Source organism: Nicotiana tomentosiformis, chromosome 12 (genome assembly GCF_000390325.3).
Source record: "Nicotiana tomentosiformis chromosome 12, ASM39032v3, whole genome shotgun sequence".
NCBI lineage: Eukaryota > Viridiplantae > Streptophyta > Magnoliopsida > Solanales > Solanaceae > Nicotiana > Nicotiana tomentosiformis.
Genome location: NC_090823.1, coordinates 8817213 through 8889301, shown reverse-complemented (window position 1 = coordinate 8889301; position 72089 = coordinate 8817213). Strand labels below are relative to the sequence as shown.

The 72089-nt window shown below is 38.7% G+C and overlaps 5 protein-coding genes across 9 annotated transcripts in view; 3 read left to right on the top strand and 2 right to left on the bottom strand.

Annotated features, from left to right (window-relative positions):
* Window positions 1-10048: 10048 nt before the first annotated feature.
* On the bottom strand, window positions 10049-13160 carry LOC104118645 (expansin-like B1). Its single transcript, XM_009629938.4, has 5 exons — window positions 12963-13160; window positions 12424-12530; window positions 11742-11923; window positions 10944-11076; window positions 10049-10414 (listed from the first exon to the last, which is right to left on the bottom strand). The coding sequence occupies exons 1-5, from the start codon at window positions 13153-13155 to the stop codon at window positions 10214-10216; spliced, it is 816 nt and encodes a 271-aa protein (XP_009628233.1). The 5' UTR covers window positions 13156-13160; the 3' UTR covers window positions 10049-10213.
* A 20927-nt stretch (window positions 13161-34087) lies between these two features.
* Window positions 34088-34594, bottom strand: LOC138902213 (uncharacterized). Its single transcript, XM_070190057.1, has one exon. It carries the CDS (start codon window positions 34592-34594, stop codon window positions 34088-34090), a length of 507 nt encoding a protein of 168 aa, XP_070046158.1.
* A 19912-nt stretch (window positions 34595-54506) lies between these two features.
* Window positions 54507-56569, top strand: LOC104099841 (uncharacterized). 3 transcript variants are annotated; one of them, XM_033657026.2, is made up of 2 exons: window positions 54507-54989; window positions 56449-56569. In XM_033657026.2, the coding sequence occupies exon 1, from the start codon at window positions 54604-54606 to the stop codon at window positions 54976-54978; it is 375 nt and encodes a 124-aa protein (XP_033512917.1). In that variant the 5' UTR covers window positions 54507-54603; the 3' UTR covers window positions 54979-54989; window positions 56449-56569. The 3 variants fall into 3 exon arrangements, with proteins under 3 accessions (XP_033512917.1, XP_070047834.1, XP_009605260.1); XM_070191733.1 differs by having other exon boundaries at window positions 54507-54999; XM_009606965.3 differs by having other exon boundaries at window positions 54509-54989; window positions 56452-56566.
* On the top strand, window positions 55593-58747 carry LOC104099842 (haloacid dehalogenase-like hydrolase domain-containing protein Sgpp). Of its 2 annotated transcripts, none has more exons than XM_018772005.3 (5): window positions 55593-55760; window positions 56449-56566; window positions 56710-56861; window positions 57413-57674; window positions 58294-58747. In XM_018772005.3, the coding sequence occupies exons 1-5, from the start codon at window positions 55726-55728 to the stop codon at window positions 58486-58488; spliced, it is 762 nt and encodes a 253-aa protein (XP_018627521.1). In that variant the 5' UTR covers window positions 55593-55725; the 3' UTR covers window positions 58489-58747. The 2 variants fall into 2 exon arrangements, with proteins under 2 accessions (XP_018627521.1, XP_009605262.1); XM_009606967.4 differs by having other exon boundaries at window positions 55594-55760; window positions 56452-56566.
* Window positions 58748-67629: 8882 nt separating this feature from the next.
* LOC104116858 (regulator of nonsense transcripts 1 homolog) overlaps window positions 67630-72089 on the top strand; it is a 22932-nt gene continuing 18472 nt past the window's right edge. For both annotated transcript variants that reach the window (XM_009627815.4, XM_009627808.4), the window contains exon 1: window positions 67630-68345. In XM_009627815.4, the coding sequence (XP_009626110.1) occupies window positions 67803-68345 (543 nt within the window). In that variant the 5' untranslated portion in view covers window positions 67630-67802. The remainder of the gene's footprint in view (window positions 68346-72089) is intronic.

Here is a 72089-nt window from a genome sequence, read left to right as displayed (position 1 = left end):
CTGAATTGTGCGATCGGCTTGTCCATCAGTCTTTGGATGAAAAGTTGTGCTGATATTCACCTGACTGCCTAGACCTTTCTGAAATGACCTCCAAAAATGTACTGTAAACTGAACCCCACGGTCAGATATAATAGATACGGGTACCCCGTGTAACTGCACTATCTTCTTAATATATAACTTTGCATAGTCTTTTGTTGTATATGTAGATCTGACCGGTAGGAAATGAGCTGATTTCGTGAACTTATCGACTATCACCCATATGGAATCGAACTTATGATAAGAACGAGGTAAACCCGTGATAAAGTCCATGTTTATCGCCTCCCATTTCCACGTCAAGATCTCTATAGTCTGCATTAGCCCTCCGGGCTTCTGGTGTTCTACCATAACCTACTAGCAACTAGGACACTGAGCAACAAACTCAGCAATGTTCTTCTTCATATCGTTCCACCAGTACACATCCTTAATGTCATGATACATCTTTCTGGACCCAGGATGAATAGAGTACCACGAATAATGTACCTCTGACATAATCATGTCACGTAGCCCCGCTACATCTAGAACACACAAACAACCCGTGTATCTGAGAACCCCATCTCCCTTGAGCTCTAACAACGGCTTCTTCTGCTGCGGAACTTGCTCTCTCAACTCGACCAACTCTGGGTCCTCGTACTGCCTCTCCTTTACTTCAGCTATGAGAGATGATTTTGTAGTATTTTGGAGTACAACTCCACCATCGCCAGAGTCTACTAACCGAACCCCCAAACAAGCCAATTGATGAATCTCTCTAGTTAATTGTCTTTTTTCGGCCTCTACATGTGCTAAGCTACTCATAGATCGGCGACTTAAGGCATCTGCTACCACATTAGCTTTTCCTGGGTGGTAGAGAATGTTTACATAGTAATCTTTCAATAACTCAAGCCATCGCCTCTGTCGCAATTTCAATTCTTTCTGCTTGAAGATATATCGCATGCCTTTATGATCTGTAAATACATCAACATGAACGCCATATAAATAATGTCGCCATATCTTAAGTGCATGGACAACTGCAGCTAATTCGAGGTCGTGGGTAGGATAGTTCCGCTTGTGCTTCCTTAACTGCCTTGAAGCATAAACAATTACTTTCCCATGTTACATCAGGACATATCCTAACCCGACACCTGAGGCATCACAATACATGGCATAACCATCTGGACCCTCTGGAAGTGCTAGAACTGGCGCTGAGGTCAACCTGTTCTTAAGCTCCTAGAAACTCTGCTCGCAAGCCTCCGTCTACTGAAACTTAGTTTCTTTCTACGTCAACTTCGTTAATGGTGCCAAAAGGGAAGAAAAACCCTCTACGAATCTCCGGTAGTATCCTGCTAAGCCTAGAAAGCTACGAACCTCTGTCGGAGTGGTAGGTCTAGGCCAAGATTTCATAGCCTCAATCTTCTGAGTGTCTACGTTTATACCTCCACCGGATACAATGTGCCCCAAGAAGGCTACAGACTTCAACCAGAACTCACATTTAGAACACTTACCATACAATTTACTATCACTGAGGGTTTGGAGTACCGCTCATAGGTGGTTCGCATGCTCATCCTCTGAACGTGAATAAGCCAAAATATCATCAATAAATACTACTCCCTCCGTTCCAGTTTATGTGAACATATTTCCTTTTTGGTCTGTTCCAAAAGGAATGACCCATTTCTATATTTGGAAATAGTTTTGCTTAAACTTATAATTCTACCCTTAATGAGAAGCTTTTATAACCACACAAATACTCTGGGCCTCTTTTTGAATTGTTTAGGACCACAAATTCCAAAAGTCTTCATTTTTTCTTAAATTTTGTGCCCAGTCAAACAGATTCACATAAATTGGAACGGAGGGAGTATCACGAACAGATCTAAAAATGGCTGGAATAGGCAATTCATCAAGTCCATAAATATGGCAAGTGCATTCGTCAACCGGAAGGACATGACAAGGAACTCGAAGTGGCCATATCGGGTCCTGAAAGTTGTCTTGGGAATATCTTTCTCCCGAAATCTGACCTGGTGGTACCCCGACCTCAAATCTATCTTTGAAGAGCATTTAGCTCCCTGAAACTGATCAAATAAGTCATCTATCCTTGGAAGTGGATACTTATTCTTAATAGTTACCTTGTTTAGTTGCCTATAATCGATACACATCCTCAGCGAGCCGTCTTTCTTCCGTACAAACAGTACCGGTGCACCCCAAGGTGAGGTACTGGGCCTGATGGAACCTTTCTCCAACAAATCTTTCAACTACTCCTTCAACTCCTTCAATTTGGCAGGTGCCATTCTATATGGAGGGATGGATATTGGTTGAGTTCCCGAAAGCAAATCGATGCCAAAATCAATCTCTCGCTCTGGAGGAATACCTGGAAGTTCATATGGGAATACATTTGCGTACTCTTTGGCTACTGGAATAGACTAAAGTGTAGGTATCTTAGCATCTGTATCTCTAACTCGCACATTATGATAAATGCACCCTATTGTGATCATTTTCCTCACCTTCAGATAGGAAATAAACCTACCTCTTGGTGTCGCTGTATTACCTACCCATTCAAGGACTGGCTCACCCAGAAAATGAAATCGGGTTGTCTTTGCTCGATAATCAACTGTGGCATAGCAAGCTGCCAACCAGTCCATGCCCATGATAGCATCAAAATCCAACATCTCTAGCTCAACTAGGTCGGCTGAGGTCTGACGACCACAAACTGTCATCGTACAACCTCGGTAAACCCGTCTAGAAATAATCGATTCTCTGACCGGTGTAGATACCGCAAAAGGATCACTTAGTATTTTAGGCACTATACCAAACCTCCCCGCGACAAATGGGGTAATACACGATAAAAGTAGATCCTGGTTCTATCAAGGCATAAGCATCGAGAGAGAAAATGGTCAACATACCTGTCACAACGTCTGGTGAAGACTCCTGGTCCTGTCGACTCGCTAAAGCATAGCTACGATTCTATTTACCACCTGAACTGAAACCTCTACCTCTGCCTCGACCTCTACCAACCGAAGACTGAGACTCGTGCCCTGAAGGATGCACAGGCATAGATGATCTTGTTGCTAAATTTGTTGGTTGTGCCATACCCCCAGAATCTCTAATTGGGAAATCTTGCATCATATGCCTCGGACGTCCACATGTATAATAAGCATCGGAACCGGCTCGGAATTGGCCCAAGTGTCCTCTACCACAGATGTCACACTGCGGCGAAAATGACCATGTCTGCCCTGAACCTCGCTATCGCTGCAAACCCGACACCCATGAGCTCTCACCTAGTCTTGACTGAGTATAACAATCATACCTGTAACCCTTTAACTGAGGTAGTGGAGGCTTAGGTGGCCGTTCGAACTACTGGGGCCTATAACTACCTTGAGACTGCTCTTGAAACCTGGCAAATCTCATCCTCTTACGTTGTCCTGAATCAGTCCTCTATGTACCATTTGAATCCGGGAGATATCCATACTATCCTGCAATGCAGCGGTGGCACATGCCTCAGTTAACTCTAGGGCCAACCCTGCTATAAGCAATTATGGATGGTGCATATCTGGCCAATGAGTCAAAATAGAGACTATACTCTCGAACACTCATATTGCCCTGCTTGAGGGCTAGAAACTGATCGACTCAAGCATGTTGGATCTACCGCGGTAAGTACTGGTCAAGGAAGTAATCCGAAAAATTCTCCCAAATAGCTGGAGGTGCATCACATCCGTTGGACCTCTCCTATCCCTCGTACCAAAGGATAGCTATATCTCGGAGTCCAAAAACTGCTAGCTCAACTGCCTCTTTCTCCGTGGCATGCATAACACGAAAGATCCTGTGTTATCCTCCTCTGGCTAGCCGTAGTCTTCCTAGTCATCGTCATATGTGCATGCAAACGCCAGCACGTAAGTTTTAACTCAAATTTCCTATAACTTAGTTCTACAGCACGATTTAGATTTGAAATAAGGGTAACCAACTCCTAAATGCCCTGTAGTCCCCTACTTATATAATGTGGTGCACCACACATCTATAAACAAGACCCTACTAGACATGGCTTGTAGACTCCCTAGGACAGAACTGCTCTGATACCACTTTTGTCACGCCTCGAACCTAGGGAGCGAGACCGGCACCTGGTGCCTCACCTATCCTTACGTACCAACTTGCGACTAAGGGAATCTGAACATATAATGTCATACTTTGGCCATGGGCGACATTGCAAGACAATTTGCGAAGAAAAATATAAAACTGAATGGATGCCAAAGATGACTAAACATCAATATAAAGCTGGGCCGGCAAGGCCGTCATGACTACTACAGCTGACAAACCAACAAAATATGCATACAAGGCCTACAAGCCCAACATACTGCACAAACTAACAGGTTATGTCTACAAGCCTCTACTGATGGATGTACCCTAATCGGAATAAGGCCCCGATCTACTCATATATATATATATATATATATATACACACACAAGATGTACACAAAACTCCTAGACTCGGCAACTCCGAAGGACGTGAAACTTACCGATAAAGCTAAACTCGGGCAACACCTACTGAGGAGGTCTACCCGTCTGTCTGTCTGAACCTGCACGCATAAAATGCAGCGTCCTCAGAGAAAGGGACGTCAGTACAAAATAATGTACCGAGTATGTAAGGCAACAGAATAACTGAAAGCTGAAACTGAACTGATAATATAATAACTGAAAGTAACTCGGAGTCAAAGATAATCTGAAGATATGCTTACCTGTTGATACTGACTCAACTCTCTCAATATAGTATGTAAAATAGTTGTCCGGCCCTATAGGGCTCGGTATATATATATATATACAACTGCTATGTCGTAGTAGGCTCGCTCATAGGCGCTCGTCCATACTAGGCTCTGTATCTCGGCCAACCGGGCTCGCTCATAGGCGCTCGGCCATATTAGGCTCAGTATATAACTTACCATCTGATCAGAGGTTGCCCAATAGGGGCCTGCCCATCGATTATAGCTCAATTGTAATGAAAATACTGTAATACTGTATATATAGGCTCTCTGCTCTCTTGACTGGAAGAAGATAATACTCAATTAAATATGAAGTCCCGATAAGGAGAATACTATAATTTATGAGACTAGGATAATGTATATAAATTCAGGAGTATGAACATCTCTTTATGCCTCGTTATCAAACACATGTAATTACGAGATCATTCCAAAATGAAGGAAGGGCTTAGCCTTAACATACCTGGAGTAGGGAAAATCCATATGGTATTCTTGAGAAAGATTGCACCGTACTCCCTTAGAATTCCAAAAATTCCGTTGTTATTACGCAGTGCAATTTCGTATGAATTCCTTAACTAATCTAAGAAATGTCGTTGCTATTTTAATATGAAGTCTCATATGAACTTCCAAATCTCCTCCAAAATGAATTTTGATATGCATTCAAGACAAAGTGTAGGGATGAATAGGATGACTAATACAAACCCCATTTCTACGTGTTGACAAGGATGGCTAAGAGTAGTATCCATGTGTCCACTTAATTTGATTACTTAATGTCAAAAGTCATTTATTAAATATTTCTCTACTTGCTGCCACGTGGGGGGCTTTGTCCCCACTTACAATTATCTACAAATCCTTAATTACATGGTTAATCTCTCATTAAACCAATAATTAACCAATTACCCACATATGTAATAATTATCTCAAATTACTTAAAATACTGCTCATTTTTAATACAATTTATACGTCATACTATCATGGTCATATGGTACCTTATATGGCACTAGTCCATAAATACCGGGTATTATAGCTAGGACCGTATTTTATCCCAAATCAACAACCTTCAACGAAACCCATTTCTTTGATTCGTTCACCCTTTTTCTTTCACGACACTTACTTATCGCTTGTTATAAATAACATAAACGCTTATAATCTCAAGATAACCTCATCTCCAAGCTTACGTCGATTAACTTACGACGAAACTTCAACGTATGAAAACGCGAGATGTAACACAACTGCAATCTACAATATCAACATCCAATGGGACCAACATTAGTATCCAATTCCATAGTTTAGGCCATTTAAATAATTTATCAAACACCTAGTGGGCATACATTTATATATTTCTTAACCATAGAATTAGTTCTTCCAACTACCTTCATTTACCAACAATTCATCCCACCATCTTTCTTTAACAACTTATAATCCTAACATCACATGTGTGACCAACCATTCTCACCCAACCAATAAAATTCTATCAAATAATCACCTTTCAATCTCTACAATGGTTATGTATGTTAATTGAGAATTTATGGATTCCAATCACTATACCATAAGTTCCAATACTTGATTCATACTCATATTTCCATAATAAAGTCATACATGTACACATAATACTCTCACACCCAAGAATCATACTTCTTATGGCCAACTTTTAATCCAAATCCTGAAATTAAAACAAGGGTATGGAACCTTACCTCTTTGATGAAGATCCTGTGATTAGCTTCCTTGATTCTTGAATATTGGTGCAAGATTGGATGATTAGAATGGTAGGTTTACTCCTTCTCTCTCTAAAATGCTCTTACATCTCTCTAAAATATCAGTTTTTTACCTCAAAAATAACTTAACCCATCTCTCTACCCGGCCTTGAGGTTATTTAATGGGTTCCTACGTGCGCGGCCGCGCACCTGGGCAAGTGGCCGCGCATCTGTCCGTGCACCTGAGGCAGAAACTCTCAAATATGCGCGCATATGATACAGGTCCAGTAAAATGGCTATAACGTTTTGTATACATATCCAAATGATGAACGGTTGAATGCGTTGGTAACTAGACTCAAAGGGATTTGATTGGATAGGTTATACAGCATATAAAGCTTCATATTGTGAGAGTTATGCTCGTTTGAAGTTAGGTCTTGTGCGAACTCACTTGAAACTTTATCTATCATATAATTTTTTCAACTTGACTTAGCCTTAGGGCTCTTCTTAGACCATAAACCACTCTTAATGCACCTCATACATATATTATCATGATAAATTGATATCATTCAAATTATCAGTCTTGTTCATACCCGAATTAATATAATTAGTACCCGCCAATCTTCTTAATGGTCTTAAAATACTTCGAAATATTTTGGGGTGTTACATTATGATTTCCCCATTGTCGGAATCCTTCCCGCTATGTCTTCTTTAATTTCGCCTAAGTATTTTCTACCAATCGTGAGTACTTTGATTGGCGTAGCGCTCTCTCGAGCAACTACCACAATTTACTAGATGTATTCTCTCGAACTACGCCAGTTGGCACTAGTTTACTGCTCACTACGATCGCAACCAAGGCTTTGTTATCTCTAATCCCGCCTTTAAACTCTCTGTATCGATATCTCAACTACGTTAGGAGTGGTGTTGTTCAACAACTACCTAAATATTTACTCTCTCTCTCTCGAGCAATATACACACTAAATAGGCCCAGTTAATTAAGAGCTCTTCAATTAACAATAATGAAAATATAGTTGAACAAGTAGAGAAATATCAATGGCTCAATTATATAAAAACATAACAAGAACTTATCCTACAAAAGGTTCTATCAAAACTCTAGATAACAAATTAGTTATTCATAATAGTATGCAAAACTACAATACTAGAATTTATAACCAATAATGAAAGTAGCAAGAAGGAAGTGAAAAACTCATAGAAGAATTCACCGCCTTGCTCCTAGCGTGTTCTTTCCTCCTTAGGCTGAACCTCCTCTCAAAAATGTCCTCCTTGGTGGAGTTTGCCCCTTAAAATGGCTCTAGCACTTCAGACATGTTTAGGGAGTATTTATAGTCTAGGATTCAAGTCTTAGAGTCCAAATTCGGGTCTGGGTCTTTTAACCAGCGACTTTTAATTACCGTGATATAGACCTCGCGAAGCCTGGTCTGTAACGCGGTCGACCTGGTTATAGACCTCGCGAAACCTGGTCTATAGCGCGGTCAACCTGGCTATAGACCTCGTGAAGCCTGGTCTATAGCATAGTCGACCTGGCTATAGACCTCGCGAAGCCTGTTCTATACCACGGTCAACCTGGCTATAGACCTCGCGAAGCCTGGTCTATAGCGCGGTCGACCTGGCTATAGACATCGCGAAGCCTGGTTTATAGCACGGTCAACCTGGTTATAGACATCGCGAAGCCGAGTCTGTAGCACAGTTTAGGTACTTGATGCTTTTGGCTCTTTTCTTGCGTTTTTGTCCTCTTTTGTGCAACTTTCACTCGTCTTTATCTTTCGATGCTCCTGCACATAAAATAACATAATTTAGCTCAAACGTCGCACAATTAACCACTAAACTAACAATATGTAAGGCGAGTAATGTACTAAAAGTATAACATTTTTGGCCTAATAATCGAAGAGGAAAGAATTCTCTTTATTATATACTCAGTTATAATTGTTTTTCCTGTATGACTTCTTGTGCAGCATTTTTGAAGGAGAATTACTGGCAATGAAAAGCTTGACTCATGGAGAGGTAGTTTCAAAAGGCTTTGTTGCAAGATTTAGTTTAGAAGATAAGGGAATTCATTCGAAAGTGATAATTCTGTAGTTACATGTAGAAATTATTGTCTTTTATGATTTAGTTGGATTTGAGTTTTACTTGAGAACAAATCATTTGATTTGGCATCATCTATTTGTACAGAGTGCTTTTTAGATTGCTACTTTGTTTTTTAGTTATAGTATTATAAGGCATTTGTCTTACATATATTTCATGTTAGTTGAAGGTTGGCATTTGTGGATGTACAAATTGAATGTAAAGTGTTATGCTAAAACTAAATAGTGGATTATTATTAATACTAAAAAATTTGTTACCGACTTTAATCTAAATGTTGGAATTTTTAATATGACATTTTGAAAAGTTTTCAAAAAAGTCACTAATTGTTTTTGATAGTCATGTAAATGTAAATACGACATTTTCATAAATGTTGTAAATTTTCTTACTGATATTTTTTAAAGGTTAAAAGTAAATGTCGTAAATTTCTTACTGATATTTACCTAAATATCGTAAATTTCTTATCAACATTTACTTAAATGTCGTATACTACATGTCGTAAAAATTTTACCGACATTTACCTAAATGTCGAAAAATAAATGACGTTAAATTTACGACATTTGATGCAAGTGTAAAATAAATGTTGATAAACAAATTTGCGACATTTAAGAAACTTAATATGACATTTAATAAATGCCGTCGTATCTTCATTTTCTTGTATACCTACCAGAAACAATATTTTCCCATGCAAACAAATTACTCCCTTGGTCCCAATTTTAGATAGCGAAGTTCGCATTTCGAGAGTCAAATAAGTATTTTCTTTTACGGTAATTTTTTTATATGTTCTTTAGATATTTTGAATTGTTAATTATAGTGACTTATAATACTTTTTACATAATTTTTAAATATATAAATTTTGTTAAAACAATTTAAGAATTTTATGTCTAAATTCACGGTCAAAATTTTAAAAATAGGGAAAGTAATTAATGTTCGAGCTCTGCCACATAAATTGAACAGGGAAAGTAATAAAATTAAAGAGGGCCATAATTAATGCAATACCCTAACTCCTAATCTAAACTAGGTGATTGGGGGAAGTATGCAAGTCGTAACACTATCATATGCTATCAAAGGCAGACCAAGAACAAATTTAGGGAGCTAAATTGAATTCATTACTTTTGACTCGAATCACTCGTGTCCCTTTGTAGGTGAGCATACCATTACACTATAATTTGTAAGTACAAGTTACAAATTTAAGGACGATATTCCGAGTTGATAAAAACATATGTGCACCCATCGAAAAATACAATTTTGCCTTGCAGGTGAAAATTAAGGGCGTTTGTTTATTACATACAATATGGTGACAAAGTGAGAAAGGAATTTGATTAGAAAAAAGGGCAGTCCGATACACTAAATTCTCATTATGCACGGGTTCCGGGGAAGGACTGGACTACAAGAGTCTATTGTACGCAGCGTTACCTTACATTTCTGCAAGAGGCTGTTTTCACGGCTCGAACCCGTGACCTCCTCATCACATGGTACGACAGCAACTTGATCAGAAACTAGTATTAAAATATGAACTTTTATTAGTTGTCAATACAATAATTCATGAATTTGGGACGTATTACGGTATTAAAAATTAAAAGAGCCACTACATTTAGACTTTCTATATGACAAATATAATCAACAAAAACAATAAATTTAAATTCTTTTGTATTTTCTTTTGATAAATTAATCCACTTGAATTCCTGAGTCATATGTTTCACCAGCTTTCCAATTCTCAGGTATATTATTGACAGGAACAATCCATGTCTCATCTCCATCATCAGTACTGAGTAGCATTCTTATTTGCAATGGTCCTCTTGGAGGTGAAGAACTAGTCCATACTGCTCCACGTGTCCTATCCAATAGCTTGCACACAAAATTTTGTGTCTGCACATTGGTAAAGGATTTTAAGTTATATATACCCCGAAAATAGAAAGATTAATTTTAATCAGCAATAGCAGGTTTATTAATACCATTTGTAATAAGTCACCAATTAATAATACAAATTATAGAGATTTATCTATAATTTCCTTATAATTGATCTATATATTTAATTATTTATTATATTATCAGTACACAGAACTTAAATTCTTTGTAACAACATGTGAATATTTAAAAGTTTATAGTATAAAATTTTGGATAAACAACCTTTACTTGTTCTTTTAGGAGTCGTTTAATTGGTATTAATTTGAGATATTCGGGGATTAACAATCTTAGGATTATAATCCTGGTATTATTATCCCCATATTCGATGTGAGATAGCTAATATCAAGCTTTTGGTTAAAAGTTGTTATTCCTACACTAATAGCCAAACGATCCCTTAGTAATTAACCTAAAAATAAGGTAGGTTACTTATTACAACAAGTTAAATTATTGCACTGCATATTAATGTATTGTACTTTTTAAAAATCCATACCTCACACAATTGCACAGCAGTAATGTCCGTTTTGCCTTGTTGATACCATATTACAAAAGCCAAGTAATAAGGATTATCGCTGCTCTCATCAATCTTGATTGTAATATTCTTGCTTGGGTAGCTGCAGGAAACCCTGTTCAATTGAGAGAGAAATTATTACAAATGTTAAAGTCTCTCCTCCCAAGGATTTCAAATTAAATTAATTTCTTTAAAATAATTGTGTTTGACCGAAAACAAAAATTAACAACTAAAAAGAAACGTGTGACACATAAGATGTCATAAACAAACACTTAAATGAACTAGAATTCTGAACTCATAAATTTCAAATCCTGATTTCGCCTCTGTATACGTCATATCAAAAGCACCATTAGAACTTGTAATATTAAAATTTTCATGACATTTCTATGGCCAGAAGAGCCGGGGGCGGATGCACCTTACCCCATACGGTGTCACATTACACCATTTTGTCAAATTTCTTTTATTAAATATGTATGTATAGATGAAAAAAATATATTAAAATATTGTTATAAAATATAAAAAATAATACCGCTTGTTATTATAGCGAATTAGCGATTATTCATTTGTTCACTTTTTAAATGTTGACATCCCTTACTAAAATTCATGTGTGCACCACAGAAAAGATCATGTATTTAAGGATAAACTAAATAGTTTAAATGTCAAAGAATTTTCAAATATAACATTATGTCATTCTTTTAACAATACACAAAAAGAAAATAGTTTCATATAAAATAAAACAAAATAGCTATTAGTGTAGCTCATTAAGCAAATAAAAATTACCTTCTATACTCAATATCCACATTACCAAGTGATAATAGAGAAGCAGCAGCATCTTTTGTCTGAGCCATTCGACCAAAGGCTCTCTGGCTTAGAATAAAGTCTGTGCCACCACTTGCTCCATGGTCAGTTATAACTATAGTAACTCCATTATCCGAGCAGTAGTTACTGTTTGTGCACCTCACCTAACAATAAGAAATATTACACTATCAGTATATTTCAGGATTGGAGGGGAGTCTTCGTCGAGCAACGGTAATGTTGTCTCCGTATGACTTATATGTCACGGATTCAAGTCGTGAAAACAGCCACTTATAATGTTTGCATTACGGTAGGTTGTGTTTATCTTTTAAGCGACCTAGTAACGTAAAAAAATATTATTAATACATAAAAGTTAAACTATAGAGGATTAATCAACATACTACTGCCTTTTTTTCATTTTATATAGTTGTATTTGACTGGACACAAAATTTTAAAAATAAAGACCTTTGAGATATTCTAAAAGTTTCACTGGAACTTATTGTTTTAAACATGTCATGACATTTCTATGGCTATAAGAGCAACTTCTTAAGGATAAACAACGAAATTTAAGTTATAAAATTTTCAAATATAAAAAGGTATTATTGTTTCTGAAACATATTTAGAAAAAAATTAAAGACTGTCATATAAAATGGAACAGATGGAATACCTGGTAGCATGCTCCACATCCTAGACCATCTCGATAGAGATCTGATGCAGCTGATACATCTCCACCATTGATTGTTGCTCCAAAAGTACCAAATCCACATGCCCCAGCTGTATACATTTAAAAAGAAACAGGTATTAATTGATCAAAATTAAAACACCAGTATTTCATTCTATTCTAACATAATTAAACATGTTATATATCTCTATATATTCTCTATCATGTTTTTATGATGAGCATTAAGGCGTTTGGACATAAAAATTATAATTTTTGAAGAAAAAAAATAGTATTTGAAGTTAAGTTGAAAAATGATATTTAGAATTTAAAATTATATTTGGACATGCATTTCACTTTAAAAAATGTTGCAGTATTGTGAGCGAGGAAACAAAATCTAAAAATTTTGAAAAAGTGATTTTTTGAAAAACTCATTTTCGAATTTTTTTTAAAAACTTGCAAAATTTCACGGACAAACAATTTTTTGAGGAAAAACAATCGAAAAAGGAGGAAAAAAAAACTATGGAGAAACGGGTCCTTAATCTCACTGTCTGTTCCTTTTTCTTCTGAATTTGGATAATAAGCTGCTTTAGAATGGATAAATGTTTGAGCATTTCCCAAATAAACTTGTATGAAAATAAAAGATGTGAAAAATATTGCACGAACTTGAGGAGCCATTTGAAAATTAAAGAGCATAAGAAAGAGAACGAGAAGCAATATAAGAACAAGTTGGTAGTGCATTTAACTGGATATGGCCTTTGCTATTTATAGAGAATTGTTGTTGAAAATTATACCTCTATATAGGTCAAAGTTGAGACATAAACATTTTCAAGTTCAATTTGAATACATGGAGTTCAACTTTCAGCAGCTACCTTGTTACTTCTTAGATACCTAGTTTATAAACTTTGAATCAATATATTATAATGAGTTTCTTACCACCCACACAAAGGCAGAGCCAGAATTAGAAGCTTATGAATTCGAATTTTCGTCCGTTTGAGTTATTGGGTTCAGACTTAATGATTAATTTCTACGTATTGAATGAATTTCTTAAGACGAATACAGAGTTTGAACCAAAACCACAGGGTTCTACCGACCCCGCTTCTGCAATCTAGCTCCGCTCCTGCGCACCAGCGGTTGTCGTGGGATGGATAAGATCTCTCTATGTTTAACTAGAGGTCTCGAGTTTGAGCTCTGGTAGGGAGAGATTTCCCTTATAATAGGTCTTACGCAATGCGAATCAGAATTAATTGCGGCCCTAGTGCTAATACTGAACAACGATGGAAAACCAAAAAATTAATCAGTTTCTTTCTCATTTGAAAGCCTATGTTTCGCCAAACTTTAAATGATTAGAGTAGAAAACAATAACGTTTAATGAAAATCTATATTGAAAAGAAGTATTGAATTAATAATTTCAATGTCAATGATTCACTGGTGACAATCTTTAACTTTCTACATGACCTCGTTGTTGATAAGAATAACCTCAAAGACGACGTTACATGTCAATTGCTCCACTAATTTGAATACGACTTAACTAATTTGAATAAGACTTAACTTACAAACATTGAGTGTAAATATTTTTTAAATAATATTCAATGTAACAGGTCATTTGCTTTAATTTTTAAGTTATTAATTTTTTTTATGAACAATTATCTATAGTTATTTTTTAAATAGTATGAAAAATTCTTATAGTATAGGTATATAAAGATTTAAACTCATTTGACTATTAGCCTGTTTGTCCAAGATGCAAATCAGCTTATTTTGAGAAATATTTTTTCTCAAAAGTGTTTTATTCAAAAGTACTTTCGGTGAGAAACAATGTGTTTGGCTAATTAATTTAAAAAGTACTTCTGAGCAGCAATTAATATTTGGCCAAGCTTTTAAAAATTATTTCTAAGCGTATTTTTTTCTAAAGTGTTTTGCAAAAAAGTGTCTTGGAGAGAAGCTATTTTTTTCTGTTTCTCCAAAATTATTTCTGTTTCTAACTCAAAAGTACTTTTTTTTTGTTCTAAAAGTTTGGTCAAACAATTCAACTTTGAACAAAAAACAATCTTTTGAAAGAAAAATAAGTGTTTTGGTTTCAGAGAAACCATAGATTCCTCCTGTATTTTGAAAGACAAATTTTAATTGAAATTTTCTTGTAGTAGAAGTAAATTAGAGGATGAGTTAGGTACTTCAGCATTATACAAGTGTATAAGCAAACATACATGCATTCGTTTTGTTTTACCAACTTTGCAGCCTAAAGAATATAAGGAAGTATCCCACGAAACATACGCCCTCTATTGCACCTACCAGGGTCAGATCTATAGTATTCTATATGAATTCACGTGAATTTAATAATTTTTAATTTGTCCAAACTCTTGTATTATAAAATTTATTAAATATAATAATATTTAACTTGAAATTCAGTTTGTTCATCCGGTTATTATTGTATATTAACTTAAGATCGTTATAAAATTTTACAAATTTTAAATTTTTAAATCCGTCTTTGTCACCAACTTTCCAGCCTAAACCAAAAGAAACTATTCCACACTTTTACCTGCCTAGAGATGAAGCCGTGGAGCAGGTAGTAAAGTTGTCGTATCCCTTTGTTTTGAACTTTTTGAAATATACCTTAATAAATGATTGTCTAAGTGTGACATATAAGCTATAGGTTACGAGTGTGAGCCGTGGAAGCAGCCAATAATATTTGTATTATAGTAGGTTGTCTACATCACACTCTTTAGAGTGCGATCCTTCTCAGACCTTGTGTGAGTGCGGGATACTTTGTGCACCGAGATGTTCGACCTTAATAAAAGATTGTACTTTGACCCATTTTTTTAATAAAGAAAAGGATATACACTACCTTTTTGTTGCACCTAAGTCAATTTTCTAATCCTAACTTTGCCAATGCCCTTTAAATTTTGTTTGTCATCCAGGGGTAGTTAGCAGAGAATGATATAAAACCAATTAGTGCTAAATAAGAATCCTAATATATTATTGAATTTCCTCGGCAGAGGTAATTGAGATTTTAGTAGTGTAAAGATATTGAAAAATTATTTTAGGAGATAGATTCAAAATCTGTATGTGATTATGTGAATTTCTGACTCCGATATTGTTTGTAATCCAGTCATGAGGATGGTTATATATTTAAACTAGTAAAAAATTTCGCGCTCCCGCTATGTGAAAAACTTCAATAAATTTAGAAATCATATTTTTAGAAATTTAGTTTTTTAGGTATATACATAAAATCAATAATCTATTAACTAAATCACAATTGTTTTTAGAATTAAAGTTATACTAACCTGCATTGTTCATTACCAAAATTTCATATAAAAAAGTACTTTTTTATAGAAAATTTTCACTTATATATGTGGTTTAATACATATTTAAATTAGTCTAATTATATAAATGATTAGTTTATTTATGTATTTACTTTATCTTCGTTCATAAGATAATAAATATATTTTTTTCTAAACTTTTCTATTCATCAAATAACATGAAATAAAAAATGTATAATTTTTTTTAATTTAAATTAGTCATGACATTCCCATAGTTTGTCCATTGAATTGCATTTTTGTTATGTGTTTCTTTCCTAATCTTTTCCTTCTTCATATTCTTTTTATTGCTATTTTCCTACCATTTCCTATTTTTAATTCCCCTCTCAATGACGGAAAAATAAATTCCCTCTCAATCCTACTCCTACTCTATTGCCTTTTCTTCTTACAACCACTTTCTATATTAATTTTTTATTCTTTCTTTCATTCTAATTTCGGAAAAGTTCTAAAAATGCCACTCAACTCCCAGAAATGACCTATTTATGTCGTCCGTTAAAAATTTAGTTCATTCATGCCACTAAGTTATATTTTTGGCTCATTCATGCCACTCAACTAATAGAAATGGTCTATCTATGTCATCCGTTTAAAGGTGGTCCATTCATGCCACTGAAGTTATACTTTTGGCTCATTCATGCCACTCAACTAACATAAATAATTTTTCCGTAATAAGAATTAATTTTTCAACCCCGACTTTGTCTTTATATTACTGGTTCTTCTTTACTTGACCCTACATTTCTTTTAACCCTGATTATGTATAATTAACCATGCTCAACCCGATAAAATCCAACTAGTTGTGATAGCACATAACCCAACCCGCTAGGTAAGTCAATTAACAACTATCCAATTTAATGAGATTTTTTTAAAGACAGATAAATGATAAAATAACTGAACCTTAATACATAATCATTTATCATTTAAACGTTCAGTTATTTTATCATTTATCATTTAAAACTTTTATTTATGAGTGGTATTCTTAGACCCGTCATTTAAAAATGCCACTCTAAATTCTTGTTCTAAATAACTTTTATTAAGGTTCAGTTAAATGATAAATGATAAAATAACGGATGGCATAAATAGGCCATTTTTGGGAATTGAGTGGCATTTTTAGACCTTTTCCGTAAATTCTATTTAGAATAAGAATTTAACTTATATACTTGAAAGTGTAAATAAAAGTTTTAAATGATAAATGATAAAATATCTGAACGTTTAAATGATAAATGATTATGTATTAAGGTTCAATTATTTTATCATTTATCTGTCTTTAAAAAAATCTCATTAAATTGGATAGTTGTTAATTGGCTTACCTAGCGGATTGGGTTATGTGCCATCACGACTAGTTGAAATGATAAAATAGCTGAACGTTTAAATGATAAATGATTATGTATTAAGGTTCAATTATTTTATCATTTATCTGTCTTTAAAAAAATTTCATTAAATTGGATAGTTGTTAATTGGCTTACCTAGCGGGTTGGGTTATGTGCCATCACGACTAGTTAGATTTTATCGGGTTGAGCATGGTTAATTATACATAATCAGGGTTAAAAGAAATGTAGGGTCAAGTAAAGAAGAACCGGTAATAGAAAGACACGTGGCAAAGTCGGGGTCGAAAAATTAATTCTTATTACGGAAAAACCATTTATGTTAGTTAAGTGGCGTGAATGAGCCAAAAGTATAACTTCAGTGGCATGAATGGACCACCTTTAAACGGATGACATAGATAGGCCATTTCTGTTAGTTGAGTGACATGAATGAGCCAAAAATATAACTTAGTGGCATGAATGAACCAACTTTTTAACGGATGGCATAGATAGGTTATTTCCGAGAGTTGAGTGGCATTTTAGACCTTTTCTTAAATCTAGCATTAAGCTAACAGAGAAATTCAAAATAGAGAAAAGTCAAAATAATGATTATTATTCCTTCCGTTGTCCCAAAAAGGATAATATACATTTCGAGAGTCAAACTTCTTAATTTTGACGACAAATTGAGATATAGAATCTCTAAAGTTTAGAATGGTGAAGCTTTTTAAAATTCTATATATATTTGAAAACTATATAAAAAGTATTATAAGTCACAATAATTAACAATTTAAAATACTTAAATGACATAAAAAAGCGCACTAAAAAGCAACTCATTTGACACTCTGAAATTCAAAAAATACCATTTTTTTTTAGAGAAATAATATTACCCTTGTTGTCCTATTTATGTGATATTTTTTGTTTATCGAGACTCAAACTTCATAGTTTTGACCATAAATTTGAATATAGAATCTTTAAAAAAATTTAAATAAAATTTGGAATCTACGTAAAAAGTACCATATGTTTTACTCCCTCCGTTTCAATTTATGTGAACCTATTTTCTTTCTAGTCTGTGCCAAAAGAATGACCAATTTCCTTATTTAGAAACAATTTACATTTATGTAATGATTTATAGCTATGGTGGGTTGCTCTGATGGTAAGCACCCTCCACTTCCAACCAAGAGATTGTGAGTTCGAGTCACCCCAAGAGCGAGGTGGGAAATTCTTGGAGGGAAGGATGCCGAGGGTCATTTGGAAATAGCCTCTCTACCCCAGGGTAGGGATAAGGACTGCGTACACACTACCCTCCCCAGACCCCACTAGTGGAATTATACTGGGTTGTTGTTGTTGTTGTTGTTGTAATAATTTATAGCTACACAAAATATATGTGCCTCATTTTACACCACAAGTTCAAAAGTTCTCTCTTTTCTTAAACTCTATGCCCAGTCAAATGAGTTCACATAAATTAAAACGAAAGGAGTAATAATTAACAATTTAAAATATTTAAAATGCATATGAACGATCACAATCAAAAAATTATTCGTTTGGCTCTTCAAATCCGAACACCTTCATATAAAATGGGACAGAGGGTGTACATACCAAATGAAAAATAAGAAAATTGTATATCCTGGAAGTATTAGTACAATCATCATATAAATAGAAAATACACAAAAAAAAATATGAAGACTATCAAACTATACCACTGTCACGACCCAAAACTAACCTCTGTCGTGGTGGCGACTATAGTGGAACTAGGCAAGCCGACTCATTTCCAAAATAAACTGATATTTATTTCAAAGAAAATTTCAAGGTTATTTAACATAAAACCTCTATTTAAAGAGTTCAAATCAAAAAAAAATAGAAGTGCGGAAAAGAAAAGCCCGACATCGGGGTGTCACTAGTCATGAGCATCTACTACAATCTGTCTAACAATATCAAGGCTAACTCAGCCTGAAAAATAGCTAAATACAACTAGAGGAATATAAGAGGGAGAAGAGCAGGGGCTGTGATCGCTAAATAGCTACCTTACTATCTCCAAGAAAAATCTGCAACCAGAACACTCAATAACTGCTACCGTGTCCAACTACACCTGAATCTGCATACAAGGTGCAGGGAGTAACGTGAGTACGACAACTCAGTAAGTAACAACAATAAATAAAGACTGAGCAGTAGTGACGAGCAATAAAGCATATAACGTTCATATCATGAAATTTCAGTAAAGTACAACATGTTTTAAAAATCAATGTTTGAATCGAATCATCTCGTTTAAACCAGGTTCCAGTAAAAAAATCATTTAAAGATATTTTTTCAATAATTTTGCAAACCAAGGTTCAATGCAAAGGTGAGCAAAAGAAATGATGAAATCATAAACAGCACCCCGGGCAAAACATCACTCATAAATAGCCCCTCGGGCAAACCTCACAGTCACTTGTGCCACTCGGGCATACCTCACAATCACTCTTGCCACTCGGGAATACCTCACAATCACTCATGCCTCCCAGTCACTCAGCACTCGACACTCGACACTCGCACTCAGTAGGTACCTACGCTCACTGGGGTGTGTACAGACTTCGGAGGGGCTCCTTTAGCCCAAGCGCTATAATCTGCACAGACAACTCATGTGCTATAATAATAAAGTATGTTGCAGGCGGGCATCCCCGATCCACACTCATCCTCACAAATCAGGCCCTCGGCCTCACTCAATCATAAACATCTCAAGCCACTTGGGCATTTCAGTAAAACAGGGCATTCGGCCCAAAACAACATTTATATGCATCAAAATAGAGTCATAAAACTGAGATATGCGGTAAACAAGTATAAACATGACTGACTATAGATTTTCAATCGAAAACAGTGAGAGGATGGTAAGAAACAGCCCCTAAGGGTCCAAATAGCATTGGCGCTCAAACATAGCATTCAGCCCAATTTACAGAAATTCTTGCTAAAATATATAAGTATCAAATGGTTTCAACAAAGTATGTAACTTTACAGTTGCTACGGGGCGGACCAAGTCATAATTTCCCAACAGTGCACGCCTACACGCCCATCACCTAGCATGTGCGTCACTTCAAAATAGTAGAATGATACGAAATCCGGGGTTTCATACCCTCAGGACCAGATTTAAAATCGTTACTTACCTCAAACTGTGAAATTCTTATTTTGCAATGTCCTTTCCTCGTGAATTGGTCTCCAAACGCCTCGAATCTGGTCATAAATAATTCGTTTCAGTCAATAAAATTCATTTGAATTAATTCCACAAGATAAAAATAATTTTCCATAAAAATCCGAAAATTAGCTCAAAAATCGCCTGGGGGGCCCACGTCTCGAAACTCAACAAAAGTTACAAAATCCGGAAACCCATTCAACCACGAGTCTAACCATATCAATTTTACAAAAATCCGACCCCAACTCGACCCTCAAATCTTCGATTTAAACCAAGAGGATTTTCAAATTTTCCCAACTCAATTCACCAATTAAATGATAAAAATAACCATGGATTCGGGTAATTTAACTAATATTGAGTTAAGAACACTTACCCCGTTGTTTCCTCTGAAAATCACCCAAAATCGCCTCACTTCCGAGCTCCAAATCGCCAAAAGCTGAGTCCAATTTTCAGAACTTAAACTCACTGCCCAGTCTTTTTCTTCTTCGTGAACGCGGTCAGTGCCTCGCGTTCGCGAAGCACAAAATAGCTCCCGTCCAAATTCCTCCTTCGCGAACGTGACATCTCCCTCGCGTTCGCGTAGCACAAAAAATGCCTCTGTCTCAATGTCTTCTACGCGAACGCGTTCAACCCATCGCGAACGCGATGCTTCGTTCCCTCTCACTACACGAACGCGACACCCCCTACCCGAACGCGTAGACCAATTGCATGGGGTCTTCGGCTGCTTCCTCTATTCTTCGCGAACGCGTAACACCTCTCGCGTTCACGATGTACACCCAGGCCACCCTTCGCGAACGTGTGCTTCTCTTCGCGAACGCGAAGGGCAAATATACCAGCCTCTCAGTTCCTCTTCGCGAACGCGAGGCTCCACTCGCGAACACAATGAAGGAAACCAGATGATGCATCAGAAAAATTCCAGCAGAGTTCCAAGTCCAAAATCCAATCCGTTAACCATCCGAAACTCACCCGAGCCCCTCGGGACCTCAACCAGATATACCAACAAGTCCTAAAATATCATACGGACTTAGTCGAACCCTCAAATCACCTCAAACAACACTAAAACCATGAATTATACCCAATTCAAGCCTAATGAACTTTAAAATTTCTAATTTCTACAAACAACTCCGGAACCTATCAAATCACGTCCGATTGACCTCGAATTTTGCACACAAGTCATAAATGACATAACAGAGGTATTTCAATTTTCAGAATTGGATTCCGACCCCGATATCAAAAAGTCAACCCCCCTGTCAAACTTCTCAAACATTAAACTTTCGACATTTCAAGCCTAATTCCTCTACGGACCTCCAAATAATATTCCGGACACGCTCTTAAGCCCAAAATCACCATACAGAGCTATTGGAATTATCAGAATTCCAATACGAGATCGTTTACACATAGGTCCATATTCTGTCCACTTTTCTAACTCAATTTTTTAATTATGAGACTAAGTGTCTCATTTCACTCCGAGTTCCTCCCGAACCCGAACCAACTAACCCGATATAACATAATATAGCTGAATAACACAAAAAGAAGTATAAATGGGGAAAACGGGGCTATAACTCCCGAAACGACCGGCCAGGTCGTTACATCCTCCCCCTCTTAAACATCCGTTCGTCCTCGAACGGGTCTAGAAACATACCTGGAGTCTCGAATAGGCGTGGATATCTGCTTTGCATCTCCCGCTCGGTCTCCCAGGTGGCCTCCTCCACGGGCTGACCTCTCCATTGCACCTTCACTAAAGTTATATCCTTTGACCTCAACCTTCGAACCTGCCGATCCAAAATAGCCAAAGGCTCCACATTATAAGTCATATCACCCTCCAACTGAACCGTGCTGAAATCCAAAATATGGGACGGATCTCCAATATACTTTCGGAGCATGGAAACATGAAACATTGGATGCACACTCGACAAGCTGGGTGGCAAGGCAAGCTTATAAGCCACCTCCCCTATTCTTTGAAGCACCTCAAAAGGCCCAATGAACCGGGGGCTCAACTTGCCCCTCTTCCCAAACCTCATAACACCCTTCATGGGTGATACCTTCAGCAAAACCTTCTCCCCAACCATAAAAGACACATCACGGACTTTCATATCTACGTAGCTCTTCTGCCTGGACTGCGCCATGCGAAGCCGCTCCTGAATCAATTTCACCTTATCTAATGCGTCCTGGACTAAGTCTGTACCTAAGAGCCTAGCCTCACCCGGCTCAAACCATCCAATTGGAGATCTACACCTCCTCCTATATAAAGCCTCGTACGGAGCCATCTTAATACTCGACTGATAACTGTTGTTATATGCAAACTCCGTGAGTGGCAGAAGCTGGTCCCATGAACCCCGAAAGTCAATGACACAAGCACGCAACATTTCCTCCAATATCTAAATAGTGAGCTCGGACTGCCCGTCCGTCTGAGGGTGAAAAGTTATTCTTAACTCAACCTGAGTACCCAACTCTCGCTGCACGGCCCTCCAAAACTACGATGTGAACTGAGTACCCCTATCTGAAATGATGGAAACTGGGACACCATGCAGGCGAACGATCTCTCGGATGTAAATCTCAGTCAACCGCTCTTAAGAGTAAGTAGTACCAACTGGAATGAAGTGCGCGGACTTGGTCAGCCGATCCACAATAACCCAAATAGCGTCGAACTTCCTCGAAGTCCGTGGGAGCCCAACTACAAAGTCCATGGTAATCCGCTCCCACTTTCACTCTGGGATCTCTAACCTCTGAAGCAAGCCACCCGGTCTCTGATGCTCATACTTAACCTGCTGACAGTTTAGACACTGAGCCACAAACCCAACTATATCCTTCTTCATCCGCCTCCACCAATAGTGCTGCCTCAAATCCTGGTACATCGTCGCGGCACCCGGATGGATGGAATACCGCGAGCTGTGGGCCTCCTCAAGAATCAACTCTCAAAGCCCATCTACATTAGGCACACATATCCGGCCCTGCATTCTCAGCACGCCGTCATCACCAATAGTCACATCTCTAGCATCACCTTTCCGAACCCTGTCCCGAAGAACGAGTAAGTGGGGGTCATCATACTGACGCTCCCTGATACGGTCATAAAGAGAAGACCTGGAGACCATAAAAGCCAATACCCTACTAGGCTCCGAAATATCCAATCTGACAAGTTGGCCCGCTAAGGCAAGAACATCCAATGCCAAAGGTCTCTCTGCTGCTGGAAGATATGCTAAACTCCCCAAACTATCTGCCCGGCGACTCAAAGCATCGGCCACCATATTGGCCTTCCCCGGATGATATAAAATAGTGATATCATAGTCATTAAGAAGATCCAACCATCTCCGATGACGCAAATTAAGATCCTTCTACTTTAACAGATACTGCAGACTCTGGTGATCAGTATAGATCTCACAATGAACCCTATACAAATAATGATGCCAAATCTTCAAGGCATGAACAATGGCTGCTAACTCAAGATTATGGACATGATAGTTCTTCTCATGGGTCTTCAACTGGCGCGAGGAATAGGCGATCACCCTACCCTCCTGCATCAAAACACAACCAATGTCTATCCTTGAGGCATCATAATACACGGTGTAAGAACCTGAAGCTGATAGCAGAACTAATACTGGAGTTGTGGTCAAAGCAGTCTTGAGCTTCTGAAAGCTCTCCTCACACTCATCCGACCACCTGAATGGAGCACTCTTTTGGGTTAATTTGGTCAAGGGCGATGCAATAGATGAAAATCCCTCCACAAAGCGACGGTAGTAACTCGCTAAACCAAGAAAGCTCCTAATCTCCATGGCTGAGGACGGTTTAGGCCAACTCTGCACCGCCTCTATCTTCTTCGGATCCCCCTGAATACCCTCACTGGACACCACGTGCCCCAAGAATGCTACTGAACTAAGCCAAAACTCACATTTGGAGAACTTTGCATAAAGCTTCTCCTCCCTCAATCTCTGCAATACAACCCTCAAATGCTGAGTGTGCTCCTCCTGGCTACGAGAGTACACCGGGATGTCGCCAATGAATACAATGACGAATGAGTCCAAATAGGGCTGGAATACACTGTTCATCAAATGCATGAACGCTGATGGGGTATTGGTCAGCCCAAAAGACATCACCAAGAACTCATAATGGCCATATCGGGTCCTGAAAGCTATCTTGAGAATATCTGAATCCTGAATCTTCAGCTGGTGATAACCGGACCTCAAATCAATCTTGGAGAACACCCTCGCTCCCTGAAGCTAGTCGAATAAATCATCAATACGAGGCAAAGGATACTTGTTCTTGACTGTGACCTTGTTCAACTGCCTGTAATCAAGACACATTCTCATGGAACCATCCTTCTTCTTCACAAATAGAACTGGTGCACCCCAAGGTGACACACTAGGCCGAATAAACCCCTTATCAAGGAGTTCCTGAAGCTGTTCTTTTAATTCCTTCAACTCCGCCGGTGCCATACGATACGGTGGAATAGAAATGGGTTGAGTGCCCGGCACCAGATCAATACCAAAGTCAATATCCCTGTCAGGCGGCATGCCCGGCAGGTCTGCAGGAAACACATCTGGAAAATCACGTACCACCAAAATAGAATCAATGACAGGAGTCTCTGCACTAACATCCCTCACAAAATCCAAATAAGATAGGCAACCCTTCTCAACTATGCGTTGAGCCTTCAAATATGAAATCACCCTACTTGGTACATAATCTACAGAACCTCTCCACTCAACCCTCGAAATTCCCGGCATAGCCAACGTCACCGTCTTAGCGTGACAATCTAGAACAGCATGACATGGATAGAACCAATCCATAACCAATATCACATCAAAGTTGACCATACTGAGCAGCAAAAGGTCCACTTGGGTCTCCAGACCCCCAATAGTCACCACACATGACCGATATACGCGGTCCACAATAATAATATCGCCCACAGGAGTAGATACATGTACATATGAAACTAAGGACTCATGGGGCATATCCAGAAAATGGGCAAAATATGAGGAAACATATGAATACGTGGAACCAGGGTCAAATAATACTGAGGCATCTCTGTGGAAAATTGAGACAATACCTATAATCACAGCATCCGAAGTATAAGCATCTAGTCTGGCAGGGAGAGCATAGAAACGGGCCTGACCACTCCCTGATCTGCCTCCCCCTCTAGGGCGACCCCTAACTGACTGACCTCCTCCCCGAGCTGACTGGGCAGGTGGTGAGGTAGCTGGTGTTGTAGTCGGAGGCTGACTCCTCTGCTGAGATAGACCTCTATGACGACGAGGGCACTACCTCCACATATGCCCAAGCTCCCCACACTCAAAATAACTCCCTGGTGCTGGCGGCGAAAACTGAAGGGAACCCCTAGCACGGGGATGACTGGTAGAAGAACCTGGCATAGAAGAGCCCTGAATAGGTGGAGTACGGGACGAACTCTGAACTGGAAGGGCACTAAGTGATGAGTGGCCTTGATGAGAACTGTGAGAACCATGGCTAGATGATGCACCCCGATGAAATAGCCGAGCTGACTGAGCCTATCTGAAATGACGACCTCTACCATGCTGGAACTGACCCCCAAAAAGAGCACCGCTGAATCCACCCTGACCGCGAGGCCTCTTGGCCTCCCACTCAACCCTCTCCTGACAGCGAACCATCTCAATATGCCGAGCAATGTCGATAACCTCATCAAAGGTAGCACCCGAAACCCGCTCCCTGGTCATGAGCAACTGTAGCTGATAAGTGAGGCCATTAATAAACCTCATGATCCTCTCTCTGTCCGTGGTAACCAACCAGATAGCATGACGGGCCAACTTAGAGAACCGCATCTCATATTGTGTCACAGATATATCACCCTAGCGAAGCCGCTCAAACTGTCTGCGCAGCTCCTCTCTGCGAGATCGAGGCACGAACTTCTCCAAAAAGACCACGGAGAACTGCTGCCAAGTAAGGGGTCCTGCGCCAACAGGCCTACGCCTCTCATAAGTCTCCCACCATCTGAGTGCAGCCCCAGAAAACTGAAAGGTAGTGATGAGACCCCCACAAGTCTCCAAAATACCAGCAGTACGGAGTATCCTCTGACACATGTCCAAAAAGTCCTGAGCATCCTCTCTCTCTGTGCCACTGAAAGGTGATGGCTGAAGTCTCCCAAACCTCTTCAACCTACGCTGATCATCCTCAGGCATAGCAGGAACCACATAATCCTGAGCAACAGCAACGGGAGTCCCTGAATAACCCAAGGATGTGCGAGCGATGGGAGTCCCTGAATAACCTGCTCGGGTGTGCGAGCGACGGGAGTCTAAGTGCCTCCCCTGGCCTGAGAAGTGGTTGCGGCCGTCGAAATAGAGACCGCATGAGCAAGGCCAGTACACGCTGTCAGAATCTGAGCTAGGGCCTCCTGAAGGCCTGGAATCACAATAGGCACAGGTGGTGCCTAAACTGGTGCATCAACAACTGGAACATGGTCCTGATCTGGGACAACCGGTGGATCTGCAGGTACTGCTCCAGCTGCTATACGGGTTGCACCTCTGCCCCTACCACGGCCTCCACCGCGACCTTGGCCTCTCGCGGCCGTGGCTGGTAGTACTGGTAGCTGGCCCTCCTGACCGGTAGTACGAGTCCTCACCATCTGTGAGAGAATGAAACAACAAATGTTTAGTTACTAGAATCAACAGATTTGCACGACAAGAATTCAAGAATGTGGAGTTTCCAAAAGGTTCTGCAGCCTCCTGAAGATAAGTACAGACGTCTCTGTACCGATCCGCAAGACTCTACTAAACTCGCTCATGACTCGTGAGACCTATATAACCTAGGCTCTGATACCAATCTGTCACGACCCAAAACTAACCTCTGTCGTGATGGCGCCTATCGTGAAACTAGGCAAGCCGACTCATTTCCAAAACAAACCGATATTTTCATTTCAAAGAAAATTTCAAGGTTATTTAACATAAAACCTCCATTTAAAGAGTTCAAATCAAAGAAAAATAGAAGTGCAGAAAAGAAAAGCCCGACATCGGAGTGTCACTAGTCATGAGAATCTACTAGAATCTGTCTAATAATATCAAGGCTAACTCAGCCTGAAAAATAGCTAAATACAACTAGAGGAAGATAAGAGGGAGAAGAGCAGGGGCTGTGATCGCCAAACAGCTACCTTACTATCTCCAAGAAAAAGTTGCAACCAGAATACTCAATAACTGCTACCGTGTCCAGCTACACCTGAATCTGCACACAAGGTGTAGGGAGTAACGTGAGTACGCTAACTCAGTAAGTAACAACAATAAATAAAGACTGAGCAGTAGTGATGAGAAATAAAGCATATAACGTTCATATTATGAAATCTCAGTAAAGTACAACATGCTTTAAAAATCAGTGTTTGAATCGAATCATCTCGTTTAAACCCGGTTCCAGTAAAAAAATCATTTAAAGATATTTTTCCAAAAGTTTTTCAAACCAAGGCCCCATGCAAAGGTGAGCAAAAGAAATGATGAAATCATAAACAACCCCTCAGGGAAAACATCACTCATAAATAGCCCATCGGGCAAACTTTACAGTCACTCGTGCCACTCGGGCATACCTCACAATCACTCTTGCCTCTCGGACATACCTCACAATCACTCATGCCTCCCAGTCACTCAGCACTCGATACTCGCACTCAGTAGGTACCTACGCTCACTGGGGGTATGTACAGACTCCGGAGGGGCTCCTTCAGCCCAAGCGCTATAATCTGTACGGACAACTCACGTGCTATAATAATAAAGTATGTTGCAGGCGGGCAGCCCCGATCCACACTCATACTCACAAATTAGGCCCTCGGCATCACTCAGTCATAAACATCTCAAGCCACTCGGGCATTCGGCCCAAAACAACATTTATATGCATCAAAGTATAGTCATAAAACTGAGTTATGCGGTAAACAAGTATAACATGATTGAGTATAGATTTTCAATCGAAAACAGTGAGAGGATGGCAAGAAACAACCCCTAAGGGTCCAAATAACATTGGCGCAAGGCCCAAACATGGCATTCATCCCAATTTACAGAAATTCTTGCTAAAACATATAAGTATCAAATGGTTTCAACAAAGTATGCAACTTTACAGTTACTACGGGACGGACCAAGTCACAATTCCCTAACAGTGCACGCCTACACGCCCGTCACCTAGCATGTGCATCACTTCAAAATAGTAGAATGATACGAAATCCGGAGTTTCATACCCTCAGGACCAGATTTACAATCGTTACTTACCTCAAACCACGAAATTCTTATTCTGCAATGTCCTTTCCTCGTGAATTGGTCTCCAAATACCTCGAATCTGGTCATAAATAATTCGTTTCAGTCAATAAAATTCATTTGAATTAATTCCACAAGATAAAAATGATTTTTCATAAAAATCCGAAAATTAGCTCAAAAATCGCTTGTGGGGCCCACGTCTCGGAAATCGACAAAAGTTACAAAATCCGGAAATCCATTCAATCACGAGTCTAACCATACCAATTTTACAAAAATCCGACTCCAACTCGACCCTCAAATCTTCGATTTAAACCAAGAGGGTTTTTAAATTTTCCCAATTCAATTCACCAATTAAATGATAAAAATAATCATGGATTCGGGTAATTTAACTAATATTGAGTTAAGAACACTTACCCCGTTGTTTTCTCTGAAAATCACCCAAAATCGCCTCACTTCCGAGCTCCAAATTGCCAAAAACTAAAAATGGGAAGAACTTAAACTCACTGCCCAAACTTTTTCTTCTTCGCGAATGCGGACAGTGCCTCGCGTTCGCGAAGCACAAAATAGCTCCCGTCCAAATTCCTCCTTCGCGAATGCGACATCTCCCTCGCGTTCGCGAAGCACAAAAAATGCTTCTGCCTCAATGCTTTCTACGCGAACGCGTTCAATCCATTGCGAACGCGATGCTTCGTTCCCTCTCACTACGTGAATGTGACACCCCCCTACGCGAACGCGTAGACCAATTGCCTGGGGTCTTCGGCCGCTTCCTCTCTTCTTCGCGAACGCGTAACACCTCTCGCGTTCGGGATGCACACCCAGTCCACTCTTCACGAACACGAAGAGCAAATATACCAGCCTCTCAGTTCCTCTTCGCGAACGCGAGGCTCCACTCGCGAACGCGATAAAGGAAACCAGATGGTGCATCAGAAAAATTCCAGTAGAGTTCCAAGTCCAAAATCCAACCCGTTAACCATCTGAAACTCACCCAAGCCCCTCGGGACCTCAATCAAATATACCAACAAGTACTAAAATATCATACGGACTTAGTTGAACCCTCAAATCACCTCAAACAATACTAAAACCATGAATTACACCCCAATTCAAGCCTAATGAACTTTGAAATTTCTAATTTCTACAAACAACTCTGGAACTTATCAAATCACGTCCGATTGACCTCAAATTTTGTACACAAGTCATAAATGACATAATAGAGGTATTTCAATTTTCAAAATCGGATTCCGACCCCGATATCAAAAAGTCAACCCCCGGTCAAACTTCTCAAAAATTAAACTTTCGGCATTTCAAGCCTAATTCCTCTACGGACCTCCAAATAATATTCCTGACATGCTCCTTAGCCCAAAATCACCATACGGAGCTATTGGAATTATTAAAATTCGAATACGAGATCGTTTACACATAGGTCCATATCCGGTCCACTTTTCTAACTCATTTTTTCAATTATGAGACTAAGTGTCTCATTTTACTCCGAGTTCCTCCCGGACCCGAACCAACTAACCCGATATAACATAATATAGCTGAATAATACAAAAAAAGTAGAAATAAAGAAAACGGGGCTATAACTCCCGAAACAACCGGTCGGATCGTTACAACCATATACTCATCTGCCCATAGTGTATATTCATAGTGTTGCAAAAATAGTAAAAGCGAACTGATTCCATAATTGTAATTGAGATGGAATTTTCAAAATATTCGGAAAAAGACGTGTTTTGTAGAAATATGACGAAGAGAAAAGGCGTGACTTTCAAGCGGAATAGAAAGAGGCGTGACTTTTTAAGTTTTAATAGATCAGTTAGTTAAAGGAAAAAAAGGCAAAAATCTAAGAAAATAGGAAAATAGATTTACTGTACTATGAGACTGCCACCTCACTTCTACAAATCCCTCCTTTATATATAGATAATTGAATTCCATTGACATAAGAGAATAAAAATTTTAGTATAGTTGTAAAGGAATTCAAAAATAGCTTTAGGACATAAGTACAAATCAGTGTATTAATTAGATATTAGCAATGTACTCATTATTTTCTTTATATAATAAAGAAATTGAATTCACTTCTTGCTAAAATCACCACAACAAAGAACATAAAAACAACGACTCAAAACAAAACCATTTTGTAGTTCAAACGCTACCAGCAGAAACAAACGCCTGGCTGTACTCGTCTACTTGCTCAAAGGCCTCCATTACTTTATATTGAGATGGTATACGGTCAAAATCGAGCGAGCTTTCGACATGGTAGGTCAGATTAGGAACATGGCAATAAAGGAATAAAGATCGACTCCAAGTCCCATCGGGCTAGAACCCGGGGTTGGAACGTCCGCCTTCGAAAATATCGAGGCCGTAATCCCAGAATCGATCCTAGCTCCGAACGAGCTCGAAGAAACATTGTTAGCATAACAGAAGACCGAAATATTCATGACCGGTCGGATATTACGGCGGGAATCTCGGCACATATCAATGAGAAACTGGCAATCGGCAAATCAAGAGATTTTTTACCTTTTATAGAATTATACCTAAAGTAGGACACATTTACTATATAAAGGGGGTCTCATAATTCATCTAGCACATTATAACACGCATTCCAAAGCAATACATTATTATTTTTCTCTTTAAGCTCATGTTCTTCTGTATTGTGATACCAACCAAAGTGCATCTGGTTCGAAGGTGGCTAGCCTTCCGAGATTGAAATTGTCCAATTCGTGTGGTTTGAATTTACTTTATCATTATTTATTTCAATTGCAACTTAATTTATTACTTTGTATCAAGTTAATCCGTGTATTCTTAAAACCACTTACAAATTCAATTATTATCTGATTTTAAGGGTAAACAGTTTGGCACTCACCGTGGGGCTAAAGATAATAGTGGTTATTTGATACAAATTTCCATAACACACACTACTTTACACTTGTTCTTTGAAGTGTCTCTAATTTCAGGTTAAAGCTCAAAATATCAAAATCTCAATGAGCACCCCTACATGTTGACAATGAGTCCGACCATCACGGTGAAAATAAAAACAAAGTGCCCAGTGACGAGGTACCGCCCGTTGATCCCATCGGAATTCCGGTCGCGAACTTGATTGACGCTAATTCACAAGTGGTTATCAACGCAAATCTACCTACCGATCCCGAGAATAGCGTTCGTGGTGGAGCCCGATCAACAGCTCAAAATACACACAACATTGGAGGAGACGGGATCAATTTACGGATGATCTTCAAAATGTTACAGGCTCATCAGGCGGCGATAGCTCAGTTACAGAACCAAAACCGCGTACCGAGCAGAATTGAACCCGATCCGTCCTGGGAAGTCACCCGCAAGGATGAACCGGTCACAGAGAGGTCAAATGAAAATGAATTGGGGACTAACCCCGAGATCATAAAGATACTCGAGGAACTGACAAAACGGGTAGAATCAGGAAAAAAGAAAATCGAAGCTAATGACAAAAGGTAGAAACCTACAATTCCAGGGTCGACCAAATCCCAGGCGCATCGCCGATATTGAAAGGCCTGGATTGCAAGAAGTTCGTGCAAAAACCTTTTTCTCCGAGCACGACTCCAAAGCCGATCTCTAAGAAGTTCCGCATGTCCGAAATTCCTAAGTACAACGGAACGACCGACCCAAACGAGTATGTTACCTCCTACACATGTGCCGTCAAAGGGAACGACTTGGAGGATAATGAGATCGAGTCTGTCTTGTTGAAAAAGTTCGGAGAGACCTTGTCAAAAGGAGTTATGATATGGCATCACAACTTACCTCCTAATTCTATTGACTCATTTGCTATGCTTGCAGATTTTTTCGTGAAAGCACACTCCGGGGCTATCAAGGTCGAGACCAGAAAGTCGTCGATTTTATATGGGACCACATCATATGTCGATTCGAAATGCCGGCCGAGATCGTGTACAAAAATGGGAAATAATTCATCGGCAACAAAGTAAGCAAGTTTCTCAAAGACCATAAGATCAAAAAGATCCTATCACCACCCTAGTGGGAATGGACAAGCAAAGTCGACAAACAAAATCATACTCCAAAACCTCAAAAAGAGGTTAACTGACGCCAAAGGAAAATGGAAGGAAATCCTGCCCGAAGTCTTATGGGCATATCGTACGACCTCGAAGTCTAGTATCAGGGCCACCCCATTCTCGCTGGTTTACGGCACCGAAGCTCTAATACCGGTCGAAGTCAGAGAACCAAGTCTCAGGTTCTGATATGCAACCAAGGAATCAAATGACGAGGCCATGAACACAAACCTAGAGCTATTAGATGAAAGGCGCAAAGCCTCCCTTGTCCGATTAGCCGCCCAAAAATAGCGGATCAAGAGGTATTATAATCGAAGAAAGGTCACACTAAGCACCCGGAACCCGAACAAAGGGAAGTTGGGGCTGAACTGGGAAGGGCCATATCAATTATCGAGATCACCGGAAAGGGATCATACAAACTCGAAGCAATGAATGATGAACGACTACCAAACAACTGGAACATGACTCACTTGAAGTGATACTACTAAGATACGACCCTATTCATTCCTTTTACTTATTTACATTTTGAACTAACACTTGCAGGCAACCATCAAAGAACGATACAATTTTTAGGCCTGAAAGCACGCGTTGTACTCTTTTTCCCTTGAACCGGTTTTGTCTCAAATGGGTTTTCCGGCAAGGTCTTTAACGAGGCAACAGTAAATCATGCTAACTTAGAATCGAAGGCCGGTTACAAAACGGTATCGAAGATCACGAAAATAGTATTCAAGGCCTCTCTACGATTGGCCCCGAACACTGGGGGAAATTACCCTCGGATAACGACTTTAGCAAGGAAAGAAATTTTGCAATTGAATGGTCTCGGCTCGAGCGATAGGATTTATTGTAAGGGTTAAACGGTCGAATGAACCGTGCCCACATAGATTGCTCGATTCCTGACATAAAGCTTGTACGCAATTGTAATCGTATATATTACGCACAAAAATAAAAGGAAGTCTCTACCTTGCGGATAAACATCTTGTCCCTTAAAAATTTTCTTTTCTTTCTGAATTTTCTACATTCGATCCCCTAAAGGTATCAAGCCCAAGGGCTGACTTTATCCGAGTTAAAACGATCACTCCCACTCGAGGACTGCCGTCCAAAAATAAACTCGGACGGCCCGAGCTATCAGAGCCCGGGGGTACAAGACCTATTAGGCAGTGCCTGAACCTTAAAGGCTACGGCCATCCCCATTCGGGGACTGTTATCTTAGGCAAGTCCGGATAACTCGAGGTGATAAGCCCACTGGAAAACACCCAAACTAAAAGGATACAGACATATTAAAAGAGCTCGGAGACGTCCGAGACCCATAACAAAATAGAAGGCCTTGAAAATTTTCTTAATCGGTTCTAAAGTCTACCCTCGGGCAAACTATAATCTAAAAAATTATAAGTACTTTAGGGAAAAGTTTTGGTCATACCGAACCCCCACGATGCCTTAAACAAAATAATGTCGAAGGCAAGGCTTGTTTGAACCTCCGAACATGACCTAACTATTTCATGCTAAGGCATTTCGATCTTTGCAAACATAAAGAATAAAGTAAAGGAAAATAAAACTCAGAAATTGTCGAAGGGAAAAGGAAGCCTTGTATTATATATACATATAGTCTTTACAAGGGCCAAACGTCCTTGACAAAAAGGTACAAATGTACAAAAATACAAAAAACAAAGAAAAATGTACAAGGCACTTAAATGGCCTGGTCTTTACCGGAGCCCGCCTCATCGCCAGGGTCTTCGGAGTCTCCTCCACCCTCGGATCCGCTCGAACACTCGGAGACTTCTTCATCCTCAGGATAAGACAACTTCTTGACTTCGGCTTCGAGCCCCTTAGCACTCTCGATTTCCGTCGACAAGTCAAAACCCCGAGCATGAATTTCCTTGAGGGCCTCCCTTCGGGATTGCCATTTCGCATGCTCGACGATATCCTTCGTTCGATCCTGGGCTGCCTCGGCTTCGGCCTTATATTGGGACACCATCTCGTCGGCATCGGCTTTAACCACCAAGACCACTGACTTGGCCACTTCAAGCTCTTTCGCAAGATTTTCTCGATCAGAGACGGCTGCACTTAGCTGAGACTGGAGCTCCTCAACCTTTTTGGCCTGCACCTTGGCCCTTTCCTTTGCAGCTCGAAGTTGGGTCTCAGCCGAAGTCAGCTGCGCCCAAGCAGTCTCCTTTTCCAAGGCTAGACGGTCCATCCTGCCTCTCCATTCATCGGTCTCGGCCTTGATAATAACTATCTCAGCTCGAAGTTTGTCGATCAGATTGATTTTCTACTGGACCTGCATATTCCGACCATTAGTCACCGAGTATAAATCATCGTCACTAACCTCAAATATTTTTACCTGCTCCACCAGGTCATATGCTCCTTTCGAGCTACCTCCAGCTCAGCTCGGAGGCTCTTAGCCTCCCCTTCACGCTGCTCGCTGAGAAGTTTGTAAGTATCTCTCTTCTTAGTGAGCCCTCGGACCTCAGCTTCAAGTTAGTTTAGCTCGTCCTGATATCGAAAAAGAGTTTCGTGATGAAGCATCGAGGCTTGCAGACACAAAGAAAAATATTAGGATTATATATAAATTAGTCTAAGTACAAATTATAGTCATCAAGAGATATTTGAAGTTACCCGGTTTAATGCCTGTTTTACTTCATTGAACAGGCAGGGTGCGTCTACCTCGTTCATCTTAGCTTGGTATTCCTCGATCACCAGACACTGAAGGTAGCTGGCCACCCCTACGGGGGCAGAGAGGACTCGGGCATCCTCCGGAATGGAGATGATGATCGACCGATTCCAGTTAGGATCCACACTCGGAGCTGGGAACCGGTTGATCAGTTTCGGGCTTGAGGAAATCCTGTTTGTTTCTAAAGATGGACGTTTCTTCGGAACCTCCAAGTCACCCAATCCAGTGATGTCCTCTGTGGCTGTAGAATCCACGCTATCAAAAAAGCCGCGGGAGGGGCCATCCTCTTTGTGGGCCCCCTTGTTGGGATGTTTCTCCACCGTCTGAGCGTCTTTGTACATGGACTCGGTGAAGAGGGCGACTTGGTGATGTCTATCACACCATGTGCTTTCTTTAGGTCATTGCCCACATCCCGGGAAGCTTTGGCTACGGCCTCCTCGTCGGCCTCCCTAACTTGAGGCAAATCGGCCTTGCCTCTCTCCGATTCGGAGGCCTATTACCCCTCGAGTTGTGATGACACGTGGGCCATCAGATCGAAGGCTTCTTCTTCTTATTCGGATTCTCCTTCTTCTTCAGATTCGTCCCTCAACCGATAGATTAAATCCGAAGATGGTGCTCGAGCGCTTGTGCTATCTTTGGATTTGCGCACCAACCTTCTCCTTGGTTTCTTCTTCTCTTAGATCAGACAACTCGGAGCCCTCTTCATTTTCTTCTCATCACCCTGTCTCGGATTAGGGGACTCGGCGGGGAAGTTCTCTCCACTGGATGGAGGCCTCAGTATGATGTCCTTGGATAAACCTGCAAAAGAAAATGAAACAAGTGAGAACTTAATGACATGAGAGGAACCCAAATATTACTTACTCGAGAAAGGAATCTCACCATGAGAACGGGCCTCCCACCGGCCCTTCTAAAGTTCATGCCATGATTGCTCGGAATATGGCCTTTGTAACACGATGCCCTCGACCCACTCCTTAGGTCGAGGAACTGCATTCGCGACCCGAGCGATAGCTGCACCACCACAAAGCACCGATAAGAAGGAAGGAAAAAAACGTAAAACAAGATTTTGAAAATGAAATTTTACTTACGTGATATATTCCACTTCTTGAAATGACATGCGCTCGTCTGGGATCAAGTCCGAGGACCTCACTCGGACGAAACGTCCTAGCCAGCCTCGATCTTGATCTTCATCAATACTCGAGAACAGGGCTTTACTGGCGCGGCACGCGATCTTGATAAGTCCCCCCGAAAGGTTCGGGTACTGTACAGGCACATGAGGTGGTCGATGGTGAACGAGCATCCATCGATCTTGCTCACGAAGAACCGAAGAAGGATCACGATCCTCCAGAATAAGGGGTGAATTTGACCAAGGCATATCTCGTATCTTTTGCAGAAGTCGATGATGACCGGATCCAATGGGGCCGGTGCAAAGTGATAAGTGTAAACACTTAAGTGTCCCTCGACGTGGGTGGTGATGTCTTCATCGGGTCTAGGAACCACCACGTGCTTGTCAACCCAATTGCAATCCTTTTTTACCGCAGGGAGGACTTCTTCAGTGATCGAGCATATGTATCTCGAGATCTCCTCCCAACGGCCTTGTACGGGGGAAGGTTTTTCAACCTTGAAATAGGTAGTTATCGAGCATCCTCTAGGGATGAACATTTTCAATGGAGGTTCCGGTACTGGTTCCTCGACAGTAGTACGCGAAACGATCTCCTCGATAACCGGCCGTGAGGTAGAAGGAGTTTTTTTTTTTGGAATGGTTTTTGAAGTCTTCGCCTTTTCATTGAAAATAGAGGGAAAAAAGAAGTTAAATGAGTACACTTGATGGCTTGAGATAGAAATGAATAAGGGTTCTTGCAAAGGATCTCAAATAACCAAAGTATAACTGTTAGAAAGTATTGAAATTTCGAAGGTACGAGGGTAGAACAAAGGAATGAACAAAGGAAGATGTATTTATATTATTTCAGTGGAGTTTCACATCCAGTAGTGGCTGACTAGCGGCTGACATGCATTTAATGCCATTAAGACTTGACTGACGAGATATTTCATTTGTTTTGTCGTTCCTGTCGCAAGGTATCGAAGTAAGAATCGGAAGCTCATGTCGTTTCTCATCATCTACTCTCCGTAAAATGAGGGGACTATCTGTATACGGTCGAAATCGAGCTCGCCTTCGACATGGTAGGTCAGGTTCGAAACATGGAAATAAAGGAGTGAAGATCGACTCCAAGTCCCATCGGGCTAGTTGGAACACCCGCCTTCGAGAATATTGAGGCCTTGATCCCGAAATCGATCCTAGCCCCGAACGAGCTCGAAGAAACATTATTAGCATAACATAAGACCGAAATATCCGTGACCGGTCAAATATTACGTCGGGAATCTAGGGACGTATCAATGAGGAACTGGTAATCGGCAAATCAAGAGATTTTTTACCTTTTATATAATTATACCTAAAGTAGGACTCCTCTACTATATAAAGGAGGTCTGATAATTCATTTAGCACATTGTAACACGCATTCCAAAGCAATACATTATTATTTTTCTCTTTAAGCTCTTGTTCTTCTGTATCGTGATACCAACCAAAGTGCATCTGGCTCGAGGGTGGCTAACCTTCCGAGATTGAAACTGTCCAATTTGTGTGGTTTGAATTTACATTATCATTGTTTATTTTAATTGTAACTTAATTTATCACTTTGTATCAAGTTAATCCACGTATCCTTAAAACTACTTACAAATTCAATTGTTATCAAATTTTTAGGGTAAACAGAAATAAGAATTAAATTTGCCTGTACTACTCAAAGTTAAGTAACTTTATCCTTTCTTAGACTTTTGGTCTAAATGGGATTTCTCCAGGTTAAGCTTCAATCTCCCTAATTATATTTCTAATAATATTAGAACTATTATTTTCATCAACCATGCCATAAGCTTTGATATCCTTATATGGGCCCTTAGTAGCAGTGACAAGTTTAGCATAAGTTCTTGTTACCCCCTTATTGACGAGTTTGACAACAATGATAAAGATTTCAATTGAATCTGGCAGCTCGATTGTCCTACCAAGATAAAATTCTTCTTATGGAAATGTTCCCACAATAGAATCCCATGCAAATCTTATTTGAGCCACATTGGCATGAACGTGGATGTGACCTGCCCTATGTGCAAAAATGAAGATGAAACTATTACTCACATCTTCATCACCTGCCATGCTTCCCATGCATTTCGGAAAAAATTGGGTTCAACAAATCTCCTTTCTATTGATCTCAATAAGTGGCTTCTCACTATTAAAGATCTTAATGTTATACTTAACAATAGTCACCTATTTTGGAAAGATATTTCTCCTTTTACGTTGTGGGGGAATCTGGTTGAACCGAAATAGTAATAATCAAAACAATACTAATTATCCTCTATCCCCAAAATTTGTTTTTATCCGGTAATGGAATTCAAATTTGTCATAGCCAGGGAGCCTAATTGCAACATTAAAAAGCCTCTCAAAGTAATATGGCTGAAACCACCCAGTGGGTAGTATACGCTTAACACAAATGGGGTATTTAAAGCTAGTAATTTGTGTTGTGGAATTTATGAAGTCATCTGATTAGCTCAGGAGACTGGATAGTTGGATTCAATAAAGATATGCATGTTGTTACTCCTATCCAAGTAGTGCTAGCTCTTCAACAAGGCCTTCAACTTGCATGTGCTCTCCAGCTAAGTCCATTGGAGATTGAAACAGACTCAACGGATGTACTTCTATGCTGATAAGTGGGGATTTTGATTACTTATTAACGCCTTTTTACTTTTATTTTAGTCTAAAAGAATTGAATTGTGTTCCCGAAACTAATGAAATGTGCAAAATTATAGGAATGTTGGAAGTTGAACTCCCGAGATGAAATCTGACTAAAAAGGAGTAGTCCGAGCTCAAGACAACAAAAGGGTACAGAAGCATACAAAGTGCGGTCCGCAGAAGAAGTGTCTTGTGGCCGCAAACATAAAAGTGCGGACCGTAGAAGACTAGGTTGCGGCCGCAGTGCTAAATCTGCGGACAACAAAAATGTTGTCTCGCAGCCGCAGTTCAGAATTGTGCGGCCGCAGAATCCCAGCTCCTGCAATATGAAGAATTTTGCGGACCGCAAATGGAATTGTGCAAGCCGAACCTCCTGAGGGAAATTTTTGTTCGAAATTTCCAGCCTTGTATAAATAGATGAGTTTCACAAAATTAGGTCAAATTTTGACATAAGCAAGTCCTGTAGCCGTTTTTCTTTGCCTCTTTTGAACTTTTTTTATATTTTGGTGTATTTTACTATAGATTTTATCATTTTAACTTTACATTATGAGTTTAATTAGTATTTTTTCTTCTCTTTCTTCAATTTCAAGCATGAATAGCTAGATTTTTACTAGGGTTGTGACCCAACCCTAGTGTGTTCACCTTATGGTTAATTAAATTAGTGCTTGTTTATGATTGGGTGTTTATTATTTAGCCTAGTTCATGCTTTAATTTGTGGAATTAATGATTGCAAATATTAGTTCATGCCTATTTGACTTAGTTTATACTTGAGAAAGAGAGACTTAATCTAGAAAAACTTGGCTAACAAGGAATTGGGTCAATCGAGATATTGATTAACCCAAATAAAGGGTTCAACCTATAGAGAGTAATAACCTGACTTGATCTTTTATCAATTGTATTGTGTGATACACATTTGGTCTTGAGAAAGCCAAATTGGGTAACACCATTCTTTGACCGAGAGGTATTGCGTGGGAAATTGAGAGTTGATAGCTATAATATACCCCGATCAACAAAACAAGCATTAAGGTTTTTATCTCATCAGACAAACACCTAGGTAATAATTACATCCCTAGGCCTTTACCTATTTGAAAAACATCAAAAATAATTATATTAGTCTTATTTCTCTATTTTACAATCTTTAGTTTTAAAATAGAAATAGAAACAAAACCCTTTTCTTGTGGAAGAGCAAATTAAGATAATTCAATTTCACGCATTAGAATATATACTCCTAACTCACATCTAGCTTCATGTGGATTCGATCCCGACTCTTTGTTGGATTACTATAATTGCAATCGACCGTTTCATACCTTGTTTTGAGGTGTGCATTTGAGCACGGATTAATTTTTAGCACCGTTGCCGGGGAGTAAAAAACAGTGTTAGCTATATATTTGGGTGTGTTTTTGGAATATCTTCTTTTTTTTCCGTGTTACTAACGTGTTTGAGAAATTATAGGTGCAACCATGGCAAACAATGAGCTCGAAAAATATGGCTTTAGGGGATGTGGACATTGACGATGCTCAAGTGGATGAGATTCCTCTTGAACCTCAAGCCAACAGAAGAGGTCGAGTGCCTCATGACAATGTGCCCGTTCCACCCCCACATCCACCACGAGCGGCTCTAAACCGGGTGTTGCCCAATGAAGGATATGCAAGCGTAATAGTCCCTCCCCGTATTAGGGCAGGCAACTTTCAAATAACCAACGTGATGATCACTTTACTAAAGTAATGAGGCTTCTTCACCGATGCTCCAGGTCAAAATGCATACAAATATTTGAAGGGATTTGTGGACACGTGTTGGGGGAGTAAACAAACAAATGTCTTTGAGTATGCTTTGAGGCTAAGGCTTTTTACCTTCTCTTTACGGGGGAAAGCTTTAGATTGGTTGGAATGTTTGTCGAACCATTCCATTCACACCTGGGATGAATTGGTGGAAAGGTTTATTTCTAAGTACTTCTCTCCGGGGCACACGGCTACACTCAGGGATGAGATTCTAGCATTCAAGCAAGAGCCCAATGAACCACTACACGAGATATGGGAGCGATACAGAACAATGGTTAAAGAATGTCCCAACAACGATATGACCGAGAAAATGATTCAACAAACTTTCTATCGTGGGATCAACACAACTAACCAAAGTGTAGTGAATCAACTTGCCGGTGGGAACTTCATGATTACGCCTTATGCGGAGGCGTGTGAGATCTTAGATGAAATGGTAGACACAACATCGACATGGCAATCTCGGGCTAATATTCCATAAGGTGATCCCAACGTGATTCACCTCCACAAAAAGTTACATGACCATGGGCAAGCCATAGCCGAATTGACTACCACCATGAATCAACTAGAAAAGTATCAACTTCAACAAGTGCAATATCCTAGGCAAGTCAATGCCATGAGTGAGTAAACATGATGGTAAACAAATGGAAAACCAAGGGTCCACAAGTACAACAACGAGTGAACAATTTTGTGCAAGAAAATAGTGGATTTGATCAAGATGATTCTTACAGTGACCAAGAAGAGGAGGTGCAATACGTGAACAACTTTCAAGGGCAACAAAATAATTTCCAAGGCCCAAATCAACAACAATGGCTACCTCAAAACAATTAAGGCAATTAGAATTATAACAACCAAAGTAATTGGAGTGGTGGAAACAACCAAGGGAATTGGCATAACAACAACAATCAAGAAAATTGGAATGTCAATAATCAAGGTAATTGGGGAGGTAACAATCAAGGTGGATGAAACAATAACCAAGGTAACCGGGAGTAGGGTTTTCAAAGGCCCCATATGTATCAACAACCAAGCAACCCGCCTCATTATCCTTACCATGGTCTAGTTCTTCAACTAATAAGATGGGGCGTATTGAGAATATGTTCAAGCAAATGATGGAAAAGAATGTCAATTCCGATGCCCAATTTGCCTCACACAATACATCGATCCGCAACTTAGAAGTTCAAATAGGACAAATCTCTCAAGCTCTAAATTCTTGTCCTAAGGGGGCACTACCAAGTGACACGGTGGTGAACCTAAAGGGTGGGAACAACACGGGACATGCCATGTCCGTTACTACAAGATGTGAAAGAGGTGGGAATGCACCCACCTCAAGTCAAAGGCAACTTGTGGATGATGAGCAAGTGGTATAAGAAGAAGAGGTCCCGATCAATGTGATGTAATCAAATAATAAAGTTCAGATTGATATTGATGACAATGTGGACGAGACTCAAGAGGAAGTGAACCAGTCTAGGGAGCACGTTATTGACATATCGGAAACGGTAGTGCAAAAGGCTAAGGCACCATTGCCTAAGCCTCCTACTCCATATACTCAAAGGCTTGCCAAGAAAAATGGAGAGAAATAATTCAAAAAGTTCATTGGCATGATGAAGAGTCTCTCGATCAATGTGCCATTAGTTAAAACTTTGGAACAAATGCCCGGTTACGCAAAGTTTTTGAAGGATTTGGTGACAAAGAAGCGGTCGATGAATTTTGAAACTATCAAAGTCACTCATCAAGTGAGTGAAATTGTTCATTCAATGGCTCCTAAATTGGAAGATCTGGTGCTTTCACAATCCCTTGTACCATTGGAAGTGTCGAGTTTGCTAAAGCTCTTTGTGATCTTGGAGCAAGTATCTATTTGATGCCCTATTCGATTTTCAAGACTTTGGGAATTGGGAAACCAAGACCAATATTTATGAGATTACAAATGGCCGATCGCACCATGAAAAGACTGTTGGGAGTTATTGAAGATGTATTGGTTCGTGTTGATAAATTCATTCTTCCGATGGATTTTGTCATTCTTGATTGTGAAGTGGACTATGAGGTGCTGATTATTCTTGGAAGACCTTTCCTTTCTATGGGGAAGGCTCTTGTTGATGTAGAAGCCGGAGAACTCACTTTCCGGGTAGGTGATAAAAATGTGGTATTCCATGTGTGCAAATCTATGCAGCAACCAAATAGCAATGAAGTGTGTTCTTTTGTGGATTTGGTGACCGGTGTGATTATTGATGCTACAAGTGCCACGATCAATGTGGGTGATATGTTTTAGGTCGTCTTGCTCAACTTTGATGATGACGAGATGGATGGCTTCATGGAATGTGTGAACTCTTTGCAAGGAATGGGGTCGTACAACTATGTACCCCGAAAATTCTCCTTGGATCTTGAAAATAGGAAAACTCCTTCTACAAAACCTTCAATTGAAGAGCCTCCAACCATGGAGTTGAAGCCATTGCCTCCACATCTTCGGTATAAATTTCTTGGCCCTTCTTCTACTTTACCTGTTATTCTTTCCTCTTATTTGAATGATATGCAGGTTGACTCCACATTGGCGGTGCTACATAAGAGGAAGAAGGCTATTGGATGCACATTGGCAGATATTAGGGGAATAACCCCATATTTTGCATGCACAAAATCAACTTGCTAGAAGACGACAAACCATCTATTGAACATCAAAGGAGACTCAATGAGTCTATGTAAGAAGTGGTCAAAAAGGAGATTATCAAGTGGTTGGATGTCGGGGTTGTCTACCCCATTTCCGATAGTTCGTGGACCTCTCCAGTGCAATGTATCCCAAAGAAGGAGGGTATGACGGTGGTCACCAATGACAAGAATGAGTTGATTCCCATAAGAACGGTGATCGGGTGGAGATTGTGTATGGACTATCGCAAGCTTAACAAAGTCACAGGGAAGGATCACTTTCCACTTCCCTTCCTTGACCAAATGCTTGATAGGTTGGCCGGTCATGCTTTCTATTATTTTCTAGATGGATATTCAGGCTACAACCAAATTTTATTGCTCTAGAAGATCAAGAGAAAACAACTTTTATATGTCCCTATGGTACTTTTGCATTCAAGAGGGTGCCATTTGGTTTATGTAATGCACACTTTTCAAAGGTATATGATGGTTATCTTCACGAACATAGTGGAGGACTACCTTGAAGTTTTCATGGATGACTTCTCGGTGGTTGGGGATTCCTTTTATGATTGCTCGGCAAATTTGGATAAAGTATTGACGAGATGTGAAGAAACAAATTTGGTGCTAAATTGGGAGAAGTGTCATTTCATAGTCGAGGAAGGCATTGTTCTTGGCCACAATATCTCGAAGAATGACATTGAAGTCGACAAGACAAAGATTTAAGTGATTTCTAAACTTCCACCTCCAACTTCGGTGAAAGGCGTACGGAGTTTCTTAGGCCACGCGGGGTTTTACCAGCGTTTTATCAAGGATTTCTCTAAAGTGGTGAACCTGTTGTGCAAGCTATTAGAGAAAGATGCGAAGTTTCACTTCAATGAAGATTGCATGAGAGCCTTTGAATTGTTAAAGTTCAAGTTAACAACCACTCCCATTATCACCTCTCCTAATTGGAGTATCCCTTTTGAGCTCATGTGCGATGCTAGTGATGTGGCGATTGGGGCTGTTTTGGGGCAATGCATCAACAAAATTTTCGGTATACTATGCTAGTAAGACCATGAATGGTACCCAAGTCGACTACACCGTTACGAAAAAAGAGCTCATTGCCATTGTGTTTGCAATTGAGAAGCTCCGCCCGTACTTGATGGGTACGAAAGTTATTGTCCACACGGATCATGCGGTACTTCGCTATCTTATGAGCAAGAAATATTCCAAAGCTCGTTTGATGAGATGGGTGCATTTGTTGCAAGAGCTTGATATTGACATCCAAGATCGAAGAGGGAGTGAAAATCAAGTGGCAGACCATTTGTCTCATTTGGAGGAGGAGGGGAGGCCTCATGATGGCCTTGAAATCAATGACTCCTTCCCAGATGAGCAACTTCTGGCTATTTCAATGAAGGAGGTACCATGGTTCGCGGATCTAGTAAACTTCCTTGTGTGTGGTGTTATCCCGGATGAATTCTCTTCAAATCAAAGGAAGAAGCTCAAACGGGATTGTCAAGATTATTATTGGGATGAGCCATACCTTTTTCAAATTTGTACGGATGGGGTAATTAGAAGATGTGTACCGGAAGAAGAGCAAAGTGATATTCTTGGGGCTTGTCATTCTTTGCCATATGGTGGTCACCATGGTGAGGCAAAAACGGAGGCCAAAGTGCTAAGTTGCGGTTTCTATTGGCCCACTATTTACAAGGATGCAAGTGATTTAGTGAAAAGATGTGATGAATGTCAACAGGCCGGTGGAGTCTCGAAGAAGAATGAAATGTCTCTCACTATCATTTTGAAGATTGATATCTTTGATGTGTGGGGTATTAACTTCATGGGTCATTTTGTGAGTTCTTGTGGAAACACCTACATCTTGGTCGCGGTTGATTATGTGTCTAAATGGGTTAAGGCCATTGCTCTACCCAACAACGAAGCGAGGAGTATGGTGGCATTCTTGAAGAAGAATATTTTCACAAGGTTTGGTACTCTACGGGCTATCATAAGCAATGAGGGTCGCTTTTTTGCAACAAGACTTTTGACACTTTACTTGGCAAATATGGTGTTACTCATAAAGTTACGACTCCCTATCATCCACAAGCTAGCGGTCAAGTGGAAGTCTCCAACCGGGAGATAAAGAGTATCTTGTCCAAAACAGTGAATGCTAACCGGGCGGATTGATCCAAGAAGCTTGATGATGCACAGTGGGCTTATCGGACTGCTTTCAAAACTCCTATCGGAATGTCTCCATACCGGTTGGTGTTTAGCAAAGCTTGTCATCTTCAAGTGGAACTTGAGCACAAAGCCATGTGGACTCTAAAGAAGTTGAATCTTGATTGGGATGTAGCCGCTAACTTGAGGGTTTCACATTTGAATGAATTGGATAAGTTCTGGTACCATGCTTATACAAGTTCGTCCTTGTACAAAGAAAAGATGAAATATCTTCATGAAAAATACAGTTGGAACAAAGAGTTCAAGGTGGGTGATCTTGTATTATTGTTCAACTCACTGTTGAGGATGTTTTCCGGAAAGCTAAAGTCTAAATGGAGTGGTCCCTTTAAAATTGTGGGTGTGACACTTTTTGGTGTATTAGACTTGAAGAATAAAAACAATGAGGTATTCTAAGTCAATGGTCATTGGGTGAAGTACTATTTGGGAAAAGTTGGTGATGGCCACGTTGTGGCAGTGATTCATTTCAAATAATGGTAATTTGTGTCGTGTCGCGATGTTAAATCAGGCGTTTCTTGGGAGGCAACCCATGTTTCTTTTTCTTTTCTTTTCTTCTTTTGTAGTTAGGTGTTATTTTTGTGCTAACTAGATTTGAAGTGTGTTGCAGGGATGAGTGTGCTTTACATGAATTGTGCCCAGAAATTTGATTAACTGTGAAAAGAATTGTGGACCGCAATTGTATTGTGCGGACCGCACTATTATGGTTGTTGCAGAAAAAGGTGCTCTGCGGCCACACAATTACATTACGGACCGCACAAATTGAAGGTGGAAAGTGACAACTCTCTGAAGTTGGTTCGTCAGAAAAATGGTCAATATGCGGCCGCAATACAAATTGTTCGGTCCGCAACAAAATACCGCACACCAAATTCTGCGGACCGCAAAACAAGAGGGAAACTGGGCCCCAAGTAACAGAGTGCGGTCCGCAATAGGAATTTTACGGCCGCACTCACTCCCCCTTCCCTTGAATAAAACCGACAAGTATAAATAGAGGGCTTAGGGCTATTGTTCCCCTTTTCCCTCTCTGAGCTCACGGCTTGCACAAAAATTTGAAATTTCATCTTAAATTATCTGCCTGCATGCCCAGCATCTATTGATCACTCATCTTTTGCACTCACTCATATCTGGTATGCGTCATAATCTTGTTAATTTCTTTTAAATTTTAGATTTTAAGTAGAAATTTAGATCATTTGACTATTGAATCCATTTGAACAACCATGTGGGGTAAATCTGTAGTAGGTAGACTGGAAAATGCTCAAGGGGGAATGGGTAAATAGATTTACATGCTTAGATGTTATTTTAATGTCAAAATTGTGCAAAAATTGCAAGCCCTAGGTAAAAATGACTGTCTATGCGTAATTGGATCAAATCTACGGTCCGCAGAAGCTAAGTCTAGGATACTTTTATAAGGCATGGTTCTGCGGCCGCAATGAAAAATGTGTGGACCGCAGAAATCCCATTGCGAGAACACCCTATTTCTTGTGATCATAGAGTTTTTAAATTGGTGACTCTCATGTACGGCCGCAAGACAATTTGTGCGGACCGCAGAAAATTGTTTGTGGCCGCAAAAGAGCTAATTCTCTATCATCAGAGAGTTGGCATATTGGTGGTATATGAATTGCGTTCGCAATGAGGAATATGCGGACCGCAATCCAATTCTACGGCCGCAATTGAGAATTGTGCGATCTGCAAAGTCCCATTCTACGGCTGCAATGAAAAATCTGTGGACCGCAAGTCCCCACACTACACACATGTTTCAACTGTGTTCCTCACTGTATCTTTTGGTGTGTCCATACATTCATTGTATGTCTGAACTTGAATTGCATCTAACAATCGCCTTTGCTTGGTACAGAAAATGGTTTGATCTAGAGGCAGAGGCAACACTTTAAAAGGAAAGGGTGACCCTTCTCGAAGGCGAGGGAAGAGACCCTTAACTAGTGCCCAACAGCTTGAAATCAGAAAGAAAACAGCAGCCGGCAGAGGGAGAGGTGCAGACCTTTCCGATACCAGTTATTATGCCCCATCTAGGGAAGCATCAGAGGGCAACTCAACCTCTGTACATGAGCAGTCGGCTGTCCAGTCAAGGCCGCTAGAGAGGTATCGGCTCAGAGACGAGTCGTCCACATCTCATAGCACTTCCGAGGGCTTGGAAAGTGCTAGTCAGGCTTCTGAGTCATCTACTACACCTACCCTTGAGGCACCAGAGACATTAGTGCAGGACATCCCCGATGATAGTAGAGGGGGAGATGCTACAATTACCGGCCTCAAGAGGTCGAAGAAGAAATAGGTGTGGGAGGACCGGTTTGTCAGCTTGGCTGCTTTCACCCGTTATCTTGAATAGTGGCCAGTGAGGTCACTCACTATTGAGCGGCAGTTTCAGTTGAAAGAACTTGAGAGGTATAACCCTGCAGTATTGAGACAGTTTCGAGAACACAAAGGGTGGATATGGTTTACCCAGAGCGTAGTGGATGCAAAGGAATACCTTGTCCGAGAATTCTACGCCAATGCGGCGCATATCAAGAAAGGGACAAAGGTAACTAAAGTGAGGAACCTCAAGGTGCGATTTGATCAGCACACATTGAACACTTACTTGGGTTTTGATGATGTCAAACCCACAGAGTACTTAGAGAAATGTGCATTTGGGGATGCAACTCGGCCTTGGCTAGCTAAGATTTTAGCATCTCCTAGGCCACCACCACCACCATGGATCACAATAGGGGTTTCTATTCATAGGAGTATGCTGAGCTTTGAGGCAAAGGAGTGGCAGACCTTTGTATGTAGCCGACTAGACCCATGCTAGAATGAGACATATCTTCTTATCCCGCGGGCAATTCTAGTGGCTTCCATCATGGCCAGGTGCCCCATCAATGTGGGAGCCGTGATATCGGCTAATATCTTTGTGGTCGCTCGGCAAGCTGACACATCCTACCCGTATCCCAACACCATTACAGAGTATCTCACGGATGTGAGGGTAGAGCCGAGGGACTTTGATACAAAGGTGCGGGTGAAGAAGCCGTTCTCATGGTACTCATTGATGGATGCACACAGCCCTAAGAGAAAGGGTCAGCCATCTACCACCACAGGCCAGTCTGATGAGCCATCAGTGGTAGTTGCAGAGGCAGTTGATATTCCATCCACTTCGGCAGAGCCTTCATTGAGTGTCACAGTTATGCCTCCACCACCATACTCAGTTCCTACAACAGTCCATGTCACGCGTTCCACCTCGGCTTTGAAGCCGGTGCACATGCCTACTGCTCCACTCTCTACGCTGTGAGTCTCTCAGACATTGGCGAGCCTCAATATTTGAATGCAAACAGCCACTGCAAAGCTGTCTGACTTATCTGGTACTGTTGCAGCACAGTCCTCTATGTCGGCACCTCAGATGCCCCCATCAGTGCAAGACACTCTGAAGAAGCTCCTGGAAAACCAGAACACTATCATGGCTAAATTGGTACAACATGCGTTAGTGATCAAAGAGCTGGGAAAAGAAGTTAAGAAAATGAGAAAGTCCCAGGCCTCCAAGAAGTCAGTGGACAAGCTCCAGAGACAGGTTACCAAGCTTGCTGAAGCTGGAGATATTCCATTTGATATATTGATTGACCCACACCATCCAGGACCAGATCCTACAGCACCTACAACACCAGCTGGCCAGTCTGAGGAGCCAGACCTTGCTGCTGACACTGCCGAGGCAGTGCGTCAGATGTTCACCAACCCAGTCACTCCTAGAGTTGAGGATGATGCAATCCAGCTAGATGAGACTGAGGTCAGTGACGTTGCTGTGGACACAGAGATGGCCAAGGAGCCATAGGGAGCTTTCTTCACGCTTACCCTTCCTTTACTCTTATTTTGTTAAGCATTAGGGACAATGTTTATTTTTATTCGGGGGGTAGAGTTTATTTGATTAATTTGATGATTCTGAGACAATTGGTTTTTAATAATTTGACAATAGTATATATTCTCTCTTCTTCTCTCATTGTGTATATATCTTCTCATTCTCCATTATTATGTATATTCGTTATGCTTTCGATAGTTTTTGCTTTATAGCTTCTTTATGTTTGTTTTCTTATTAGTTAGTGTTTAAGTGAGTAGTTTTTAGCTTCTTTTTGAATTAGTAGCTTCTTTTTGAATTAGTAGTTTTTTGAAATGTTTTTGTAGGCAATAAGCCTTTAATTTTCTTAATGTCACGGTTCTTTTCAAAGGTAGTTTTCGTGTGAACCGGGTGACTCTTCCCAAAGATGGATGGCGTGATAACCTTCTTAAGGGACTGAGTGAGTTTTTAGTGTTTAGGTAATGATAGCAGTAGTAATGAATTAAAAAAAATTAAAAAAAACCTAATTAAGTCATGCTCGAAGACTCAAACATGATTCACTTGGTACCAACACACTTAACTACGTGCTTATGGTTAGAAATAAGATTTTCGAAAGAAATAACTCTAGTTAGTGACTTTGTGACTCTTGTGTTGACTTAGGCAACCATCGAGTGTTTTAATCGAACTATAGTGATTTTCAATCTTGAATGTGGTCGTTATGGGCCCTCGACTCTTTCCTCTTTAACAATCCAGTTGCGTGAGGGGTGAGATGTTTTGTTGTTAGTCCAAGTACACATGTGAAAGGTCTAGAACTTGCCCCGAATGTGTTTCAAGGTAAAATTCTAAGTTTTGCTTGGCTTGAGAAGTGATTATAGGCTTTCCTTGACCCGTTTGAGTTCTCTATTGCCTACCAATGATGTCATCCTTAGTCAACCTCTTCGAGCCTTTAGCCTTTCTCATTTAAAAACCATGTTACAAGTCTTTACCCATTCTATTATGAGCATCTCTTGGCACCCGAGCTTTTCTTAACACTCATATGAAACAAATGGCTAAAAATGTAAGTTTGGGGGAGAGACGAGGAAATTGAAAAAAGATATCAAGGCGCAAAAAGAGAAAAAGAAGTGATGAGAAGAAAAGGCAAAGAAAAAAAAACTAAAAAGAAAATTGCATAAAAAATGAATAAGTAGTAGAGTTGAAGGGATACAAAGAAAGTCAATGAGCCCAAACATGGAGAAATATGAGTGTAATGATAAAAAAAAGAGTGATGTTAAGTCTCTGTAGTCCCCCAAGGAAAAGAAAATGCCTAAAAGAACTGGCAAGGTGTGAGCCGAGAATAAAAATATGGAGTGCTTAAGGAAAGGTATAACCATTCAACCATATTGTATCCAACCCTAACCCAGAAGCCTTCATTACATCCCAAAAAAAGTCCTACCTGATTTCAAGCCGAGTAAGCTTATATTAGTGGCGATCGACATAAGGGGCAAGCCTATGGTACTTGAAGCCGTACTTGCGATATTCTCTTGAGAGAGATAAGTGAATCTTTCATAAACCTTTAGACTGAGTGTTAAAATTAAGTGAGCTAGGCATACGAAGAGTTGATGAGGGGGAGTTTGGGATCCACAACGACCTACATGAGAGAGCAAGCTTTCTTGATGTGTAAAGTCAATTCTTGATGCTCAAGTGTCATACTAGAACTATATGTGTATAAATGTTTAACATGTTGCCTTGTTGATAATACATAAGTAGTATGGGTAATTGTTAGTCCCAACTGATGTGTGAATGGCTCACCTTTGACTGGCTGAAATGACCACCTTAACTTGTGGAGGAAGGAACTATTTTGTTTGCTTGAGGACAAGCAAATAAGTTTGGGGGGTTGATAAGTGGAGATTTTGACTACTTATTAGCGCATTTTTGCTTTTATTTTAGTCTAAAAGCATTGAATTGTGTTTCCGAAACTAATGAAATGTGTAAAATTACAGGAATATTGGAAGTTGAACTACCGAGATGAAATCCGACTCAAAAAGGAGTAGTCTGAGCTTAATGCAACAAAAGGGTAGAAAAGCATACAAATTGCGGTTCGCAGAAGGAATTCTGCGGCCGCAAAAGAAATTGCGGCCTGTGGAATTCCATCTGCGGCCGCAAACAACGAAGGAAAACTCATCAGACTTTCTAGCAAATTGCGGACCACACATGAATTGTGCGGCCGTAAAAGAAGAGCTTGAGACCAACTTCAGAGGGTGTACAAAATTTTCAAGTTCCGAGTCCCTTAAAATTGCAGACCGCACAGAATTGTGCGGCCGCAGAAGAAGTGCCTTGCGGCCGCAGACATAAAAGTGCGGACCGCAGAAGACTAGGTTGCGGCCGCAATGCTAAATCTGCAGACTGCATAAATGTTGTCTCGCAGCCGCAGTTCAGAATTGTGCGGCCGCATAAACTCATCTCCTGCAAGATGAAGAATTCTACGAACCGCAAATGGAATTGTGCGGCCGCAGAACCTCCCGAGGGGTATTTTTGTCCGAAATTTCCAACTTTATATAAATAGACGAGTTTCACAAAATTAGGTCAAGTTTTGACATCAGCGAATCCTGTAGCCGTTTTTCTTTGCCTCTTTTAGAAGTTTTTTATATTTTGGTATATTTTACTATAGATTTATCATTTTAACTTTACATTATGAGTTTAATTAGTATTTTTTTTTCTCTTTCTTCAATTTTAAGTATGAGTAGCTAGATTTTTACTAGGGTTGTGACCCAACCCTAATGTGTTCACCTTATGGGTAATTAAATTAGTGCTTGTTTATGATTGGGTAGTTATTATTTAGCCTAGCTCATGCTTTAATTTGTGAAATTAATGGTTGTAAACATTAGTTCATGCTTATTTGACTTAGTTTCTACTTGAGAAATAGAGACTTAGTCTAGGAAAACTTGGCTAACAAGGAATTGGGTTAATTGATATATTGATTAACCCAGTTAAAGGGTTCAGCCTAGAGATAGTAATAACCCGACTTGAGCTTTTTGTATTGTGTGATACCCATTTGGTTTTGAGAAAGCTAAATTGGGCAAAACCATTCTCTGACCGAGAGGTATTGCGTGAAAAATTGAGAGTTGATAGCTATAATACACCCCGATCAACAAAACAAGCATTAAAAATTTTATCCCATCAGACAAACACCTAGGTAATGGTTACATCCCTAGGCCTTTACCTATTTGAAAAACATCAAAAACAATTATATTAGTCTTATTTCTCTATTTTGCAATCTTTAGTTTTAAAATAGAAATAGAAACAAAACCCTTTCTTGTGGAAGCGCAAATTAAGATAATTCAATTTTATGCATTATAATATATACTCCTAACTTCCATCTAGCTCCATGTGAATTCGATCCCGACTCTTCGTTGGGTTACTATAATTGCAATCGATCGTTTCATACCTTGCTTTGAGGTTTGAGCGCGGTTCACCTTGAACATGGATATCCTACATACAATCCCATTATTTGTGAATGCAGGGGGTTAATCCACTAAATGGAGCATGTGGTGGACAAACATCTCGAGGCAAGCAAATCAAGTATGCAAAAGAAGCTTCCAAGCAATCCACACTAAATCAAGTGAGAAATTTTGCAGTCCCACCATATTTTATTGAAAATCAGTTCCTAGTAGACAAAGGTGGAACACATTTTGTTATGTTTATTTCGGATAATATATGCACTAAGTTGGCTGAATTTGGTAACCAAAATGTCCTAAGTGACATCTCTATGACATGTAATATGATTGGTTCTTAGCGTAGTACTAGTATTAGTATTCTAGTTTCAAACAAAAAAAAGGACTTTTGGTCCAATATTACTAGCCGTGAAAAAATTCTTATTTTTGCTCTTGATTTTGACAAACTCCTACCTGAAAATAAATTTAGACTACAATCAAAAAGTTGATGAGTAAAATTAAACTTTTTTGGCAGAAGATGAGTTGACTAAAAAATCCACCGGTTGAGCATGGACGAAAGTTGGCCTTAGCGAAAAGTTTGGTCACCTGAAATCCACTTATTTCACCTTGGAACTTTGTTAATGACAAGGAAAAATATGAGACAATTTACTAGCATCAAAAGTGTGAATATACCAAAAATGTAACATATGTCAAAATTGAGCAATTTCAAATAATATAAGGAGAATTTTAGACCTTTTTCCTTTTTCATATACTGATAACCTGTATTTTGATTTTCTACCAAGCAATCACAAACAAATTGTAGAAATGGCATTAGGTAGCCGATTTTAAGTACACTATTTATAGTTTGACCAGATTAGACAAGCTTCAGAATGCTCATTTTCCTCCTCCTCCTCCTTCCCCTTTTTTCATTCAAGTTTTACGGTATGAAAATTTGAACTGTGAGAGACTAATTTTGATGATCTGAAGTTTGAACGCCCAAAATCAAACTTCAGACCTTCGAATCCGAAGTTTGAACTATAGTCACTGATTAATTTTGAAAGTCTAAAATTTGAACAGCCAAAATTAAATTTCAAAATTACGAGTCTGAAGTTTTGAACTGTCAAAACCTAACTTCAAGCTAGCGTTTGGCCATAGATTCTCAAATTTGTTCTGAAAAATCTGATTTGGGTGAAGTTTGGTTTGAAGATGAAAATGTGTTTGGACATTAGTTTTCAAAACATATTTCCAAAATTTATTTTGAAAAAACATGAAATATGACTTATACCCACAAATTCTAAAAACTATCACAAATACCCAACAATACCATTATAATAACATTTATTATATTATCACAAACCATAATCCTGAACATAAATAAATTTGATACAAAATTATCATTTTTATAATGAATTACATGATATACTATCAGGTGACCGAGAAGACGAAGTAACATTGTTACAAAATAATAAATGGTAGGTTCTTTTATAAAATACAAAAGTATGGGGTAATTTTTAAAAAATGTAATAGTGATATTTTGGCGCCCAAAACCAGCAATTGAGCTGGTTTTGGAATTTGGGATTTTGTCAAAATATAGGTAAAATCTATGGCCAAATATATGTTTGTCAAATAAAATCCAAATTTATTTTAGCAAAATCTATGGCCAAACGGGTCCCAAATTTCGGGCTGAAGTTTTATTTTGGTAGTTCAGACTCCCGAAGATCTCAAGTTTGAAAGTTTGATCTAAAATTTCTGAGATTTGGAGTTCTGATTTCGAGATGGTTAAATATTAAATATTACAAATTTCGACTATATTTTAAATATATTTATACATTTCGCTCAAATAAATTGTGCACGCTAGGGGAACACCAAAGCCCCCACTTTTTCTTAGGACTCAACCCGACCCCATATAAAAACCCATACGACACCGTAAAATGACCACCGCCGGAAGCCGCCACCTCCTCCGCTTACTCCTCTCCTGCCGGAAAATCACGGCACAAGTGACAACCACCAGCACCGACACCATCATAGCAATGTCTTCATCATCCGAGCAAGAGTTTGCGGCGCAGTGTAAAGCCAAGCTCAACCGAGTGCCTAGGTGTCGCAATTTGTGGGACGCGAAAATAGCTTCTAGAGTCGGAGAGAAGCTTGGGGATCGACTTAAGGAAGTTAAACTCTATAACGTGGAAATTGACGTTGAAGAGGAGATTAATCGGCCAGTTCATTATAGGAAAATGGTGGCGCCGCTTTTTGAGTCCGTTAAGGGCAAGGGTATTGCTGTGATTGGAGCTGACAAATTGGGTTTCTAGTCAATTTTTGGGTATCCTTTTGTTCTCCTTTGAATTCTGTTAAAAAAAATGAATAAAGTAGCATTTCATTTGTACCATTTTATGTGTCATATTTATTAGAAATAATTTAATATTAAACTTTCTAGTTTATATTAATGAGACAATTTATAGTCAGAAAAATGTTTATGGTTTATTTTAGATCATAAATTTTAAAAGTTAATCTTTTCTATTAATTTGTGTAGTTTGCTTTGTGTTATGGCGTTTCAAGTTTAAAAAAAAAACTGAAAAAAGAAAAGAAAAATGTTATGCTCCTCAAACAATTGTTGCTTAGTGAGATATTTTAAATTCCACTCTTAATTCTGTTTTAAAAAAAAAGAGCGAAAAATGCTTCATTTGGTTTAAATTACTGTGCGATTCAGATTAACCAGCAATTCGAGGATCTAAATTTTTAAAAAAAACAGAAAAAAAGAATGGAAAAAAAATGTCTAAAGGAATAGTTTGTGAAAGGTGTTCGTTAGAAATTAGACGAAACTCCCTTCTTTTTTGCAATTTTCTCGCAGAGGAGTATTGTGATCATTTTGAAACTTCTCTACCCCTCGTTGTTTATCATATTAGTCTGTAATCTCTATGAATTCTATTATTTTTCGTCTGTTTACTTCTGAGGCAGTTTCAAGTTTGAGCTGATCCTCGAGGCAGTTTCCCAAGCAGAGGTTGGTTCATCTAAGGTTACACAACACTTAACAATTGTGTAACACCCATTATAACAGGATGACCACTTCTGCTGGGGATAACTCTAAGGAAAGGTGAAATTCCATATCCTCATCTTTTTTCGTATATTTAAGGGACAACTTGTATTTAACCAAATATTTCTTCTTGTTGCTTATTTTATGGTTGATCATGTCGTTGTCCTTGTTTTCCAATTCATAATCGATGCAGAAATTCATTTCTGAATGCATTAATAGGGAAAAGCAAGTTGCGTTTCATGAAACAATAGAACAGCGGTGCATATTCAAATTGGTTTTTTCAAAATTATGAATTTTATTCTATCACTAAGAAATGTATTAGCATAATTCAATCCTATCATCCTGCATTATATAAGGCCCATGCACCCTTAAGAACTCCAACCAGAGCCAAATAAGCATTCCTCACAAAATTGAACAACCCAACTAACTAGATTAATCTCCATAAAGACTCAGGATACACTAATTGTACTGCATCTTAATGTCAATCAAATATATATGCTTCAATCATGAATTAGTTAACATCAGTCATATGAGTTTCGTTCTAACTCTCACCATCAACGTATTGAAATCCTCCTTCTTTCTCGGGGTATAAATTCGGTTATATTTCGAGATTCTCAGATAGACAAAGTTTGTACTGCATCAAAATATTGTAACAATTTCCGTTTCTTCTTTTTTTCCCTTTTTAAATTCTTGTGTGATGGGGGCCAATACATAGAGCATAGCTAATTGCTGCTACATTTTATCTTAGCAGTTCTTCCTCTCTCGCAAGGCTTGCTCCCCTTCAAGCAGTATTATTTGACATTGATGGAACTTTATGCGATTCTGATCCATTTCACTATCTTGCATTCCGTGAAATGCTTTTGGAGGTATGTACTACTAACTATTATGTATCATTTTATTTCCTGTAGATGAAAAGGAAAATGTTAGTTATCAATAAAAACCAGGTGTCAATGTTAAATGTCAAATCTTGATTTTTTTTTCCCTTTGCGATGTGGGTTAATTTCTACAGATAGGCTACAATGGGGGTGTGCCAGTTGATGAGGAGTGGTTTGTCAAGACAATTTCTGGAAAACACAATGAAGATCTTGTCTCTGTCTTTTACCCTAATGATCATGAACAGGGTGTAAAATTCTTGAACGACAAGGAAGCTTTGTTTAGAAGGTTTTTAACTTCCTATCCTACCTTGTTTTTTCTATCGAGTTTAAATGTTATCCACTGATAGTGTAAGAAATATTTACACAATTTAGTCACTTATAAGATAATTATAGGTAAAATTGTATGATAAATATTAATTGGTAACCTACTTAAATTGGTAACTATCTGCTATAATAGATTAAATTACATTGATCATGTAAAAAATTTGATCCTTTCGATGTGATAGAATAGAGAAAAACATTCTCAAAAATTGACTAGGTGAATTTTCCGTTTATTCATCAAATAAGTGGTCCTTCTAAAGTTGACATTAATTTACTAGCATAGTGCATGAAAGGATCCTTGAATAACCATAGGGTAACTTGAAAATCCTTAGCGAAGTTTCATTAGAAATATCATCGGGCAAGAAGGGCTCCAGAAAATGTTGATCATATATGAGAAGATGGGCTCTTCAGTGACATGTAACTTAAATTTCGTTTCAATTAGTATTATGCAACTTTAACTATAGATCCATATCATTCCACCAATCTTATAGTAGCTATTTTGGGTGGAAATTATAGATTGGCAAAAGAACAATTGAAACCTCTAAATGGTCTCTACAAGTTGAAGAAGTGGATTGAAGATCGTGGTTTGAAACGAGCTGCAGTTACCAATGCACCTAGAGCTAATGCTGAACTGTGTATAAATCAACTTGACCTTGCTGATTTCTTTGATGCTCTGATTCTTGGAAGTGAGTGCAAACATGCAAAACCATATCCTGATCCCTATTTGAAGGCCCTTGAAGTGCTGAATGTATCAAAGGATCACACATTTGTATTTGAGGTATGATTTCTTTTGACTTTCAGTTTTTCTTATCAGTTTTCATCAAAGTAATTTCATGGACAATCATCCAACTTTCACTTTGTCGCACCTCATAGAACTAATTTATATAATGTAGAAATAACTCAATTATATCTCTATATTATGGAAAATAAAAAATGCCAAAAAATGCTATATTCCGTCCCCGAAACATAAGTAGGTTGTCGCTTCAGCAACTGTCCATGCAGCAGCTCAAAAAAAATTAAAACACCCAATTTCTGACCCAGTTTTTTTAAACAGAAAACTAATGATCACGCACATGGTTAGAGACACCGGACGTTATTAGGGTCGGAAAATGAGTTTTTTCTTTTAAGTGGTGACATGAATAGTGTGTAAGGTGAGTTGATGACGTGACTATACCTACATGACAATTGTATACATTTGCCAATTTACTTGTGTTTTCTCTGGCATTTGATTTAGTATTCCGGCACTTTTTGTTTTTTCTGCTATATAAACATAGTTTAATTATTTTTCCTATTATACAAATTAGTTTTATAACTTTGATCTAATAGATTAAAAATTTTCTGGACGTCTATGAAATTAACCTAATGAAACTTTTATTGTATGTTTGTTCCATGGGTAGGATTCTGTCTCAGGAATAAAGGCTGGGGTGGCAGCTGAAATGTCTGTTGTTGGCTTGGCAAATCGAAATCCACCTCAATTACTTATGGAAGCAAATCCTACTTTTCTTATTAAAGATTATGAAGATCCAAAATTATGGGCAGCTCTTGAAGAGATTGATAAGATGTCAGGCACTGGGAAGAAGACCATAGCATGAGGCAATAAGGCATAGACAATATATAAGAGGTGAAAGATCGGCGAAAGGAAGGACTTACTCATATTCGATGTTTACACTAAATCATATTGGTTTTTGCTATGGTTAATTGATAGATTGAGGCGAAAGTACATAGTAGTACTAATTAACCATGGTTAGCGATAAAGGTGTATATGAAAGACACGTATCATGTACTCATCGGCCTTGTGTAAACTCCATGTGTGAGGCAATTTTTTTCAGTGAAGACCTTTATTTTTGTTTCTGGGGTTGGTTTGATAGAACTCTTGCATTTTCTTGTTATAGACAAAGTACTTTGACTCCTATAGAATTCAGTCACTCATGTTGTTCAACGGCGATATAAAACAACTCTGTCAATTAATTATACCTTAATCTTAAAACTAGTTGGATTTTAGTATTAGATACTATATATATATATATGCCACGACCCAAAATTCCACCACAGGTGTCGTGATGGCAGTAAGCCAATTACAATTATAATTCAAGCCATTTTTTAAAAAAACATATAATTTAATACATGTGTGGAAATAATTATAACACCTTTCCAAGACTGGTAATACTGAGTCACGAATTCAAACTGAATACATGCCATGAATCTCAAAGATCGAATATACAATATTGTTCGAATAAGAGTTGACAGTACAATAAAATGGAAAGAATCCAAGGGACTGCGACGACCAAGCAGCTCTACCTTGAATCCTTGCGATCAACACACTAACTCTGCCCGAATTCGATATTTTCAATGCCTAGCTCTGCACAAAAATGTGCAGAAGTGTAGTATGAGTATGTCACGACCCGAAATTCCCACCTTCGGATCGTGATGGCGCCTAACATTTCACTTGCTAGGCAAGCCAACGTTAAAATAATATTAGCCATTTTTAAATAATTTTTAAATTTATTAATAATAAAGAAACAAATGCAGAAGTAAGGTCTGAAATATAGTGAATAATCCATAAAAATAACGGCGTCTAAATACCATCCCAGAATTGGTGTCACAAGTGCACGAGCTTCTAGAATAATAAAAATAAAGGTCTGAATAAAATAAAGCTGTCTGGAAATAAACACACAACTAAGGTACAGTAGACGGGGACTTCAGAACTGCGAAAGCCGTGAAGTTATACCTCAAGTCTCCTCTGATTAGCTGAAATCCGAGCAAGTCTATGGTATGCCGCTGAGACCAACTCCGAAATCTGCACAAGAAGTGCAGAGTGTAGTATCAGTACAACCGACCCCATGTACTGATAAGCACTGAGCCTAACCTCGACGAAGTAATGACGAGGCTAAGGCGGTTCACTTACATTAACTTGTACGCAATATTAGTAACAACATCTATAATAGAAATAAATCAGGTAACTCATTTATAATGGTTGAAGCCAACTCAGCAGTTATAACCAATTATCATTTTCATAAATTCTGTTGCAACGTGCAACCCGCTCTCACAATATATTCACATTCAATTCTGTTGCAGCGTGCAACCCGCTCTCCCAATATTTTCCTTTTAATCAAGTATGTCATATATTTATTTCAATCAAGTATATATATAGACTTTTAAATAAGTCTGTTGTGGCGTGCAATCCGATCCTCCAATATTAACTTTTTAACAAGTCTGTTGCGGCGTGCAACCCGATCCTCCAATATTAACTTTTAAACAAGTCTGTTGCGGCGTGCAACTCGATCCTCCAATATGGACTTTTAAACAAGTCTGTTGCGGCATGCAACCCGATCCTCCAATATGGACTTTTAATCCTCCAATATGGACTTTTAAACAAGTCTGTTGCCGAGTGCAGCCCGATCCTCCAATATGGACTTTTAAACAAGTCTGTTGCGGCGTGCAACCCGATCCTCCAATATGGACTTTTAAACAAGTGTGTTGCGGCGTGCAACCCGATCCTCCAATATATTCATTTCAATCAACTCTGTTGCGGCACGTAACCCGCTCCTCCAATATATTCATTTACCAATTCTTATAGAATAAATTGCCCCAATAAATGCAACAATTAATATAAAATTTTAAAACAACAAGCATTCAATAGTTATGATTTAATTATGAAACAAGCAATGATAATTAGCAATTTATTATAAAAATCGGGGAGAAAATAGACAGTTTAATATTTAATATGTTAAATGTCAAGTAGCAATTAATACACATAAATCAAATAGCATGTAACAATTATTGCAGGAATTCAAGGATTAATATTTGTTAAGGAATAGGAAAGAAATAATTATTATAACAATTAATTCGTGTCTTGGAACAATTTATGATTTTTAAATAATTATGCAAAAAATTAATTTGACGACGTATAGACACTCGTCACCTCGCCTATACGTCGTTCACATGCATTTCACATAATAAATAATTTAAGGGTTCTATTCCCTCAAGTCAAGGTTAACCACGACACTTACCTCGCTATGCAAATTCCAATAAATTACTCGACCACAACTTTTCCTTTTAAATTTGTCTCCAAAAGCTTCAAATCTATTCACAAATAATTCGATATACTCAATACAAATCGTAGGAATTAATTCCATATGAATTTACTAATTTTCCGGATAAAAATCCGAAATTCATGTTAAAAATTGATAGTGGGGCCCACATCTCAAATCTCGAAAAAACTTAAGAAATTCGAACACTCATTCCGAGACGAGTCCAACCATACAAAAATTATCAAATTCCGACATCGGATTGACCTTCGAATCTTCGTTTTATATTTGTTGGAAGGTTTTGTAAAAATCTGATTTTTCTTTCATAAATTCATGGATTCATGATGTAAATGAGTATGTAATCATGAAATATAATCAATATAGGATAAGGAACACTTACCCCAATTTTTTTCCCGTAAAAATCGCCTAAACCGAGCTCCCCAAACTCAAAAATGAATAAAATGGCTAAACTCCCCGTTTTATGGGGTTTCTGGCATTTTCGAGCGCCACATGTAGCATGGGGCGCTACCTGTGGCGCACTTTCCAGAACACCAATAATTCTCAGCGCCAGAGCTAGCGCCCCACGCTACCCTGGGCGCTGGCGGCTACGAAAAATCTTTCTGACACGAAAATGAGCATAACTCTCTCATACAATATCCGAATTCGGCGATTCTTTTTGCTATGGCTCCAAAATTTCAATACGGATCTAATGCTTCCATCAAAACTGAATTTGGAATTCATTTGCTTAATGGGATACCACTTATTCTTGAAGAAACGACGTCGAACGTTCTTGAAATGCCAAAATTAAATTCTGTTGACCACCCGAAATCCACCCGAGACTCTCGGGATCTCAACCAAATATACCAAAAAGTCCTAAAATATTATACAGAATTACTCGGGGTCTCATATCACGTCAAACGACACTGAAATTACAATCCACACCTCGATTCGATCTTTTGAGTTTTCAAACTTTTTAATTTACAAATCTTGTGCCAAAACATGTTAAATGAATCCGGAATGACTTTAAATTTGGCACACAAGTCATAAATAACATAACGAAGCTATTCCAATTTTCCAAATCGGATTCCGACCCCGATATCAAAAAGTCAACCCCGTGGTCAAACTTGAAAATCTTTAGCCATTAAATTGCTGGTTCCGTTAAATGGTCATAACTTAAGCTAGGGACCTCCAAATTAAATTTCGGGCATACGCCCAAGTCCCAAATCACGATACGGAGCTACTGAAACTATCAAAATACTGATCCGAGTTCGTTTGCTAAAAATGTTGACCAAAGTCAACTCACTTGAATTTTAAAGCTCTATTTTATATTTTAATTTATTTTTGACATGAAAACTTTCCAGAAAATTTTACGGACTGCGCACGCAAGTCGAGGAAGTATAAATGGTGCTTTTTGAGGTTTTAGAACACATAATTACTTATTAAATTTAAAGATGATATTTTGGGTTATCACAGAGTACACCACAGTCAGTACCCAGTAAGTATCAAGACTAACCTCGGTGGAGTAGTTACGAGGTAGAGTCAAGACACTCACTAGTCAAACAACATGTGCAATATAATAATATACAATAGTACTGAAAAATAACTAGCAATGATAACAACAAAATCAATCAGTGATATAACGGCAAGGCAACAAGAACATCATAATTATTCCTCAGGCGAATAAGGAACACAAGTACAACCAATTAAACATGTCTTTCAAATATAAATCATTCACATATAATTCTTTTGGATAAATACCTTCCGAATATAATTCTTTGAAATAATATTTTGAATATAATTCTTTCAAATAAAAGTCACCCCGTGACACCTCATTTCAAAATCATAAATATACGAGTCTCAACCCACTTCCATATTTTCACGGCACCTCGTACCTATATTTCTATCACAACTGCACGGACAACTCACGTGCCAATAATATCAATGTATATAAGATCCATATGATCAATTTATTTTCACTAAAGTAAGTTTATAATTTTTAAATCAAGTAAGAAATCAACAAAGAAATGAATTTATTTTAGAAATTATTTGGGTGAAGAAAATAACATTGCACTTAAATTAAAGTATCAGATAAACTACTGACTTGGATGTAAAACTATTTAATTTTAAAACATAATAATAATTTTTTTTATTTAAATCAACTAAATCATCAAAAATCAGTAAGAAAAACCAGAAATATACTTCTTCAGAGTCTCGTGCTAAAAAACCAAAGCCAACACAATACAACCAGGAGCACAAAATACATAATAATAAAGTCAACTAGTACATCACGGAAGAAGACAAGAATTTACATATTAAATAAAACAAAATCACCCAAGACAAGAACATAAATAAAGAAATATCAATAGGACACTCCCGAGGTACCGCATCGTAGTCCCAAATCATGAATAAATTCACAATATCTCATTTTCTTATATCACCGCGGGAGCCTTCACATCTCATTTTTTTTAAAAGAAATTACTTTTTCCGAAATAGTATCCCGCGTTTTAGCCACCCATATCACACCGCATGACTTCTAGTAGTTCCCCTACTAGCCGCGCGTTTCAAGCCACCCTTATCTCACCGCATGCGTTTCAACACCCTGACCTTATATCACCGCATGCGTATCAATATCACAATATTTCACAAATCGCACCTCAAGTGCCCAAATATCACAACATAATACAACTTGCACCTCAAGTGCTCACATATCACAAATTGCACATCAAGTGCTCAAATATTACAACATATCACAAATTGTACATCAAGTGCTTAAATATTAAAACATATCACAAAATATTACAACTTTCCACAGAAATCAACAATTCATTATTTTTCCACAATAAGGAGCCCACGACTCGATCATAATGTGTACAACATCTTAACAAAATATTCGAGAGTGAACAACTCAACCGAATAATATTTCACAATTTGGTACTTTGCCTCAATATTATTCACGACCTTTATAATTCAATTCCAAATTTTCAACAACGTGAACTGAAAAGTAATTCATCAAGGAACAACACCTCTTTTAAATCACAACTTCAAGAAATAAATAGATTTATTCATCTCATTAACTAAAATTTTCCATTTAAATTATCTCCAGGTAAAATCAATAATGGAAGTGTTTTCCATAAAAAATGGTAACTCAAACAAACACAGAGTTCACATAAAAGTCAAGTGGCAATCACACCAAATTATCATATAAAAACAACCTCGGCAAACAAGGAATGAGGCATGACAAATAAGGGATTTAATAAGTTACAATAATTTTTTAATTTAATACTTAAGGGCGTCTACGAATTTCAACCGATATAAAATGCACATATAAACCAAGTATGTACTCGTCACCTCGCGTATATGGTTTCAATTACACAATTTTCACATAAGACTCAATGCCTAAGGGGTAATTCCCCCACTCAAGGTTAGGCAAGATACTTACCTTTTTGAAGTTAAGTCGATATTCTAAAATCGCCTTCTTGCTTGAATTGACCTCTAGACAGCTCAAATCTAACCAAATTAATTCAATTCAGTGAATACTAATTATAGGAGTTAATTCCATATGAAAATATTAATTTTCCAACAAAATCTGAAATTTAACTCAAAAATCGCCCATGGGGCACATGTCTCGGAATCCGACGAAACTCACAAAATCCGATAACCCATTCAATTACGAGTCCACCCATACCAATTTTATCAAATTTCGATAACAACTCGACCTCCAAATCTAAAATTTTCGTTCTTGAAAAATTTTGCAAAAATCTTGATTTTTTCCATTTAAATCCGAAATAAATGATGAATATGACCATGGATTTATGAAATATAATCACTTTTGGATATAAGGCACTTACCCAAGTTGAAGTCTTGAAGAAATCCTCAAAATCACCTCAGAACTATGCTCCAAAAATCCAAAACGAAATGAAGGAAATGATCATTTTTGGTCCTTAAGTTTTTGCCCAAAAAACACTATTCTGGTCGCTAAAAGTTCAATCTCGTCACTAAAAGTGTCAAATCTGGTCGCTAAAGGTGCGCACCAGGACTGTTTATACCAACATTTTTGTTTCACTAAAAAGGCTCTAACCCCATCATACGAACTCAGAATTCGACGATTCTTGTTCCTATGAGTCACAAATAAAAATACAAACCTACTCATTCAATCAAAACTCATTTCGGAGCTCATTTGCTCAATGCGATATCAATTTCGCTTGTTAAATAATTAACTTATGTTTCACTCTAAAAACTCAATCGCCACTTGATGAAATTAGACCAAACCTTTCAGATCACTCCTATAATTCATTATCAAAATCTCGAAAGTCTCAAAATCGACTTTCAATCTCTAGAACTAAAAATGGACCTTGGGATCATTACATCAAACTCTTCCTCGACAGCCTGTAGTATATCAATCATAACTTCTTGTACTCAACTCCAACTGCTAAACGGTTTAAAGTTCTACAAACTAGATACAAAGGGCTACAACTTTCATGTTTTGTTTATCGCCCAACTCCTTATAGATTGCGAGATATAAGCTCCCAAAGTCAGCCACGTGCAACAGAAAGTTTTGGCGATGCACACTGTTGTAGCCAAAATCTACAGTACTAGCTTCAGTTAATCGATCATAACTTTTTGTACAAATGTCCGAATGATAAATGGTTTATCATTCTAGAAACTAGACTCAAAGAGATACAAATGTTATGTTTTGATAATATTCAGATTCCTTATGAATTTCGAGATATAAGCTTCCAAAGTCGGCTCCATGCATCAGAAATTTCTGGCGAAACTGCTTTACCAGCCTCATTCAGTCGACCATAACTTTCTGTACAAATGTACAAATGATGAATTGTTTAACTTTCTGAAAACTAGAATCAAAGGGCTACAACTTTAATATTTTGATAATTTTAAATTCCTTATAGATTTCGAGATATAAGCTTTCAAATTCAGCTATGCGATTGCACCAGTTGCTGTCCAAAAAAGCTTCTGCAGCAGAAAAAATCCAGCAGCTCCTTTTGTTCGAAATCCATTCCATTAACCTTCCGAAATCCACCCGAGACCCTCGGGACCTTAACCAAATATACCAACATGCCTCAAAATATAATACGAACTTAGTTGAGGCTTCAAACCATGCTAAACAATGCCGAAATTATGAATCGCGCATCGAATCGAATTATGAGTTTTCAAATCTTCCAACTTCTATATTTTGCATCGAAACGTATCAAATCAATTCCGATTGACCTCAAATTTTGCACACAAGTCATAAATGACATAACAGATCTATGAAAATTTTCAGAACTGAATTCCGACTTCGATATCAAAAAGTTAACTCTCCGGTCAAACTTCCCAAAAATTTAACTTTCGCCATTTCAAGCAAAATTTCACTACGGACTTCCAAATTTTTTTTCGGACACGCTCCTAAGTCCAAAATCAATATACATAGCTATTGGAATCATCAAAATTTTATTCCGGGGTCGTTTGCTCAAAAGTCAACTCTCCGGTCAACTCTTTCCATATAAGCTTCAAAAATGAGAATTGTTCTTTAAATTAAATTCTGAATCTTTCGAAAACTAAACCGGACAATACACGCGGGTCATATTACATATTACAAAGCTGGTCGAGACCTCGTGTAGTTGAATGGGGCATAGATTCTTAAAATAACAAGTCGGGTCATTACAATGTATATATATATATATCTGAAGGATTCAACATATTTGTAACTTGGCAAGCTTATTTAAAGCTTGATTAGTTACATTCTCGGGTTCGAGCCTTGAGTATGGAAAAATATTTGGTAGAGAGCGCTTCCCCTCGAATGGGGCCCTACACGGCGCAAATTCGGATATAGTCGGGCTCCAATGTGAGTATCAGACTCTGGGTGGGAAACAAAAAAAAAGTTACATTCTATTATCACACAACCTATGACATTCGTCTAAATGCTAGTCATTCTATTGAAGTTATATGTATACTCCCTTGCGTAATTATATTTTTTATGACATGAACTATTAAGAATCTAAATAGAAATGCAATTAGGATTGAAAATAAAAGAATACATATTGTTTAAGCATAAGATTAATTTTCACTCTCATCAATTATACGCTCTCTTGGATGATGAAGAAATAACGCCTAGTCGCCATAATTGTTTGTATACACAGTGAAAGAACAATAATACACGTTTGGAACTTTGTTGATAATCGAAAGTTAATCACTTGAAACCACTGTTATTATCAACAGTTACTTCACGTCTCTCTTGTGACTTCCAAAAATTTAAAAATTGACATACAAACTTATTAGGTATAAAATAAAATGTTAATAGTAACTTTAGCACTAACCTAATAAATGGATTATTCGTTTGTTTTTTAATGGGCCCAAGTGAGAATAAGATCAACTTTAAATATGGTGTAATTAGTTTCTAATGTAAGTAAATATAAATGGCAAGATGAATGTTACACCAAATTCAATTAACTTAATCTTAAAATCAACATTAATTATCACAAATTAAGTAAGGGGCTTGTTTTATCTCCTTTTAATATGAACTGTTCCGATAAGATTTTCAAGTGTTTTACTTTAATATTTGCAATTTGTTATTTTTAACAATGGCAAGATACCATATTTATAGATCAATTTTTATTTTTAGATACACAAGCCATAATTTAATTAACCAGGATTTAATAAAAAATAATTAAATATGACGTGTTTTAGTACATTTAAGTATTATTCCAAAACAGAATATTCATCATATCTTTCTCTCCCCCCTCTCTCTCTTCTTCGCCCTTTTCACCGAACCCTAACTTTCCCCTTTCCAAACCCTAATTCTGAACACACTAAAAATCTCACTTCGAAATCGAAAACTTCAGCCTACATTAAATTCATATCATCGATTTTTTGATTATACGATGAATACTCAGCCGAACAATCTCTACGATACGGCGTCGCAGCCGGACACCGGGAACGATGCATACACATTCCTCGAATTCAACACGCAAGGCGAAGAGTTCGATTATCCTGAATTTCAAGAGCTTTCACAGCCAATTCGATCGTCAGCGTGGCCTACGCCGTCGGATTCTCTGGTTTCCGAAGCACCCGATCGGCCTCCGTCTTCTGACGCCTCTCCGTCCAAAAAAACCCGCGGTGGAAGCGGCGGAAATGGCTCTGGTGGAGGCGGGAACGGAAATGTTATTGGTAGTAGTAGTAATAATCAGGCGGCATCGGTGGTGGTGGATGCGTTGGCGGCGGGGATGAGCGGGTTGAATTTTGAGGAGACGGTGGATGATGAGGGTTTTGAGTATGGAAAGGGGGATTTTGGTGTTGAGCATGCTTGTAAGTACTGTGGAGTGACGAATCCTGCTTGTGTAGTTAGGTGCAATGTGCCGTCTTGCCGTAAGTGGTTTTGTAATTCAAGGGGGAATACTTCGGGCTCACATATTGTTAATCACCTGGTATGTAAGAGAGATGCATTTTTTTCTCTCGCATATTTGATTCTTGTTGTGAATGCCTGTTTTTTGTGGTCTATAGAAATGTGCAGAATAGATGTTATCATACTACAACAACAATAACTATGCCAGTCCCAAACAAGTTGGGGTTGGTTCTATGAATCCTTACAGAATATGTTACTCATATAAACTCATTGCCAATATCGTACAAAATAAAAATAAAAGGTACAAGAAGTTTATATTGCCTATTGACGTATAAGTATCTGCAAATAAATTTATCGTGCAACAATTATGCCTCAATCTCATACAAGTTGGGGTTTGTTATGTGAATCCTTATTCACCATGTCACTCCATATAAACTCATATCAGCCCATTATTATACAAAATAAATATAAAAAGTACTACTAGAAGTTCGTTATCTTGTTGACATATAAATCTCTACAAAATAGGTTTTACCATAAAACAACTATGCCTCAATATCAAACAAGTTGGGGCCAATTCTCGCTGATCATGTTACTTCATATCAACTTATCTCAGGCCAATATTATACAAAATAATTTCACTCAGCCCCTAGTAGTTTTTTATATTTAAAGGAAAGGTTGTGCCACCAACAACCTTTAGGTGTTTTGCGTGACAAGAATGTGCCACCAAAACTTAAAGGTAAGTTCTATAGAGCGGTTGTCAGACCGACTATGTTGTATGGGGTTGAGTGTTGGCCGATCAAGACCGACTATGTTGTATGGGGTTGAGTGTTGGCCGATCAAGAACTCACATGTCCAGAAGGTGAAGGTAGAAGAAATGAGGATGTTGAGATGAATATACAAGATAGATAAAATTAAGAATGAAGATATTCAGGAAAAGGTGGGTGTGGCCCATGTGGAGGACAAGATGAGAGACGCGAGACTTACATGATTCAAGCATGTGAAGATGAGAGGCACCGATGCCCCAGTGAGGAGGTGTGAGAGGTTGGCCTTGTAGAGCCTAAGAAGAGGTAGAGGTAAGCCGGAGAAGTACTGGGGAGAGGTGATTAAGCATGACATGGCGATGCTCCAGCTTACCGAGGACATGACCTTTGATTGGAAGGTATGGAGGTCGAGAATTAGGGCAGAAGGTTCGGTAGCATTGCATTTTCCTTGTTCATACCAGAAGTATTAGTTTACTACTTAGTGTTAGTCTAGTATTTTTTTGTTCTTAGATTTCTATTATTATTTGAAGGGAGCCTTGGCGTAACTGGTGAAGTTGCTGCCATGTGACCAGGAGGTCACGTGTTCAAGCTGTGGAAACAACCTCTTGCAGAAATGCAGGGTAAGGTTGCGTACGAGAGACCCTTGTGGTCCGGCCCTTCCCCGGACCCCGCGCATAGCGGGAGCTTAGTGCACCGGGTTGCGCTTTAGATTTCTATTATTACTTGTTGTCTCTTTCGCTTCGGTTTTCTTATTGGTTGTTGGTGTCATTACTTGTTGTTACTCCTTTTATTTTATCTTTCTTGAGCCGAGGGTCTACCGCAAAAAGCCTCTCTACCTTCTCAAGGTAGGTGTTGCGACCAAACACACTCACGCAAGTATACGCGGTTGTCAAGTAATAAAGTGACTAAAAGTCGGATGTCGAACCCACGAGGACTTATGATTAACTATTAACTAAATTAGACTATCCTAATTATCTAAACAAGAATTAAATCTAAAAATATTTTATTCCAACTAATTAAATAAGAAAAATATAAATAATAAACTTTGAACAGAGAAAGAGCAGATTTTAATGATATCAATGTAATGAAAACGATCTAGGGTTATGGTCTATCTAACAATCCTATTGTATTCTTCAATTGAATTGACCGACTAATTTATCTAGCTTATTGGTTGACAGGGTTAATATTGCTCATAAGAATCTGTCGAGTTCTTACTCGCCTATTCAAGCTAACCTAACGCCTATATGTCTATGGAGTTAGAATCAACAAGAACGCATTTATAATTCCTGTAAATCAACCAAGCAAGGCAATTAGGTATATGTCTATCCTAACCACGAATCCGTTCCCCGATGCCCGAGTTCAAGAACTTGCCCTACTCAATCCTATATGCAATATAGAATTCCCACTTTCGAGTTCAATTCTAGATTCGTAGATAATATTCAATTGGTGATCAAGCAATTAAATAATTAAATGCAAGATTGAATAAATAAACTAATATGATAAATCAAGAAGTCAAAATCAATATCCGAATAACAATAGTCATGAAAGAACCACACCCCTAGAACGTGAAGTTTAGCTCCACATAGACATGGTAGCCAAACAACAAATCATACAAAGAAACATAAAAATTACTAAGTTTTGTGGGAGAAAGATGAAACTTGATGAATTCCGGCCTTCACAGCTTTTTCCTGGCTTTTTCCCTCTTCCCAATATGTTAGATAACCTAAAAGAGGCGTTTTTAGCTTATATATTGCGTACAAAAGTCGTGGGCCAAAGCTCTCCTATTCCTAGTCCAATTCGGCTTCAGGGATTGATGCTAGGGTGGATGCGACGCATCCACCTTGTCCTCCATTTCAATTTTTGCCTGCGAAGGTGGATGCGACGCATCCACCTTGTCCTCTATTTCTCAGCTTGCATGCGATGGTGGACGCGACGCATCCAGCTTCACTTCTACTTCCCAGTTTCGCACGCGATGGCAGACGCGATGGCTCAACTTCACTGCTAAGGTTGCATGCATGATGATGTTTTCCTAGGTTGGATGCGACGCATCCAACCCTTCTTCCTCTAGCTAAACCACCTTTTCTTCATATTTTGCACTCCGAACACCTTAAATCGTCACACATAACTTAATTAGTCATCAAACCAATAATTACACCATGTTGGGTGTTTTAAAGATTAAATAACATCAAAAAGTGGTTAAAGCATGGGCAAAGTAACATCAACACATATCGAAATATGCCAAACATCACTACCCCACACTTAAACCTTTGTTCGTCCTCGAACAAACCATCCTATAGTAGACGAAACAAAATTAAACTCTTATCATTCAAAGCACACTGCACCTATGACCGTGGTTATTTGCTACAATTAGGCTCTAGACTATGCATCAACACACTTCCCTTTTCTTATGCCCTTCTTTAAACATATTCGAACAAAGACAACATGCTCACAACAATCCTAACCTCAAAAACCGACTCAATGTCACAATGCACTCATGGCTTGAACAACCAACATCATAGAGAAGTCTAATAACGTTACCTATCCCTCGTGAAACCATGTGCCCTCACAACAAAAGCAGAGAGAGTAGAATCAATCCACACATTCGAATCTCATGCTCACAAAGAAAATCGCTCACTCTCACAAAAGAAGTCGCATGCATGCAGTTGGTACCATAGGCTTGCCCTTAATGTAAATCTCTACTAATGTAAGCTCGCTCGATCTAAAATCAATTAGGACTTTTTCATGGTTGTAATGTGGGCTAAGGGACGGGTAGGATATATTTAAGGAATAGTGATTCACCCTCCTAAGCACTTTAACACATCATCAAATAACTTAAGCGCAAATTCTTCAACACCACTTCAATTTCACAAATAATATCACCCCAACAATATTTCCTCCTTCTTTAAGCACTACTTTAATTCATACCCACTAGCAAGAACAAGACAACAATTTATTCATTTATATTTTTCTTTCTTTCAATTTCCGCTAGTGGTGTATTATTTTACAAAATAAGTGCACCCTTCTTTCTTTCATTGGTTCCACTCAAAAGTCACCCCACACTTAGT

Excerpts from the sequence above, each read along its gene's own strand:
- LOC104099842 (XM_018772005.3), top strand. The coding sequence starts at position 55,726 with ATGACCACTTCTGCTGGGGATAACTCTAAGGAAAG. Across the intron at positions 55,761-56,448 it reads GGGGATAACTCTAAGGAAAG|CAGTTCTTCCTCTCTCGCAA; the intron begins GTGAAATTCCAT and ends ATTTTATCTTAG. Across the intron at positions 56,567-56,709 it reads TCCGTGAAATGCTTTTGGAG|ATAGGCTACAATGGGGGTGT; the intron begins GTATGTACTACT and ends TAATTTCTACAG.
- LOC104099841 (XM_033657026.2), top strand. The coding sequence starts at position 54,604 with ATGACCACCGCCGGAAGCCGCCACCTCCTCCGCTTACTCCTCTCCTGC.
- LOC104118645 (XM_009629938.4), bottom strand. The coding sequence starts at position 13,155 with ATGCACTACCAACTTGTTCTTATATTGCTTCTCGTTCTCTTTCTTATG. Across the intron at positions 12,531-12,962 it reads AGAAGAAAAAGGAACAGACA|CTGGGGCATGTGGATTTGGT; the intron begins GTGAGATTAAGG and ends AAATGTATACAG. Across the intron at positions 11,077-11,741 it reads GTGGATATTGAGTATAGAAG|GGTTTCCTGCAGCTACCCAA; the intron begins GTAATTTTTATT and ends TCAATTGAACAG.
- LOC138902213 (XM_070190057.1), bottom strand. The coding sequence starts at position 34,594 with ATGGACCGTCTAGCCTTGGAAAAGGAGACTGCTTGGGCGCAGCTGACT.